Source organism: Onychomys torridus, chromosome 4 (genome assembly GCF_903995425.1).
Source record: "Onychomys torridus chromosome 4, mOncTor1.1, whole genome shotgun sequence".
NCBI classification, from domain to species: domain Eukaryota; kingdom Metazoa; phylum Chordata; class Mammalia; order Rodentia; family Cricetidae; genus Onychomys; species Onychomys torridus.
In genome coordinates, this window is record NC_050446.1 from 34,970,292 (window position 1) to 35,042,380 (window position 72,089).

At 40.5% G+C, this 72,089-nt stretch overlaps 2 protein-coding genes across 2 annotated transcripts; one reads left to right on the forward strand and one right to left on the reverse strand.

The window, feature by feature from the left end:
* The first annotated feature begins 890 nt into the window (after positions 1–890).
* On the forward strand, positions 891–44,446 carry Galnt5 (polypeptide N-acetylgalactosaminyltransferase 5). Its single transcript, XM_036186125.1, has 10 exons — positions 891–2,533; positions 16,844–17,010; positions 19,870–19,989; positions 29,498–29,633; positions 30,161–30,280; positions 31,016–31,133; positions 32,539–32,862; positions 36,918–36,998; positions 39,313–39,474; positions 44,067–44,446. Exons 1-10 carry the CDS (start codon positions 1,113–1,115, stop codon positions 44,205–44,207), a joined length of 2,790 nt encoding a protein of 929 aa, XP_036042018.1. The 5' UTR covers positions 891–1,112; the 3' UTR covers positions 44,208–44,446.
* A 5,942-nt stretch (positions 44,447–50,388) lies between these two features.
* Positions 50,389–58,907, reverse strand: Ermn (ermin). Its single transcript, XM_036185506.1, has 3 exons — positions 58,502–58,907; positions 57,751–57,843; positions 50,389–53,427 (listed from the first exon to the last, which is right to left on the reverse strand). The coding sequence occupies exons 1-3, from the start codon at positions 58,722–58,724 to the stop codon at positions 52,916–52,918; spliced, it is 828 nt and encodes a 275-aa protein (XP_036041399.1). The 5' UTR covers positions 58,725–58,907; the 3' UTR covers positions 50,389–52,915.
* Between the last annotated feature and the right edge of the window lie 13,182 nt (positions 58,908–72,089).

The window sequence follows — 72,089 nt, forward strand, 5'->3', positions numbered from 1 at the left end:
GGTTTTGTCCCTTGATTCCTTCAAGATTCCTTCTTGCTGTGCCCTCACATAGCAGAAGGGGCAGGGTAGTTCACTGGGCTCTTCTATAAGGACACTAGTCTAATACATGATGGCTCATTCTTTCTTGTCTCACCACCTTCCAAAGACTTAACATAATAATTCACCTAATTGGTGATTAGGGTTTCCACATTGTATTTGGTGGGGACACAGACATTCAGACCATAGCAAAGTGTCCTGAATCTTATATAGGAATATGACAAATTGTGTCAGTCTATTAAGTCTAAGAATGAGAAAAAAAATGATGGACTAGTATAAAAAGTGTATCTGACCTACAAAGAAATGTTTCTGTACCTGTTCATGTGTTTGTGGAAGCCTTTTGAATAGCTAAAGAGTCCTCTCTGGCAATGAGGCCATAAGAAACCCCTTCTTTAAGCCATTAACCTCTTGGAGCTGAAACATTAAGGTCAAGAATTAATTGATGCAGCAGAGCACTCCAGCATCTGGGTACCACAGGGTTAATGAGTAAGGAGTCAGGGAGGTGGGGTTACAAACCAGGAACACATGCCCTCTAAGTTAGTTTGCTTTCTGTTTAATTGCCCTTAAAACACACACACTCTCTCATAGAGCACAGAAGGTGAGAGCTGAGTGAAGTTTTCTGGGTAATGGCTTGAAATGTTTTCCTTCTGAGAAGTGGTGTTGAGTTACAGCATGCAAGGAACTGGGAGGAGAGAAGCAGCAGCAGGCAGCACCATCCTAGCCCCACCTTTTTCTAGGCTTGAAGGAAGGTGGACATGGACACTCCCAGACAAGATACAGTGAACTGTCCGTGGCTGCAGCTGACTGCTCTGGGAGTCACTTGGGGCTAGTGTTTACTAGGGCTTAGCCAGGGCCAGTGAGCAGGCATAGATACTTTGCAGTGAAATGCCACGCAGGCAGAGAGTGACAGGCAGTCAGTAGCAGCTGAGCTTTTCCCTCTTGGACGGCTGTTTCCTGCTAGGTTCAGGAGAGGCGGGGGCCTGGCTCCTGCTTCTGCTGCTGCTGTGTCAACTCTCTCTCCACTCCAGGTAAGCAGACTCAGAGGGAGGGCAAGCTGCAAGTCACGTCTTTGTACGATGAACAAGATCCGAAAGTTTTTCCGAGGAAGTGGGCGAGTCTTGGCATTTATATTTGTAGCTTCTGTCATCTGGCTGCTCTTTGACATGGCAGCTCTCCGTCTCTCATTCAATGAGATCAGCACTGGGATACTCCAAGAAGACATCAGGAGGAGGGAGCAGACAGGATTCAGAGTCCAGCCAGACCAAATGAAGATCCTCCACACCAGCATCACAGGGGTGGGGCTGCCCCAGCATGGCGTGTGGGCCGAGGAGAACTTTAGAAAGGGAGAGGACCATGTACACAAAGTTGAAGAGAATATGGACCAAGTCCAGAGGAGAGGAAAAATACAGATACCCCTGGGAAGGGGAAGAGCTGTGCCTCTGTGGCATCCTGCACATCTACAAAGCCTCCCAGTGCCTCCTACCATTCAGAAGACAGAGATGAGAGCCCACAAGCCTGAAGCCTCCTCCCAGCACATGGCACCCAAGCAAACAACAGTTGTATCGCAGAGAACCCCATCTACAGCATCAAGAGGAACTCCACTGAACAAAATATCAGTACATGCAGAAACCTTCGCTAAAAAACAAGAGGCCCCGAAGAATCATACTCTCAGCAGTAATGCATCAAAGCAAGCATCTGAACGGACCTTAAATATGACCATCAGTGTCATGACTGACAGATCAAAGCAGCAATCACAGACGGTAACAAAAGAAAAGACACACTTTGCCAGCCCTCCAATCCTGAAATCTGGGGAAGCCATAGCCATAAAGAAAACTGAGGCTCAGAGTAAAGAACTAAAACACAAAGCCCATAAAGTGCTACCTCTTCTTAAGTTCATTGCTGACACGGGTCGTTTAAAGAAGCAATCTATGAATGAGACACAGCTGGGCAGCTTGCCAGAAGATGGCGGGGCCAAAGTGGTGCCAGGGAAGAAACTTAATTTCTCTGAAAGCCAGGTTGTGATTATAACCAAAGAGGAGGACCTGAGGATAGATACCAAAGAGATGCCTGATACTAAAACCCAAACTGCCCTTCCTGAATTACTGGGTGGAAGCCAAGAAAAACACATCCCCAGGAATCAAAGCAAGACATCTTCCTCTCTACTAGCTCCACAGAGAGTAATGTCTCAAGCCAATCTGGCCTTAGCAGGGGAAGTCCATTCAGCAAGAAGAAACTTGACAGCCAAGGCCCAGACTGCAGGACACCAGCAAAGCCTCGCAAATGCCCCTGAAAACCCTGGAAGGCACCATGTGCTGAGAGTGGATGCGACTCTTTCTCCAAGGGATCCCAATGCTCCTGGTCAGTTTGGGCGTCCCATTGTGGTTCCCCCTGAAAAGAAGGAGGAGGCGGACCGACGATGGAAAGAAGGGAACTTCAATGTCTACCTTAGTGACTTGATTCCAGTGGACAGAGCCATTGAAGACACAAGGCCTGCAGGGTAAGAACCATTTCTCTTCTCTTTCCTTGAGCCCAGTATTGGGCTCTCCTCTATAGAGTTTAATTTTGAATGAATTTTGGCCACCTAGAGAATTAATTTGACAAGACTTATTCGACACTAGCCAAATAGTCTACCATGCACACAGAGAAAAATTCTGATATCAAAAGCGCACTGTGCTCTTTCTATGCTCACATCTCCATTCTCTTCCCTTTGTCAAAAATCTGTTTAAATGAGTAGAGGCATTCAATTTGTGATAATCTACATCTAAGTAGTAAAATGCAAAGCACAATTCTATTGTAACAGTGAGAGTGGAATAAATTATCATGTTGGAAGTTTTCATTGCTTACAAGCTTGGAGGAGTGTATCTAGGAAAAGTTGGTATATTCACTGATAAGGGGGTCTCCTAAGTCTCCCTGAACTTAAATCTTAAAATATGAATAATCATGAGTAATGATGACTAGGACAAGAAAGGACATGATTTGATCTCTAAACTTAAAAGTCCTTTTGTTGGTGAGAATAGCAGACATTCGTGTACTCAGTCACTGGAAGCAGTGATGTTGGAAAAAGTCTATCAGCAAGCAAACATCTACAGGACCTTCAACAGCTTGCTAACAATAATCCCACTCAGAGTTTCTTCATTTACAGGAGTCTATAAGTATGTAGGTGAACTTCATGAGCCCGAGAAAAGAGAGGGCAGGCATTATGACCTGACAATAGGTGAAGGTGCTTATGTAATTAGCATCTTTCTAATACTCCCTATTAGAAGTGTATCACTTTCTCCTAGTACTGCACTTCTAAAGCTCCCCAATGGACCCTCCCAATCCAGTAATTCCAACAATTACTTTACTCCATCACCAGAAGGTGTATCCAGTCACAGACAAGACTCAAATGACTCAAATGCAGGCAGTGAGTCTCTTTGGTGCATTTATAAGTAAGGGTACTTATAGTGATGTATTTATTACCCATTCATTTAAAACAGCTCTCATTACAACTCAGTTCCCTAAGCAAGCCAGCCTGGAAGCTGGAATCCACAAATGACAAGATTGAGACATTGAACATGGGTGGTATATAATCAATGGTTTCCTTTGGCTTCTTTAGAAAATGCTTCTTTTGAACACAGGAAGCTGGGAAAAGCTTTTGGACAGGGTTATCAGAAAGAAGGCAAGTACAGATGAACCTTCACTCATGGTATCAAAAGTAGCATCTTCATTGGGATGTCAGCCACGAAGAGAACAGTTCAGTCGCTTAGCCACTGACACAGGGCGATTGGCCGTGTACCACGGGCCTGTGTAGACCAGGCACTGTGACACTCATAGTCCTCAAATTGGTGATGCATCCTAAAGAACACAGTGACATTCCCAGAGGAGGAAACTGGGCTCCTAGGAACTCATTTGTCTCTGATCGTTGACCTAGATCTTTGAAGAGAAATGATTAAAATTCGCATTCAAAATTCTCCTTCTCTTTCCTGTCTCTCGTGCATTATCTTCCAAAAAGGGATTCTAAAAATTATGTTAGACCAGCTACAACCTGAAATCCTCTGTGTCACGGTATTGCACACTAACTACAGCTTTGCACAAGGAAAGCAGAAAAATGAAGTTTCTTTGAAGGCAGCATTGTTGAAGTGTGCCCAGCAGATTGCTACCAGCTGGGAGCAGAATCTGGCAGGGCACAGGAGTGCAGGCTCAAGCTCTAAGTAGGAAAAACGAACAGTGTGTGAGGCCAAAAGCAAGCACCAATGTTATCACTCAGCTGATTTATTGAAGGCTCCATGGCTCCCAGAGCTTGTTAATTTATAGTTTAGTTTGGGAAGTGGAGTCCTGAGCCCAGGAAAGCTACAATCAGACTCTGTCTTCTGCAGGGGGTTGTCCAGCTGTGCCTGAAACTGACGCATGTGCTTGAGATGATGAGTCAGAGAGCACATGGCCAAGTCCCCTCCCTCTTGCCACACAAACCACCTTGGCTAAATATAGGTGTGTCTTTGGGAAAGCTGCCTGGCTGATGCTCTTCCCCCTCCACCCTATCCAATGGAGAAAAGCTAGCCATCAGGAAGCCTATATGAGACCCCCCAAAGGATTTCTGGCCCTTTTGTGCTACTGTCCCTTAAAGGAGGATATATAATGTTTCCTTTCTTTTATTCAGACTTTGAGTATAAATATTTGCAAATCATGCGTTCACATGAAAGTCTGGAAGAAAACACAAATGAAAAACACATGGGATTTTTTTGGTAGGCAAGATTTGGAACGAGTTTTTTTTTTTTCTCCCAAAATCTTCGATATTATTTTTCTTCAGCTTTGATCATGATGTATCTGAAATGTCTTACTTGTGAATATATTTAAAGTAATAATTCCAGTCATTTTCAGAAAATTATAAAATATAGTAAGAAAATATATGCATATATGCATGTGGTGGGGAGTGTGGTCAAAGAACTAGGTCTTGTAATTAGCTGAAGTACAGACCACTGTAACCTTTGGATTTCAAAACTTTAGGAATAGCTCCCTGATGTTTACTTTTGAAAACAAAAGTGCTTTTATAGATTAATTAACACTGTAAGTAATATATCAAAACTTCTGTTGAATATAGATTGAAAAGGGATTAAAAGGATGGGTTTGTGATGTTCATTTTGATTTCATTTCTCTCAGTACAGATAATGACTAGTTTCTAGTTAATAATTTAAGGCTAAATTAACTGATATGTTAGGACGAGGTTGACGTTAAGTAGAAGACATAGGCAGGGTTGCCAGGACAACTTCTCTTACTTTAGCTTTAAAATCAGAGTCTCTTTTTCAGACCAACTCTTCCAGCCTTTTCTTTCCAAACCCCAGGGAGACATTTCTAAGGTGTTATACAATCTCAAGGTCTTATCTGAAATCAAAGGACTCCTCTCTGTCACCAGCATTGTTCATATTGTCTTCTCAGGGCTGTCTATGTTTCTCCCCCTGGCCATAGACTGGTGCACATGCCATGTCTCCCAAGGCAGGCCCTCAGCGTAGGAAACCAGTCTCATGACACTTAAAAAAAATTGTAGGTGATGTGTGTGTGTATGTATGTGCATATTCACATAAGTATGAATTCATGTGGTGAGGAGGGTGTCTTCATTTGCTCTTTGCTTCATTTATTGAGTCAGGTTCTCTTGCAGAACCTACAGCTTACTGGCCCAGCCAGTCTAATCAGCTTGCCCTGGGGACCCCATTTCTGCTTCCCCAGTGTTGAGATTATTGGTAGGTCCCGTGGTTCTAATCTCTCATCCTCATGCTTACAGAGCATGAGCTTTACCTGCCCACTGAGCCAGCTCCCCAGCTCATATGACTATGTTTTTCCTACAATATGCTCCTGACTATACCTATTGATTTTATTAGCTAATCTCTTCACAGTCTCCCTCTGCACTCTGCTTACATGGTCTTGCCATTTTCTCCCTCACATGCTGTTCCAATATTGCTCAAAATCCTAGTATAGCCTGGGCCATGACATAGCTGTGACCACTAAATTCCAAAAGTGCTAAGTGGATGCAGCCTTCCCTTTGCTGAAGCACTTCGGTTCCTCATTAACAAGAGCATCGTTTTGCCTTCATGCTCAAGGTCTAAGCTTTTGTGGAAACTGTTTTCAACTTTACTTCATTCTGCCCAAGGGTACAGGACAGTTCTGAGCATTCCAAAGACAAAAGTTTGTTCCATACTGACTTTAAAAGCATGTTTCTCTGAAATGGGTTTTGAAAACTAATGCTATTGTTCAACGATAGATGTATGAAAGGGTAATAATTCAAATGAAGCTTATAAATTAATAGTTGTTTCCTGATTTTTCATGTTGAATATGTGGAGTATATCATCCTTTGGCTTAAGGTAACTATGTCCTGTTTTACACTGAGCTACTAACTAATTCATGTTTATTCATTAGCTCATTTGTTCTTTTAGTTTTAATTTTAACGTTTTGACTTTCAAGTGAGGAAATTGCTTTTGTTTAGTTTGTTTTTCCATTCAAGAAATGAAATGGAATTTCATTTTCACCTAGAATACTGACTTATAAAATACACCTAAAATCAAATGTTCTTTTGACAATCACTTTAAATTGCCATATTCAATCTTTTAAAAGTAAAAAACAAACACAATAACCCCTAATCATTGAAGTCCTTCTTCTTAGTTCTTGAAATGTGTTTGCATCGGCACTAATCAACATTCATATACTTCACATACACACAGAGCACACATAGCTCCCCCCACAAACACACACACACACACACACACACACACACACACACACACACACACACACACACACAAACAAACACAACAACAACAAAAAAAAACACTTAGGTGTTGCTAAGCCAAAGTCCTCTCCATCTAAATAGGTCAATTCAACTTGAGAAAGTCTTTCTTTAGGCCTAAAGCTATGGTTAGGATGGAACTTCAAAAATGAACTTATTTAAGTGTACACTTCCTGAATTTGGACTTGGAGAAAATAAAAATAATTACAGAAATTTTCGCTGCCAGCATTTAGTCATCAAAATACAATAAGAGTTGGGACTGGAGAGATGGCTCAGCAGTTAAGAGTACTTCTAACTCTTGTGGAAGACCCAGGTTGTTACACCCACATGGTGACTAACAACCATCTGTAACTCAAGTCCTGGGGAACTGATGTCCTCTTCTGATCTACATGGAGCATATACGTATATGCAGAAAAACACTCATACTCATAAAACAAAATTTGAAAAATCTTTTCATGATGCACTCACCTATGTCTGCTCTATCATAACAGCCTAACTTAATGCTGGCTATTCCTATAGAAGTCTGCTAAACTTTCCCATGAAGCCATTAATCCCCATCTTTGCTGTCTTAGTTCAGAACCAGGACTATCAACCAGTAATTTGATTTCTTCCTACCCAGAAAAGAAGGATTTTCTACTGGCACTCATGAAAATCAAAAGATAGCAGTGGGCATTTCCTATAAACCTGCCAAAATTACTGAGGGAACAGTTTCTGAAATCTTAATGTTGACTCTAAGAAATTCAAGAAAGCCACATGTTAGTAGAGAAGGAAGACAGGTAGGGGGACAGGCAATAGCTGATCATATATCCTCCCAAATCTCAAGCTGCTTGAAGTTTATCAGGCTGAGAGAAAAAGAAAATGTTAAAGTTAAAAAAAAATTAGTTAAAATTCGAGATTTTATTTTTATATGGGATGAACATTGGAATTGGTATAGTAGGGGTGATTTTGCAGTTAATAGTGATTGGAGAACATGACCTGCAACAGCCTGGAGCAGCTGTGGGGTTTCTCAGTCAGTGAAGAACCTATCAATGACAAGGAAAGTCACCACTTAAGAGGCTTCTTTCCTGATTTCACAGCTGTGGGAGAAAGGACTTGATGCTGCTTCTTCAGTTGTGTGTATATCTGTGCACGCAAATGTGCATTTGTGAGCAGATATGTGTCGATATGAGAGAGCTCAGGGTTGTGTTTCATAATTTTAAAAAAGTCATATGGAAAAGAAAATAAGAGGAAAAATGTGTTTAAAAGACAGAAGCTAGACCATATAACAATGGTCAAATATGGCTGAGAGATAATTTCCAAGCCTTCAGGTACCCCTGCCTGTCATATTCACCTCTAACTAGAAAGAAAAAGACAATCAGAGGGGAGAAATATAAATATATAGTCCAACCATTAATTCAAAGCAAAAAAAGCCATTATATACAGTAGGAAGGTTTCTCTGGTCCTGCCAGGCCCCCAGTCCTGTGGTCCACTTATAAAATAATCACTCAGAAAGCTTATATTAATTTATAACTGCTTGGCCATTAGCACAGGCTTATTACTGACTAGCTCTTACACTTAAATTAACCCATAATCTTTATCTGTGTTTAGCTACATGTCTTATTACCTTTTCTCAGTTCTGCCTTCACATCTTGCTTCCTCTATGTCTGGCTGGTGACTCCTGACTCAGCCCTTCCTCTTCCCAGAATTCTACTCATCTGCTTGCCCCACCTATACTTCTTGCCTGGCTACTGGCCAATCAGTGTTTTATTTATCAACCAATCAGAGCAACACATATTCACAGCATACAGAATGACATCCCACAGCAATTATATGAGTCCTAATTAACACAAAACTGAGAAAGTTAAGGTGAATCAGGGTACATCTCCTAAATGCTGTCCATGACCTAGAAATACCCTTGAGAGAGCATAAAAGGGTACAGGACTTTGAACCTGTTCACAGCTTTCTCAGACATCTAACCAAGAGCCATACTCAATCATCGGCTTCATTTTATCAAATACTTCATGTAATATTTCCCTGGGTCCTCCAATCCCAGAACACAATTTCCTGTTGTGCTCTCTGGCTGATCTGTTCCAACAGAACTTTCCAAAGAGGGTAAGGAGTCTCTTCCCTTCCCCCAACTAAAGGTAAGAAAACTTAGAAAAAAAAATAGGAGTGTTTAGAAGCTGAATCATCTAACATAACAATTGTTAAATATGGCTGAGAGATAATTCCAAAGCCTTCAGATACCCCTCTCTGTCACATTCACCTCTAACTAGAAAGAGAAAGATTGTCAGAGAGGGGGAATTTCCTTTCAAAACTAAAAGGAGCTATTTAGACTTCCTTGGAAAATCATCTTTATTATGCCAAACCCAAGTGCCTTTTAAATGGGCTTGCCCTTTGAATGTGTTGTGTGCCATGTGTGAGACTTGAGATAGAGAAAGGAACATTTGCAAAGTTCTTGACACTTGAATCCTTATTTACCTTAAGAACAATTTTTCAAGGTCAATACGGTCACCTTCATCCCATTGTTACCTATAGAGAAGTTGAAGGTTGACATTGTGGCAGGTAATTCAGGCAATGACATTGACTTCATTGCAGACCATGCTTTCTTAATGTTGGCCAAGAGCCAGCACACCAGGGCAGGCAGCTGGTACCCTTTATCTTTCATGTCTGTTATCCCATTTGACCACCACAACAGCCATGACAGACTGATAAAATACTACATCTCCTTACTGACAAATGAGGACACACACACACACACACACACACACACACACACACACACACACCACAGAAAGACAAAAGCTCACAGATCAAAAGTGATAGGTTGGATACCAATGCTTAGTCCTCTAATTTGCCCTCACCAGGTAATCATTTCACTTTACCAGCCTGGTTCTCTCTGACCCCAGCTAGTCTACCTCACAATGATATGCCTAGGCCTCCTTGGTTTGCCAAGGTTCTTTGTGAAGGGAAATCTATCTCTTGCTCACAAGACATTCTTATTATATTCCAGACAGTGATGGGTGCATGTATGTGTATGTATGTTATATATGCATGTGTGTTTTATACTAAGCACCTCCCAGCAGCACTAAGGATAAGAATGTGCCTTGCAAGCTTTACTGGTGAGAAAAGCGAAACCAACTAACAGACTCGAGAGCCATAAGATTCCTCAACTTCTAATTTGAATGTTCTTTCTACAGGCTCCATAACCTCCTTCCGATTCCTTATATTCAGATGGCTTTAGGAGGAATTAAGACTCCTCTCTTCCTCACACATAGGTCAGATATGAGAAAGCAAAGGAACATTGCACAGAAAATCTCACAAGATGATGAGAATAGGTGAAGATTACAAGGTGACTACCGATATCCCAGAGTAGGTGTGAGGAGAGGGGTGACTTACACATGGTCACACACAGTAGGGCAAGCAAGAAACATGGTCCCCAGGTGCCCTGGCTCCCCCAGCACTATTTCCATCCTAGAACTCCACCATCTTAGCTCCTGCCTCTATCCCAATTTCACCATGACAGCTGCCTGCTCAAAATAGACTATTGTTAAAGTGGTGAGTGTTGGTGCTGGTGGGGTGTATTTCCGAGCCTGAGTCCATTCCCTCTGATGACACATACTTGCCTCAGCTACTGCAGCATCACCTGGCTAAAGGCTTTATTAGGAAGGGTAAGACAGGCTCTGAGAGCTCCCAGTCAGGTGATTTTAACTAAATGTCAAGGATCATTTACCCTAAAAAGAACAAAACACAAAAGTAAAATCCTCATATCAGTATACCTTCTTATCAGTGAGGGGCAAAGAGGCTCAAATAATTTTAAGGTCTTAGGAAAGAATATAATTCCAGACAGAGCACATAGGCTGGCCACTCGATTCTCCCGATGCTCCCAAAGATATCAGAGTGTGGGGAGTGAAGGCCGCTCAAGGCTCCCACGGAGGCTGTAGTTGAATTGCAAATAGAAGCTGAAACATATTCTTCCGACCTTCTGTTCAAACCCATAAAGACTGAGATTTGACCCACATGATGTGTTTTGCCTCGGCTGGAATAAAATGAAAAATTCATAGAAACGAGAGAATGTTATCATTCCCTCAGTGTTGTGATTTGAAATGGTCTGAATTTGATAGGCTCCATTCAGATCAAGTCAGTGGCCAAGGACTGAGCACACAGAAGCTGAGAAGGTGAACCATAAGCTTTGGAGTCTCTTGATAAATGAACAGGCACTTGGTAGATTGAGATGAAGGACTGCTTGGGACAGGGCAGTGCTTCATGTCAGAACCTGTGAGTCTAGATAGAGAGCTATTCCAAGCTCTCACACAGGCCTTTCTGAGTGATGCCTGCCCAGTATTTTTATATCCATTGTCTCGTCAAAACTGCATAGCTGTTTTGTGATGCAAACATCATAGTCTAAAGCATAAAAATGAGTGATCTGAGGTTCTGAAGAATAAGTGGCATGCTGATTTCATGAAGCCAGTCAGTGCCACAGAGGACTAAACTTAGATAGCTCTTCAGTCCCTCCACACCCTGAGCCTTTGCCCTACCACAGTCTTGCATCAGCTCTTTCAGGATGATGAAAGTCCTCACATTTGGGTTCCCCATAATCTGTAGCCTTTGGATTGCTGCATTGATCCAAACCTAAACTCCCGGACTCCTGTAAGCAAATGAGTTTGTGTAATTTTTAGCAGAGAACAGGACTTGTAGATTTAAACACCAAGTTTGTGTAATAAATTACTTAAAATAGAATCATCAATTCTTAATCTCAGAAAAATTCACAAACCCAAATATCGTGCATGTAAGTCAGATTTCTGTGGCTATTCCCTCGCCTGCAAAAGTAGCAGAAATTAAGACTCTGACAAGTCGGAAACAAAGATAATTCACTGTACTTGGGGCAGGGGAGAGTAATTTGGAGTGGTTTTGCAGCCTGTGGAATTTAGATGAAACTGGATGGCTGCCGCCACCTGTGTCAGGAGCAAGTGTTACTAGTGCTGAAAGCTGTCTTCCCTGACCAGCTGTGCCTGTGAATCAACAACAAGAAAGCTGCTTTGTTAGACACTTGGCACATGTTTAACCTGAGTATTGATCTAGAAGATCAAGTCCCTAAAAGTGTGTGACCTAATGTTGGGTCACCCAAACCAGCACTATATTATATATGGTTCTAACCATGCCCAGTTTTAAGCACCAGAAAGTCTTCTGAATGTGTATCTAGAAGAGATTTCTCCTTTGGATTCCAGAACATTCTAAATTTTCTTATACCAACCAAGTAAGGCGAACTATCCTGTTTTCCCATTGGAAACGCTGACTTCTGTCACATCACAGGAGAAAAGATTCCAAATAGTGTCTAGCTTAAATGCAAGGCATTTCCAGGAGTGTACTTTTTTTAGATAAAGGACTTACAAGTTTATTCTACATGACTATTACACAAGTTAGGTATTTAGAATAGGTATAGCTGCATGGGTGGCTGGAGAGATGGCTGATCTTACAGAGAATCAAGATTTAATTCTATTCTCAGCACCCACACAGCAGCTCCCAACTACCTGTAACTCTGATCACAGAGGAACCATCACCCTTTTGCATGTGGTATACAGATACACTTGCAGGTAACTATCCATGCATATAAATGAATGAATATTTAAAACATTAAGATCTACAGGTTCTGTGTGATGATTAAAAATTACCCAACAAAAACACAGGTTTTCACCCCTGCACATGAAGTTACCTGTATATATTATCACCTTTTCTCCCCTGTCCCGAAGGAAAACATCTTCTCTCTTGCCTTTCAAGCTTTAAATTTAAACTCCACTCCATCTCTGTCGTCTCATCCATCCATTCAATAATATATATATATATATATATAAAATGTGGTACAGGCCAAGAATCTTGTGGTAATACAGGAAGAAAGCAGATTTGACATACATTAAAAACTTCTGGGATGTAGAAGAGAAGGAAATAAAATTGACAAATGGATGCTGTAAAAGAAATGCAGGTATGCCTGGCAGTGGTGGTGCATGCCTTTAATCCCAGCACTCAGGAGACAGAGGCAGGTGGATTTCTGTGAGTTTGAGGCCAGCCTTGGCTACAGAGGAGTTCCAAGAAGGGCACAAAGCTACACAGAGAAACCCTGTCTTGAAAAACCAAAACAAAGAGAGAGAGAGAGAGAGAGAGAGAGAGAGAGAGAGAGAAAGAAAGAAAGAAAGAAAGAAAGAAAGAAAGAAGGGAGGGAGGGAGGGAGGGAGGGAGGGAGGGAGGAAGGGAGGGAGGGAGGAAGGAAAGAAAGAAAGAGAGAGAGAGAGAGAGAGAGAGAGAGAGAGAGAAAGAAAGAAAGAAAGAAAGAAAGAAAGAAAAAGAAAGAAAGAAAGAAAATGCAGGTAGCTATAACAGAATAATAGAACAGCTGTGCTTTGACAGGGTGGCCAGAGAAAACTCTATGCAGGAAATATTGAAGCTAATACCCAAATGAGCCAAAGAAGCTGTCCACAAGGGCATGGAGCTGGGTACTCATGGATCAGACAAAGCCGTACACCCAGCTCTCATGACCACCTACTTGTGGTTATGAGAGAACTGGAGGTAGGAGGGAGCTAAGAAAGAAACTGAAGGAAAAGAGCCTGAGAAAAGGGTGAAATCAGATGATTACACCATCTCAGGAGACCAGGAAAATACTGAGAATGACCTAAAGAGACTAGACATGTCATTGTATCAACCTCCACAGTAAGGTTGACCAATATAAGGTAAGCCTGCCCATTAATGATTTTGACAGTCATTGAGATGTTTTGTCAATTCTTAATTCTATCTATACCATCCCTCATACCCCTGAATATATCTTCATTACTCAGGAAAGGGAGAGAAAGAGGCTAACAAATTTGACCCCCTCCCACCTAGCAGCTTTCTGCTTCCTTTTAAAAGATTTCTTACAAAATACTCTACACAACACTGTTCCTGTATCTGACTTGGACTTGAGTCCTAGCCATTCCCTTCTCAGTGACCCACCCTCTCATCACTTCAAGCTTTCCTACTTACCATCACAGCTTCTGAGAACTGGAACCCCACCTTAGAGATATAAGCTACCTTATAAAATCAATTGCAGACTTCAATTTTGTTTCCAAAATTGTCCTCCAACTGTTGGTGATTATAGAGTCAACTACAATTTTTTTTTATTAATACAGGGCAAGCCTGCAATTCTTTCCTAAACTTGAGTATCAATATTTAATTCATGGCAAAGTATTACAATTAATATTTTATTGGATTTCTACAAAAATTACAAACTTTAAAGAAGCCGTGGTTTAAAAAAAATGAGAGAGTAAATGACTAATTTAACATTTCTCTAAGTAAACCTGTCTTTGCATTAGGGGAGGGGGCATCCCACATTTAAAGATATGTAGGCATGTTGCCCCTCCCAAATAAAAGCTATTTCCTACTTTAACGTCTTAAGTCCTTGGGGTGGATTGATGAAAATGGCTTTTCAATGGTGCACTTACTTCCTAATTCCCACAGTTTGCAACAATTCCTTACATAATGAAAAGGTGAATGCTATGTGTCAAAACTGATAATTAGTAAATAAAAGGCAGAGGCTGGCAGAATTTTGGCAACCATGATAGAAAACATCTGGAATGCTTATCCTGAAGATGTTAATAGAAGCAACATGGATGCTAAGGATGCCAGTGAGGGTCAGAAAAAAAGGGAGGTACTCTGGAGAGGACATTTCTATCACTTCTGTGAACATGATGTCATCATGAGAAGATATTGGTCAAAATACAGGCACTGGCAGTGTTTCTCCTGATGGCTTGCAGGGATTGAGCAGCAGGTGATAGGGTTCTGGGGAAGAGGTGAAGTGTGTTACAGAGTGGCAGGGAGCTTGCCTAAATTGTGTCCTCTGTCACAGCAGAAGTTGGAGGTGATGAACTTGGACATTTTGTTAAGGAAAGCTCATGCACAGCTCTGAAGGTGTGACCTGGTAACTTCTTTCTGCTCATAGCAAAATGTAAGAGAGGATAGGTTAATTAGGAGAAGCTGTGGAGCAGAAATCTTAGGTGCTACAGCAACCATGAGGTAATTAATATAATCCTTAAATGTAGTCAGAAATGCTCATAGTTTAGAGAAATTCCAAAGCAGGTGTTATTTCTACAGAATAAGATTAACTTAGGCAGCCTGTTATTTTACATTAACATTGGAATCAGATTAAGATGTCTGATTGAAATGTGTTATTTTGACTTTACAGCACCTGAAAATGTAGTCCATGTTCATTTCTGCCCTCTAATGTTGTCTTAAGTTTAATCACATAGTATGAGGATACTGAATTAGCTTTATGTAAGAACGTACATTCCCCCACTGACTTGTGAGTCATTCTTCTATCTCTTATTTTGTTTATGACAAAGATTCTCAATTTCTATGCGAACTTTCTGAATCCATTTTCTGGGGCTGAAGGATGGATGTATGTTTTTCCAAGGCCTTTGGGTTATTATGCTAACCAATCACTTTAGGAAAAGACTGAAATTATAGATCATGATGGGTTTGCTTGTATTTCTTCCAAAAAGGCTATGTATCAGATATATATTTAAGTAAGTGAGGTTTTTAATCTTTGCTTTGTAGCTGGCAAATTAAATTTCAAAGAAGTTAAGCAATTTCACCAAGCCAGTAATTAGGGATAAATGATATGTGACCATATGTATATTTGATTCCCAAGGCACACTCTGTTAGTGCGTAAAATCATTATAGACCAATGAAATTAAAACTATATCATTTTACATTCCCTTGTATATTATAACTAGGTAAATGGTGCTGGGTGGGTCACTGATCATCTCATGTTTCATTTTGCACCATTTAAAGAAGGATGTGATAATACATTACACAATTGCATCTTAAGCAATTGCCATGGTATTGAATTAAATTGTGTTCACAGCACTACTTTGACAACCATAAACAAAAAAACAAGCAAATGTTGTCTGTTTAACTATAGCATTTGCTTTTATCTTTGTCTTATTCATTAAGTAAACAAAACTGAGCCACAGTACTTAACAGAAACTCTGGTTCTCACAAATGCTACAGTGACTGCTAGCTATTTTTACTCTGTGGATTTAAACTTCCATGGTTACTTCTAGGGCTAGAGTAAACCACAGTTTCAGTCTCAGAACTTACCAACAACATAATCAAGAGCCAGTCTGTCCATACATTCATCTTCTAAAGGGAGAAAGAAGTCTGAGTCGTACACTGAAATAAGGCAGAGTACTTAATGGCAAACATAATTTGGAAGGTCCCACTATGAGTTGCCCTGTAATGGTGACATAAGCCAGACACAGAAAATGCCAGTGAGGCAGCATGAGCTGCAGAGCCTGCAGGAAACCATGACCAGGTGCAGCCCACCAAGCACCTGCTCCCTCTTAGCCTTTCTCTCATTTCTATGCCAGCAAAATGACTTCAAGTATGGCTACTCTGCAGTAGTCACAGCAAGGAATTTCCAAATAGAGAAGTGGGAAAGAGTGCAATTATCTGGCACATGTACATTGTACCATAAATACATTCATATGCTGAGTGGAGTGAAGGATATCTCTTTTGGCATTTGGCAGATGGCTATTTATACAGGCGATCATAAACTACTTAGTAACACTAAATAACACAGAATGCTCTCTTCTGGTATATAATTTAATAATGGTAGCAATAGCTACTGTTCAGTGAATGCCTGTGCCAGGAAGTATGATTCATGGTTTCTATGAAGTTCATTAGGCTCTAAACCTCTCAGAAGACCATCACCTTGTTTGGCAGATGTGAAAACTGAGGCTTAGAAAGAATAAGTAAGTTATTATTGAGGTTACTATCTTGGTGGTAGGATTGGGGTCTAACCACCTACAAAGCCCTATGCTTTTCACTGCAGTCTTATACCTCCTAGTCATTTCAACAAATGCTATTGCTGAGGCATACAATTAGATCATTATGGTACACATATAACCTGGTGGCAGATAGGTGTGTGTGTGTGTGTGTGTGTGTGTGTGTGTGTGTGTGTGTGTGTGTATGCATGCACACAGATTATTTAGGGCCCTTTATGATCTCAGTGGCATATCTCTTAGCTGTGCTTATATCCTGGCCCAGATGTGCAGAGCAGCTAGTTCACAATGACCTCCCAACCACCAGCATCATCATGTGCTTCGTAGATGAGGTATGGTCTGCTCTCCTGAGGTCTGTGCACAGCGTCCTCAATCGCTCTCCTCCACACCTCATCAAGGAGATTCTTCTGGTGGATGACTTCAGCACCAAAGGTAAGAAAACTGCCTTGGATTCCTCCTGAAAAGTTCAAGTTTAATGGAAGGCAGCAGTAGTTTTGAGTTTAGAGGACAATTTAATGAAGCTTAAGTATTTGTAAATGCCAAATTACTGTTTTGTATGGAGCTATAAAAACATAAATCTTAGCATTAATCGTATATTACTAATTGATGCTAGAGACACGGCTGAGCAGGTAAGATCACCAGTTGTTCTTCCAGAGGATCTGGGTTCAATTCCAGCACTGACTAGACAGCACAAAGCTATTTGTAAATGGGGACCCAACACCCTCTTCTGGCCTCAACAGGCACTGCATGCATGTGCTACCCAGACACACATGCAGGCAAAACACCCATACATACCACAAGGACATCTGTAAGACTATCACTGGTCAACCAGGGGTCTACTGTGCTGGATGTCCTCTGCCTTCTAGGGGTGATTTTAATGCTGCCACTCCCTGAGATGGTCACTTGAGTCCAGAAGATGATGAACAGGTCATTTTTCATGGACTATAATGAGCAAAGTCTACCCTGTTCATAGAATTCTTTTTCTACTGTCAGTAGCCAAAGTTAAAATCAGTGGAAAGCAAAGAAATGGAGGTCTCCTGGCTTTTCTGAAGAGCAAGGAAGATCCCAGGGGCAGTTAAGCATGGAGAAGACACATTTTTAAAGGATCAGAAAGATAATGGTTCTAGTGCAGTCTGGAAGCAGAAGCCTCCACACTGTTTAAGGTCCCATTGTTTTCATTAATTACATTGAAGAATTTTGCTCTTCACATTACCAAAGTATCTATGTATATAGAAGTCTCACAGGCCCCATGATACCACAAGGTGAATTCCCAAATTTTCACCCATTTTTTTAAAAACTAGAATAAACAGCAAATGGATGGTGGTGTTAAAAAAAACAAAAAACAAAAAAACAAAAAACAAAAAACCCAAAACAAACAAACAAAACAGCCAAACCTTGATCTGTAACCAGAGTGATGCACATGCTTTCTTTGGTTCTGTTGTTGCTAACATAACTACAGTGAACTTAAGCAGCAGTAAGATGCCAGAAGAGAACCAAAAAACGCTAATAAGTGATCTTGATGGCATACACAGAAATAGCAGCCAGCTACCAAGCAAAAAGAGACCTTTATGAGGTCATTTTTTATGAGTTTTTTGTGGACCCTGAATCTTGTACAGTTTTAGAGTCTCTTTAAGAAACCCATACACACACAGCTGGTCAGTGGTGGCACACACCTTTAAATCCAGCACTCAGGAGGCAGAAGCAGGCAAATCTCTGAGTTCAAGGCCAGCCTGGTCTACAGAGTGAATTCCATGACAACCAGGGCTACATAGAGACAAGAAAACTTGTCTCAAAACAAACAAAACACACACAAAAAAAAATAGTAGGAAATGAGCTGTAACTATATTCTGGGAAAATCAGATGTAGTGGTATGTATCTGTAATCCTAGTACCTGGGGATGGAGGGAGGAGAATCAAGAGTTCAAGCTCAGCTTGGGCTATATGGTGAAGGCCAGTCTGAAAAGAAAAGAAAAGAAAAGAAAAGAAAAGAAAAGAAAAGAAAAGAAAAGAAAAGAAAAGAAAAGAAAATCTGGAAGCCATTCCTACCAAGGATAGCTATCAAACTATCAATAGCTACAGAAGTGGCTGACAATACATCCTTGAAGATCTCTTAAAGGTTTCTTAGCTAGATCCCCCTACAGCCAACTAAAAAGCAAAGGTGCTCTATGTAGCAGGAATCTTAAATGGTCTTATTAATAAAATCAAACCCAGGGCCTGGTACTGGGGTGAATGCTGGAAGATCAGAGAAGCAGAACAAGCCACAGCTACCTCACCTTGCCAGTTCCTCAGCTGATTCTGTTTTCTCAGCCTGGAAGCTTCTGTGTCCTCATCCAAATGGATCTCAGCTAAACTGTGCTGCTCAAAGCCTAAAAGGTTAAACAGCCAAATGCTTTTTGTTTCTGTTCCTCATGCTTTATATATCATTCTGCTTTCTACCATCACTCCCTGGGATTAAAGGCGTGAGTCACCATGCTTGGCTGTATCATTGAACAGATGGATTTCTGCCTCTGGAATGCTAGGATTAAAGGCATGTGCTACCACTGCCTAACCTCCATGTTTAATATTGTGGCTGTTCTTTCTCTGACCCCAGATAAGTTTATTAGGGTGCACAATATTTTGGGGAACACAATACCACCACAGCTCTAAGCTGATACCATGGAGCTGAAGCCCTGAGCCCTGTTACCAGAGCTGTCTGCCAGAACCACACTTGGAATAACCAGGACTGCTGTTATTTGCATGGCAGAGATTATTTAACTGGAAGTCACATACCTAACATCTCAGGCTGATTTCTTCAAGCTGTACACCTACCAATTAGGACAGCATTTCTTCCTTGGGGAGAATTATATGCCAAGAAATTGCCCACAAATATACTCACCCCAACCAAGCAAGTCCTTTTCCAAAACTGGAGACCTCAGCAGCCTGTTGTCTTATGTAAACACTGTAGTCTACTTGTTGCTCTGCCCATTGACCCTTTAATATCCTCAATGAATCATTCTTCAGAGAAAAGGGAGAGAGGAATGATAGCTCTTAACCAATGACAATAATGTTGGCTTCTTACAAATTCTCAAACTTGTACACATGATTTAGGCGCCCATCTTGGATTTGAGAAATCAGTCATTTTAGAATATTGAACCCACATAAAATATTTTCAATAAGATGACATCAAATTGTGGCCCATGAGATAAAAATTGGTAACAGGAATGACATCATAGTTTTGGATTTGACATCACAAAAACACTGCTCGTAAACCTAGTTAATTACAGTATTTGTGTTCATTCTGACCCTGATATAGACTACCTAAAAGGAAATTTGGATAAATACATGTCTCGGTTTCCAAAAGTTCGGATTCTTCGCCTCAAAGAGAGACATGGCTTGATCAGAGCGAGGCTGGCAGGAGCACAGAATGCAACAGGTAAGAAACTGCTCTCCTTCTGTTTCATCAAAAGTTTGCTTTAATTTATGATGTTTGCCAAAAAAAAAATGCAACTTGAAAGAACAGAACCAGGGATACCTACATGTACATCTCTTAAGGCTATTGATTTTTAGCCTAGTGAAATGCCTGTTTTGTTATACACACACACACACACACACACACACACACACACACACTCTCACGCACATACATGCACATGCTGGATACACTAGCCATATTATCTGGGCCTTTGAAAAGGAATTCACAGACACTATGACACCATGACACTAAACACCTGAGTTTTCACTGGGCATTACTGAAAAAATAGGGACATTCTCTTAAATAAGCATACTTTCATATTGGAAAAACAGCAAATATCTATAAATTTGCTTTCAGCTTTTCCCATTGTTCCCAATATTTTTCAATTCAAATATCTTTTAAAAATTGTATAGACTTTTTAATTTTGTCCTTTTAGTCTCCCTGTCTAGCCAACCTCACACACTATGTTGACATAATGTGTTATTTTAAACTTCCAGGGAATATATTTGTACAATTGTTTAAGTTCCTGCACTTACTTACCAGGCCAAGGTCACCTGATATAGCTCTGAGAAATTAAATCAGACTGCTTGAAGGGGCCACAGCACAACTGAGACTATGACAATTTCATTGAGAGCAATCAGAATTTTTATACCTTTATCAGAAACAGAATATAATGGCAATTTCCAGGATCAATACAGTTGTAGTTGCCAGGATACAATGAAGTTTGCAAGTCATTCAGGGTACACAAAATCTAATGTCTAAGACCAATTGTCCTGTCAAGCCTTCATGCTTCCTTGACTACTAAGGAAGCGTACAGAGAAACCAAAGTGGCCTGAACACATCACTGTCTGAGGGAGTGTATCAGTCTCTCAGGAACTGGAAGGCACATTGTGTCCCAGGAGCCATGGACTGAAAAACCTCTCAAGGCAGCTAGGTCAAGCCAACTCCATGGTTCCCTGCACAACTAACCATGTTATGAATTTTCAGTCCCCATGAATGTGATCAATACATACAATGTGACTACAGGTCACAGAATTTGGTTATTTCTTGTTCCTTCCTATATTGTCAGACTATCTCACTCTTCGTTATACTAAGATATTGACAACTAAATATCCACTTTGAAGGTTGAAAGTAACTTGTGGGTTAATCCTCTGCTTCCAAAGAGTAACCTAATGCTCACACATTTTACACAGTGATTGAGCATATACTGCTGACCCTTGCTGGAATCAGTTATTAGAATGAGAACTCACAAAACAGCTTTTCTGTATTTCTTCCTTTTTTAAGCCACAATTTTTATGTAGTAGAGATCCCTCCAAGACCCTGTGTCTTTCCTTCTCCTTTCTTCTCTGCTCTCTCTTCTTCTACCCTCTTTCTAACCTTCTCTTCCATCAAATTCCCCTGTGACTCTGTTTCTGTGGAAATTTCACATGAATATCTGACAACCATTCTTCTTAAGTGTTCAAACTGTCCAGAATTTGAGCCAATGTAAACCTGAGATTTTGTAACCAAATCCCTAAGTATTCAAAGACTTCAGAAACATTTAATTCTCAGGTTCCCACACCTCTCTTTCCTGAAGCTGCCTCTTTTTTTCCCACAGTTATTTCTGTGGTTCCAAAGAGCACTACACCAATTTCCTTGTCTCTTTTTACTGTTGTGGGGTGACTGGAAGGTGAATCCTTTCTGTCAGCCAGTGTTCTAGAAATGATAAAACATTCAGCATCAATTTTACATCTTTCTATGGAAGGATCTGTGCTCCTACAGCAAGAGCAGATTTTGTAAATCAGATGTCACTCTATAACCTCCCATACCCACTGACTAAATCCTTACAGCGCCTCTGTGAAACAGGTACAGTCATTCTCTCAAGCTGATGAGGGTAATGTTTGCATCTGTACCCAGACAGATGTCCAGAGAGTCCAGAGTCGGCATTCTCATCTACTACTATTCTTTGTTGCTTATTGGTGCCACTTAACCTTGAAAAACCCTGGCATTGCCAGTGTCCACCAGCTTAGACTTAACAAATTCTCATGATGGTGCGCACTGCATTCTTATTTTCTTGTTACTAGACATCCCAAGTGTTCTTATCATCCCAACCGTTTGCTAAAATAAAACTTGATCTCTTTGTGCATTAGTCAGGATTCTTTACAAGAACAGATCTGGTACTGAACATATAGTAAAGGGAGATTTATTAGATTGCCTAACACAACACAGTCTGGGTAGTCCAATAATGGCTGATGCACTCAGAAGAGGCTGAGGACACAGTAGATGCTCAGTAAATAAGGCTGAGCATTTCAATGGTCTCAGTCTGTCACTGAAGGCCTAGAGAATTACTGGAGAATAACTTGTATTGCAGACTTTTCCTGAGGAGATAAAACACAGAATCTACTCATCTCAGATAAGAAACTCATGAAACATACCATCAAAATCCAATTTAGTGAACCAATGAGTTTTACCAGTTTTACTTACAGGTTTGGGGTGAGGGGTTACTTAAAGGAGCAGAAATGATGCCAAGACAGCTGCATCACCAAAGCCCACTCCAGCATGGGTGACAGCTCACAAAAGGTAGGAGCTTGGATCACACTGCACAGCCTGCAGGCATCTCAACAGGTTCAGAGTGTCCTCTCAACATAGCTAAATTGGTCTGAGTCTCTTCAAGGCAGCTAAGCTGGTCCTTGTCTCTAGATGATTCTCCTGGCCTCTGCTTCTTCCAGGCTACTGGATGTGTCTCGGTTCCTCTCAGCAGTCTTCACTATTTGTATACTTTTAGTAATGGAGGGACCCAGTGAATCTGATCAGTTTCAGGAACTTTCTGACGCTATTTGTACTGTTTAATTCCTGTCTTAAGGAACTTTCTTGCAGTATTTCCCCTTAGAACACCCCTGTTATTTTACCGCCCTGGAAACATCCTCTCTGAAGACATCTCCCTTCAAGATAGATGGATTTAATCTCAGAGGAAACTACTACACAAGACTGGATGACAGTCCACATTAGAAATCCAAAGAACCTGGGTTCTGATACTAGCAAAGAAATGCAGCAGCTGCAGCAGAGTCAATAAACTTGCTAGCAAGACTTGAGTGATCAGGCAAAAAGCAAAGCTCCCTTCTTATTACTTTTGTGTGGGTTGCCACTAGAAGCTGATGCCCACATTAGGTTCAGTATTCCCACTTCAATTAACTGGTTAAAGAAATTGCCTCACAAGGTGCCCAGCAGATGGCCATTTGGATGATTTTTCTGATCCAGTCATCATCCAAGATTAACTCTCACATTTTGTAATAGGAATTTTAAGTGAGCAACAAGTGTATCATGACAAAATTGTCATTATGGTGGTTGCTAAGTTTTTTTTTTTAAATTGGTATTTATTCTTATCTATTAATCATAATATTAAGGATTAAACCCAGGCTCTTGCGTATGCTAACTGCGTGTGTTAGCACTGAGTGGTGTGCCCAGCAGTGACTACTTTTTTGCCACACATTCATTATGAAATCATAATGCATCTACATCATTTACATTGATTGTGCTTGTCCCCATCATCCTCACCTGGCAGACTATGTTTGAAAATTAAATGTCTTTCCAAGCTTAATTCCCTCAGTAAAGTAAATCTGTGAATAATACAAAAATATGACAGTTAAGAAATAATTTAGGAAACGAAGTTATCAGCTGGTATGTGGCTAAAGGACATTCACATGTACAGGTGTTGAGTGCAGATGTGAGCTTGGCACTTTCAAAGCAGAGGAGGAGTTCCTAGGTAGGTGCGGATGGGAACTGACTAGAGAAGAGAGTACTAAGAGGTTCATTTGGAGAAAATGCAAAAATGGAACTTCTGTACGGTCCTGTGTGCCAGGTAAGAAATGTTAGAAAATCAGTGAAGGTCAGTGACTAGAGAGCTAAATTGTCTGATTTGCATTTTAAAAGCCCAGGATGGCCTCCATATAGAAAATGGATGTCAGAGAGATGAAAGAAGAGAAGTGGAGGATTCAGTTAGGAGGCTATTACAGTTGTCTTGGACCAGGGAGGAACAAGGCCAGTTGGAGGAACAATCAGACTCATAATTTACACTGGGCATGGAGGCTACAGGATATACCATCAGATAAGACATAATGAGAGGGGGAATTGGAGGAATTAAAAATAAATGTTAAAATAAATAAAACAACCTTGAACTGCAATCAGATGGATATTGGGGCCAGAACTGAAGGGACTACAGTGAGTTCTTACACAGCACACACTGACTTTAAAATGAAAATTAGACGTTCATGTGGAGAAAGCTAATGAGCACATCATGAAAAGCATGCTGCTTATCAATGAGATTTCTCCCAGCCTGCGCAGTGAACAAAGTATGCTGGCAATGGCCTCCCAAATAGCCCAACTATTAGACAGTACTGTGGGTGGTCGGGCTCTCTTCCGCAGAATTTGGTTAAAAACAATGGCAATTGGTTACAGTTTGTTGCATAAAATTCTGTCTTTGAGTTTAGCAAATCCAAATGTAAAAACTTAAATTTGTGTCTCACATTCATCAGGACCCTTGAGAACATTGACTCACTGTTGACATAGTAAATGTCAAACAATAGGTTCTGTTAAGAAAAAAACTTTATATCACAATCCAGTTACATATGCAAATTCATATGTAATCACAAAAGAAATTTCATCAAACAGCATGGGCAGTGTAGTTTGTCTTCCTCCCTACATTACTGGACAGTACCATCAAATTGATTGACTGCTTCCCTAAGGGTTGTAGATCTCGACCTGGGAAACCCCAGCTAGGTGCATCTTAATTGCTCACTACTTACTAGTAAGAAATTCTGCTCAAGGAACCTAAAAAGGACAAGTTTGCCTTCTCTAATTTTTGAAGGACTACCCCATTGTAAATCATAATACATTTAAGATAAAATTTTGTAAATGGTATATAAAATCACAGGTCCATTTTAACACTTAAAATAGTTGTGTGTATATACATGTATACAACCAGCCCTCCTTATGTATAGTGTTATGTCCATGGATTCAACCAACTGTGGATTAAAAATATGTGAAAAAATTCATTTGTGCTAAACATATACAGACTGGTTTTTCTTGTCATTATTCCCCAAATAGTTCAGTCTCATAACTATTTACACAAGATTATGTAAGTATCACAAGTAATCCAGGGATGGTTTAGAGTATACAGAAAATACTACACTGTTATATATAAATAACCACATGAGAACAGTATCATGAGGTCGCCTGGAACCAATGCCGTTGTGATTTAACAACGGAAGGGACCTTGGCAGTTTGGAGCCAAGAAGTGGCACAAAGTCACACCATGCAAGAGTTCACAAGAAGGGTTTATTGGGGGATGGGGGTGCCAAGGCAGTCTCCAAGCTGAGGTGGAAGGACCAGAAGAGAAAACAAACTAGGAGAGAAGGCACTTGCTTTTTTCAAAGAGTGCATGCGCATAGGGAGAGTGCCTGACTAGCGGCCATTGTGGCCACAGCATAGCATCTTGCAAGCTGGTGATGCTCCTGCTGTTCCCTGGTCCTTCCATGAAGGCAGGCCAGTGTAAATGCCTGAATATTAACAATGACTGCATATATAAAACAGTAAATAATAAACTACTAAATTCCTTATCAAATTGCTATAAAGATTCAGAACATTTATTTTCCCTCCATGTTCCCATGCCTTGTGGATGACATGGTTTGAGAACAATGCTTTGGGCAGCGTTACTGGGAGGCCTGTGTCTGCAAGCTTGAAAAGCAGAAAGTTTTGCCACCACAATAGGATTGGTAGCATCCTAAGGATGAACCCTGGCTTCTGGAAGTGAGCCTGACACCTGCCCTGAGTTCTATCGAGATTATACTTCAATGATTGCCTTTGAACGAGCCTTTCGGGCCTACTGTGCTTATCCTTCTCATTCACCTGTGTATTTTCCAACCCCTGTGAACAGTCATAGGTTGGAAACTGCAAAAGTTCTGAAGACTCCTCGAAAACCAGAGATGCTTCAGCCAAAAAGCTAAGAATTGAGAAACTGAGTTCAGTGTCTGACTGGCCACACCATCTCTGTCCACAAATTATTTGCCCAATGGGATTCAAAAAAAAAAACATGCAGCTGACAAGGACGAGGCCAGACAATCAAAGACACAGTGTAATAAAATTCAAACAGACTGTCCTGGCTGGTTTTGTGTGTCAACTTGACACGGCTAGAGTCTTCAGAGAGGAAGGAGCATCGGCTGAGGAAATGTCTCCATGAGATCCAGCTGTAAGGCATTTTCTCAATTAGTGATCAATGAGGGAGGGTCCAGCCCATGTGGATGACACCATCCCTGTGCTGGTGGCCCTGGGAAAGCAGGGAATCCGTGACTGATATGTAAAATTAAATTAATTATAAAATAAAAATATTTTTTTAAAAGAAAGAAAGCAGGCTGAGCAAGCCAGTAAGCAGCACCCTCCATGGCCTCTGCATCAGCTCCTGCCTCCAGGATCCTGCCCTGTTTGAGTTCCTGTCCTGACTTCCTTCAGTGATGAACAGCAATGCTGAAGTGTAAGCCTAATAAACCTGTTCCTCCCCAACTCACTTTTTGGTCATGTTGTTTCGTTGCAGCAATAGAAACCCTAACTAAGACACAGACTTTTTCCCCCCTCGAGGTTTAATTAGCTGTTTTTGAAATCTGAAAGGATTATCTACAAAATAACCAGTAGCTAACAGTCCTCTTGCCATTAACAATGCCCATGGTGCCCTTCTCTTTGGCTTTCTTTTTCTTCTGGTCATTCTCCTTCACCCACTTCAGAAAGCTTTCTTGGCTCTTAGAGTGCTTGATGTGCTCAATTGCATGTTAATTCTCTTAGCAAGAATCTTGCCCTTAACTTGCATCTGGGTTCAGCTGAAGCACCAGCCCACCCCACCCAGAGAAGCACACTTTGTAAGGACTAAAGGGAAGGAGCCTGAGCTGCTGGAGCCCATTCCATACAAATTCATGGCCTAATGTACAAAAAGAAATAAAAGACATGGACTCCTAAAAAAAAAAAAAAAAAAAAAAAGACAATGCCCAATGCCCATAGTGTCCTCAGAGCTCAGGACCTCTGAGTCTAATTCACATGAAAAGGTTGAATTAATTAGTTACTCACTGAATGAGGACTTTGAAAGGCCCAAGTAGGATGTCAGCATTTCATGGGCAGGCAAGGGACAATTAAATTATTACTAAGAATTAGTCACTAAAGAAAGGTAGGCCATACTGCAGGGCAATCAAGGTTTGGATTCTCAATCACTCCATGAGAAGTCACTTGGCAAAATTCTTAACATTGGAATGAGCATTCATAGGCTCAATTAACGAACTTCAAGTAACATCAAACTCTGGGCCTACTCCAAGGTTTCCTGAAAAGCACCAGAGTTTCGATAAATGCCACCAGCCTACTTCTGCTGCAGGTTTAAAGCAGGTTTTCTGCCATATCACTTAAAAGCCATTAAGTAAAATCAAATGGCAAGCCAGTGTCATGTTCCTCAAGAAACTCTAAGCGCAGCACTTCAGCACTAACTACTTGATGAAGCAGCACTGTCCACAAGTGGGACAAGGTGCCATAGTCATGAAGGAGTTAAGGGTATTTGGCCCACTGAGTGGTTTGAGGTTAGCCATTTTAATTTTACGTTAGTTTATTGATGCTGTTGTTAATAAAGCCCATTTCCAAACAATCTAGCAACTAGTACTCAGTCCTAGAAAACAGGAAATTATGCCAGATTACAATAAAGATCGGGTGAAGTTACTCTGATTTTGAGTTTGAGCAATTCACAAAAATAACAAACCCATTTGTTAGAAGATTGATTTTTAGGTGGATCTTAGAAATCTGCCATAGGGAAAAGCTCAAAGGACGTGAGTTGCTTGTGTGTAACTTCCAGGCGCTCCCCGTTTCCTCGTGCCTCTCAGCCTCTCTGCAGCAGCATGGCTGCACAATTTTCACAGATGATCCCACCACAATTAGAAACACTACCAGGAGCCAGCTATGTAGGGAGCGCCTCGTTTCCTTATCTAACACTATCCTGAGATTTTATTTTAAAACAAAATATCTGAAAGTGCAGGAATGGCATCCGGGTGTAGGAGAGTCTCCTTATCCCCAAATAAAGCAATATAAAATTCCAAAAATACATTTTCGACAGGTGCTTCTTCCCTCAGGTTCTGGCAACAAATGAATGAGAATATTAATGAGGTAAGATCTGGGCCAGGTAGGGAGTGAATGCAGACTTGGATTCCCATCATGAGCTATGGAATGAGTTGTTTCATAATATTACATGGCACCCTAGGTGAATTACCTTGGGAAGTTACCAGAGTTATTTGTTCCTCTGATCTTTTTCTCTTAAGTAGAAATGAGAATAAGTCTACACTTCAGGTTCATAACAAGGAACAGATAAGATAACCAGGTAGAATACTGCACAGGTCTATACTGGAATAAATGGTCAGGGAAAACATTAATCAGAATAAAGGGAACCTCATCAGAAGACTGGCCTTGGGGCATGTCTGTACAACGTTTTTGTTGTTGTTGTTGTTGTTGTTGTTTTGTTTGTTTGTTTTTGATTAATGTGTGTCTTACAGTTTCTCTTACAGCAAGGAAACACCATCACACACACAAAAAGCACGTTATAAAGGAAAGGGTTTATTTGGCTTATACTCCCAGATCACAGTCCATCACTGGAAGAAATCAGAATAGGAATTTAAACAGGGCTAGAACTTGGAGGCAGGAGCTGTTGTAAAGGCCACATAGAGGAACCATTTATTGGCCTACTTCCCAGGACTTCCTCAGCCTACTTTCTTATAGAATCCAGGACCACCAGCCCAGAGAAGCACCCCACACACACAATGGGTTGGGCCATCCCCCACCAGTAACTAATTAAGAAAACGCCTTACAGTCAGATCTTATGGAGGCATATTCTCAATTCTCAAAGTTCCCTCCTTTCGGATAGCTCTAGTTTGTGTATCAAGTTGACATAAGACCAGCCAGCACAGTGTGGGAGGATACATCTCACTGTGAATGTACCACCCCAGGGCATAGATCCTGAGTTGTATAGGGAAGCAAGCTGAGCATGTCAGTAAGGTTGTTCCTCTCTGGTTTCTGCTTTCAGCTTCTGCCATTGAGTTCATGCCTTGGCTTTCATTAATGGTGGGCCCTGATTGGATCTTTCAAGCCAAATCAACCATTTCTTCCCCAGGATGCTTCAGTCATGATTTTATCATAGCAGCAAAGCAGAATAATTCCAGTAGCTTATCAGTTGTTTCTAAGCATAAGTGGTACTTACTCCATAGAATCTCTATTCCTAAAATTTCTCCATATTATTGCAAAACAAAGTTCTAGGAACCAGGAATTCAGAGAGAAGAGAAGACACCTGCATTCAAAGTCATGCTTCTCAAACAATCCCCAACACTTTTGAATGAAACACATGTATTTGCTGTATTGTACTATATTTTCCAGTGTTATATGAGGTTTTTTCTTTTTTTCTTTTTATCTTTTTTCTCTACAGGTGATGTGTTGACATTCCTAGACTCTCACGTGGAATGCAATGTGGGCTGGTTGGAGCCACTTCTGGAAAGAGTTTATTTAAATAGAAAGAAAGTGGCCTGTCCAGTAATCGAAGTCATCAACGACAAGGACATGAGGTAACACTACCACATCTTGACACTGGAAAGCAGCAGAGAGTGCTGGTTCTCATATGTGCTGTGTTAAAGCCTACTTACCCAAATAGGGGGAAACACATGAGTGATATCTTGGGATCAGAACCTATTAATTCAGTACTCTATTTGGCCAGTACACCAATTTTTTTTATCTGTTAATCAATCCAGCTGCTCATTATCAAATTCATCCCTTTTGATACTCAGTTGAACTCCCAACCCAAATATTTATTTTTCTCAGGTTTCTAGTCATACCCTTTTTGGAAGCTCTATAGATTCTTCTAAGTTGTCATTTCTTCCTCTAAAATGGCCATTATTGGCTGAAAGATGAATATAAGTTGAAAACAAGTGATCAAGCCAGCTAACCTCTGGAGCAAATCATATCCATAAGATCTTCTGAGAGAATGTAAAGAGGTGATAACACAGGATCATCTGTGTAAGCATCCATCAAGTCCATAGTGACACAGATAACCTTAACATTCGTGATTTCATTTGTTTTGTTTGTCCTGAATTAGTTACATGACAGTGGACAACTTCCAAAGAGGTGTCTTCACATGGCCCATGAACTTTGGCTGGAGGACAATTCCTCCAGATGTTGTTGCAAGAAATGGAATTAAAGAAACTGACATAATCAGGTAAGTGTGTAAAACTGAAGACTAGACAGTAGTCCCAAGTCCTTGTGTAAAGACAGAAAATAGGTTTAAAAAATCAGTTTTACTCTATCTTCTGAAAACTGGCAAGAATTATAGGTATCAACTAGACATGATGTTACATACCTGTAATCTCAGTACTTAGAGGGCAGAAGCAGGAGAGTAGCATTTTTAAGGGTAGCCTGGGCTACAGTAGCAAGCCCGTGTCTCTCTCTCTCTCTCTCTCTCTCTCTCTCTCTCTCTCTCTCTCTCTCTCTCTCTGTATATATATATATGTATGTATATATATACATATATATGTATATATGTGTGTGTATATATATATATATATATGACCTTAGCAAAGCTTCCTGAGAAGTTAGTTTGCTACCCCCTATCTCCAAATTCAATTTTAAATGTACTCGATTTAGCCCTGACATAGAAGAACCCAAAATAACCCTGGGATTTGTGTCAGAACACAATTCAGAACACAATTGACAGATAAGAATCCTAGCCCCACCCACATCTTCGCACACCCTGATTAAGTTCAGCCCCTGTGAACCAGAAACTTTTCACTAAAGCTAAGCTCTGGGCTCCATCCCAAGACCTCTGGGCTCCATCCCAAGACCTCCCCATACCTATCCAGCAATGCCTCCAGTCTCGCACACAGACACAGAGGACCCACTCTAGGAGTTAAGCTGCCATGGGACAAAAGTGTAACACAAACCTTTCTTTTTATAGGTGCCCAGTCATGGCAGGTGGATTATTCTCCATTGATAAAAGTTACTTTTATGAACTTGGAACTTATGACCCTGGTCTTGATGTTTGGGGAGGAGAAAATATGGAACTATCATTCAAGGTATTCACTACTAAGTCTGGCTGGCTTTCTTTCTTTCTTTCTTTCTTTCTTTCTTTCTTTCTTCCTTCCTTCCTTCCTTCCTTCCTCTCTCTCTCTCTCTCTCTCTCTCTCTCTCTCTCTCTCTCTCTCTCTTTCTCTCTTTCTCTCTTTCTTACAGTTAAAAGTTCATTATTTTGGGAGCAGGGGAGATGGCTCAGTTGCTAAAGTGATTGGCACACAGGCATGAGTACCTGAGTTCGGATCTCATGTAGAAAGCCATGTACAGTGACATGTATCTGTGAGTTCAGCTACTCTCATTGAATCAATGAGTTCCACCTTCAGTGAGAGAAACTGTCTCAAAAGTTAAGGTGGAGAGGAATTGAGGAAGACACCTTCTGTTGACCTCTGACCTCCATATACATGTAAACATTCATACACAAGCACAACAACATATGAATACAAATACACACATGAGCATTTATGAATCCCAAGTGGCTTCACTTTACCAATACAGCCACATACATGACTGCAACTAAGAAGAGTTTCACCATGGCCCAGATTCTATGGATTGACTGCTTCATTTCCCAGACTTCATTTGGAAGAATCAGCCACTGTTATAAAACTGTAGGAACCAATATTTCACAGCAGTGTTTCTATAACTTATTAGGGGATGGTTACTTTTCTTTTTTCTGCACAAAAGCTATGAGATTCATACTTACTACAAATTGCTTTGGGATTCATCGGTGACATACAATGACTGTCTTGGAATCATTCCCTGAAACACTGGGAGCAGTCGAAATCTCTGCAATGGGGTGATCTTGAGAATACAAATGACAAGAATCCCCCCAGTACAGGCCACCAGCAAGCCAAGTGCATGTCACACTGCAGCATCTTTGGAGCCTGCAATGCAGTGACTTAGATCAGCATTGACTCACGTCCAAGAAAGCCTTAATAAGAACAAAAGAACACCAATACCAGCTTCCCTATGTGACTAGCTGCTCTATGTTCACATGGGTATAAATTTGGGGGTCCTAGCTAAGAATAGTTTTGAGTTGGGTACCACAAGCCTAAAGGTCTCCCAAAGGTGGTGATGAAATGGACATCCACAGCCTCTCCCTGATTCAGCCCAAACAGGAACATGTGTGATATATTTTATATATCGGCATTCTGTGAAGAGTTCTTTAGAAAAGAGATAAAGAGAAGTTTTACATGGACAGTTAGGAAGGGGAAGTGAAAGGGTTGCAGCTTACACAGAGCTGGATAAACCTACTGAGTTTCCTTTTCTATTGTGAAAGTGTTCCTGAGTTGGAAGTAACACTTTTAGCAGGAAGAGGAATGTCTCCAGGTAGTATCGTGGCATTGTTACTTGTCTATGATTTCTGAACTACCATTTGATAATTGGTGCCTCTCACTCACTCCTTCCCAGGTCTGGATGTGTGGTGGTGAAATCGAGATCATTCCCTGTTCCAGAGTGGGCCACATATTCCGAAATGACAATCCCTATTCCTTCCCCAAAGACCGCATGAAGACAGTGGAACGGAACCTGGTGCGGGTGGCTGAGGTCTGGCTGGATGAGTACAAGGAACTCTTCTATGGCCATGGGGATCACCTCATAGACCAAGGGTTGGATGTGGGCAACCTCACCCAGCAAAGGGAGTTGCGCAAGAAGCTGAAATGCAAAACTTTCAAGTGGTACTTGGACAATGTCTTTCCTGACTTGAAGGCTCCTGTTGTGAGAGCTAGTGGTGTGGTAAGTAAACACGGCCTCTTAGAATCTTCCTTTGCAAAAACAGCACAGAAACTCCTTTAAACATGCTTAGAAAAGAAGAAAGTAATATACTCTAAGCAACAGGAATGAAAGCCACTGAGACCAAGTATAAATGAGAGTTGTTAGAGGAAGTCTATCATGTGGTCATGCTGACTGATAACTAAATATCACTTCAGGGTATAGCCGTCATCTCTTCCTTTGGAAGTAGACATTGAATGGAGGACATGGATAAGAAGTAAAGTATGAACGTAGAATATGATGGCTCTTGTAAAGGAACAGGCCAGGGGGCCTGACTCCTTTTAATGGCATGCTGTCAAGAAATCCTCTCCAAAAGTTTGAAGCCAGGCCTGAGACACAGTGCTGAGCCAGCCCTGAGAGGTGGAGGCTCAGCTCCTACACAACTCAGGACAGGCTGGAGGCAGAACAGATACAGAGAGGTGAATGGGATTGTCAGGGTGTGGATGGAGAAATGAAGATGGGGAAATGTAGCGTAGAGAATTGAGAATTGGTTCATGCAGGTCCTTGTGGGTAATTTCCTTCCTGTACTTCCTTTGTCAATAGGGTACAAGGGAAATACAAGCTTTAATTTGGGTTTTTTTGAAAAGTTTTGTTGAGAGGTTGAAAATAATTAAAAAAAAAAAACAAAAAACAAAAAACAAAACTCAAGGCACTAAGGGAGGTTTCACTAAGGGTGAACCAAAGCAAATAGTTTGAATGGGGTGCAGTGCAAACGAAGTTTCGAGAAGTTGAGACCCTGAGGCGAAGCCCTGAGTCCACTCAGAAGTGCAGCTTCCTGTGATGGCCTGTGATTGGAGCTCACACTTACATTTGTGTTTAGTCTCTTATATTGCTTTTCATATTTATTTACAAATATATCCAGTGGCTGTTGTTGTTGTTGTTTGTTGTCATAGCCCTGCCCCCTTGTGTTCAGGAAGATCTCTAACTTGGCCTGTATGCTTTTTCAGAACAGCTGTCTCTGGCTCTTCCTAGGAAACAGATGTATAAACCAGCTCTTCTCTCAGCCTGTCAAATCCCCAGATAACAAAGACTCAGGAAAAACCATGTTGCTGTTCTCACCAAGGAAATTCAGGGAGGGTGTCAAAAACAGGAAAGTAGTCTGAATATTTGTCCTGATTTTACAAATTCGAACCAATAAAATACACACGATCTGGTTTATTTATAACAAAATGTTAATCACAGTTCACAAGAGTACAGCAGGATTTGGGGTAGGTCAAAGTAGCTATCACCTACTTTAGATACTAAACAGGAAGGACAGCTTGGCCTTAGACACATCAAGCATACCTCACATCCATCCTCCTAAAAGAAAGCTCATTGGATTTCTCTCAATCTCAACAGCATTACTGAACTTTTGCCACCAGAGGGCGCAATCAAACTACCTTTTGAGTCCCCTGTAAATTGCCACTCTCTTGGAAAAGCCTCACCAAAAAAAAAAAAACACCAGCAAATACTGCGCATACATTTCAAAGCAACCTCAACAGACTCTTTTCTTCCATTTCCGTTGTTCTTTGCTGTCACATGTAGATAAGTTTTAAATGAAGACATCATCTGTTCTCTTCTGATAAGAGTATTATTACCATTTTAAAAGTTTGAGATTTTTTTTTCCACCCAATTAATACCAAATATAAATCGGTAGACCATGACAATCAGGAAAAGTGGCAAGGAAATAAAATCTAACTTGCTTCACATTTTCCCATCATTTAACCTACACATCTAGAAATTTAAGTCCACTGAAAGTTTTTTATTGTAATTTCTCATAGTCAATAATATTGAAATCAATAGACAGTCTCAACATCAGTGTTTTTCCTTTAAAGAACATTATTAGCAAACAGCCTATGCCTAAGATTTAACAATTATGTAATTAAATATGGGAGTTCTTTACATTTGACTTTGGGATCATTCAACACAGAAAGTATAAAATCTATACAATACTTATAATAATAATAATAATTATTATTGAAATGGTTTGCATGAAGGACCCAGGAGGAGGAATTCTTGCTCATGCTCCAGTGCCTTCCAAGGCCTGCAGGATGGAACTGTTGGAAATGAAACAAAAAAACAATGTAAATAAAATAAATAAACAAAATAAACCAACAACAAAACCATCTAAACTAAACCTTCCCAAAGACTATCTGGGTAATGCTAGTTGTTCCACCAGGAGTCCACAGTCAAAGAGAGCTGGGAAAGAACCCACTGTGTGTCCTGAGCACCTACTGTGTTCTCACTTGGAAGGCTCTGAGAAGCTCTGAGGGAAGGGAACTTGCTCAGCTGTGTTAGAACCAGGGTTTTCCACCCTTATTTTATGGTAGGAAAATTTCTGGATGATCCATGAGGACATGGGACTTATTTCTCTGATGGGACCCAAAGAACAATGAGGGTTTCCATTTCCTTCTATGCAGTCCAGAATTGCTCTACCCCATTCATGTCTGTTCATGCTCCCTGAACTTAGAGTACCATTGCATCTTTTCTGCATGCTGCTGCTGCTCAGACCTACTGATAGCAGATGTGCCTGTATTTGCCATTTGAAACTGTGAATGGAACATTTTGAAGATTTTCTTTTAATGGAGATCTGTCCCTCTAGAATTGCTTTGTGTCCTCCTGTGTCAGACACCTTAGAAATTATGAATTAGTAAAACTGCTGATATTTGCTTATATTCCTTGAAAGCCAGCAAAGATTCCTAGCTCAAGCAGGTGGAACATACTTTTATTTCAAACCCAAATGGAGGTCAGCATGTGACATTGCATTCTCAGAGAGAATCTAGAATCTTTGTTTCCTCCCTGTTCTAGTAGATGAGCTCTTTTTCCTAGTGCCAACGGGCCAAAGGTCAGGTCAGGTTTTGCCTTTCTGAGGAACTAGCTCAGTCCCAGTTCTCTGACTGGCACATGCCCACATCTCACACTCCCCACATGCTTCTGTGGGGACATTTCTTCCTACTTACAGATTCCAGTAATCCTTCTCGCTGCTTCTTTTACATTTTCTGACCCCACAAATGACTCCCTACTTATCTTCAAGCTAAGCCAGGCTTCCACAAGTAGACACCAGCCCACTAGACACCCTGCTACAAAATATGGTGCTCCTGTGGCCAACATGGCCTCCATTGTTACAGCACTCTAGAACTGGAGCTCTGTATTGGTAAAATACTGAATAAAAGCTGAAGAAACACAAACATGGTTACAACCTCCCAAGCTTAGCAGGCTTTCATGGAACATGCATAATTTCTCCTCTACAGAGCACCTCCAGCAAACTGAAAAACCTAAATTGTATTATTAACCTACCTTCCTGTTAGTCCTGCCCAGAATGCCAGAGAAGGCACGGGAAGCAACATTCTCTGCATTAGATGGTGACTGATGGAAAGCTTCCTCCGTATTTGACCCTGTAAATTCGTTAAAACCCCGAGTCTGTCAGAAAGGGCCTGTATGCTTGCTTGGCTCTGCTTTCGCTTTCCATGACTTCCCTGTAATGGAGTTGTAGCTTGACTGAGATATTAGAAAGAGTCTGACAGGGAATCAACGGAATCTGCTGTTCTCTGAAGGACTCAATTTGTCTAGGGTTCAGTGCCTAAAAATTCAGATCACTTAGAGGGGTCATCCAAGAAACACAGTCTGTAACTCTTGGCTTGATGAAATTAGAGGTGTGTGCACTGACTTTTAAAATAGGCATTGGGATACATTCAAGCCAAAGGGGGGAAAATCCCCTCCCCCATTCCTATAGCAATATTTTCATTGCTCCCTTTCATCGAGCATTCCAGGAAGGAGTTAATGAGAAGCTGATGTTTGTTGCCACTCTGGCTGAATCACAGGCTGACACTGACAGATTGAAGCTGCACTCTGACAGGACCACGTTGTGTCTCTGCTAGAGCTGTGACCAAGACAGTCATTAACTGCAAACTTTGGCTAATCTATTGAGTATCTATTAACCTTATGGCAGTCTACCCTCTACTTTCTATATGTGTCTGGATGCTTTGTTATACATTAAGATACGTTTGTTCTTAATTAGCATTTTGTATTCTGCTTCGTAGCTGGTTAATATGGCCCTGGGCAAGTGTGTGTCCATTGAAAATACCACAGCCACACTGGAAGACTGTGATGGGAGCAGCCAGGTAGGCTCAGCCTGGGTTCTCTGTCCCTCAGTAGTGGACAGGAGTCGTGACTGACATGCTTGTTGCTCACTTGACAATTGACCTCTGTCCAGGAGAAATCCATAGATGTCTAAATATCAATGTAATCAATAGTCGGGTATAAGGAAGTGCCACTCAACAGAGAAGGAATATGGGGGTGGGGGGCTGTTGGCAATGAAGTCATTGCTCCATGATTGATTTAGTTTTGACTTTTTTCCTTGCAAAACTGGCTTAATGTGCAGTCTTAAACCTTTGTAAGTAGCAGTGAATATAGTCTCTAGCTTTAAAGCTGAAATGAACTGGCAACACACTGGGGCCTGGTAAAGACTACCTAATACTTGGGATTCTGTAAATGTTGCTTGCAATGATAAAGACAAAGTGCCTAAGACATGGCTGGCAGGATGGCTCAGTGGGTAAAGGTGCTTACTAAGCAAGCCTGTCAATGTGAGTTCAATCACAGAAACCCACATGAAAATGCACAGAGAGAAGCAGTTCTACACTACTCCGCTGACTTTCACAGACCATCTGTGACATGCATGCCTCCATATAAGCATCACACACGCACATGCACACAACAATAATAATAAAACAAACCACTAGTAAGAGAAACTCAAAAAGAGAAACACAGCTAAACTGTGATGGAGCTTTCTGGAAGGCAGTGGCTCTACTATGCATATTTATCAATAGATAGAGACCATGTTTCTAAGCAGCGATCTTGAGGAGCTCACTTTATTCTCTGATTACATTTCTCTCTGATATCTTAAGGGAATGATGGACATCCCCTAAACTATGATCCTTGATGGAACACCTTTTAGCAAAATGACCACAAAATCATAGCACATGAGTAAGAGGGAGTGGAGTGGGGCCAGAAAAAAACAGAGAAGGAGGTGAGCTCCAAATAATTATGCCTCCTCTCCAGCATCTGCACCCCACATGGGAATGCTATCTGCTTTGGATGCTAAATAGGATTCACAGGAACACTGATTCATGTGCACAATTCAGCCTCCAGATTGCGGATCATACTTTGATAGACAGATCATTTTGTGATGATGGCCTCATCATGCTGTCTTACTTCTTTGTCCTGATACAAACCTGATCATGGTTTGTATTTTGAAGCACATCCTATTTCTACATCTTAGTCCCAAGCTGCCCCTAGAATAGAAGACATATCTGTCAGTATAATTCTGTTGTGGATTGTAAACCTGAAGCCAAGGAAACATTTTCATAATTAGGAAAGAGATGAAATGATGAGTTTAAAGAATCAACTGAAAGAAATGAATTTTACTTATTAACAGTTCACAATGGAGATAGTCATAAATTACAGAAAAACCAACTGTAGAGTTAGTTGAAAACATATGAAAATCGTCAATTCTCCATTCTTTTAAAACTATCACCATAGGAACTTAGCATACCTGAAAAATCAATATTTCACCAGAAATTCAACTTTTGCTCTTGACTACCAATGAGTTGGGAAGGTAAGACCAAAATATGCATAGTAGAGCCACTGCCTTCCAGAAAGCTCCATCACAGTTTAGCTGTTTCTCTTTTTGAGTTTCTCTTACTAGTGGTTTGTTTGAATAGCAAAAAGGACAAGATGTAGAGGATGTTAATTTGGTTGAGGCAGAGCTGATGAGGTTTAATAGCTGACTTGTATTCATCTAGAACACTCGGAAGAAATGAAACCCTCAGCTCTGCCCTCAATCCCTGTCCCTTACTAGAAGTTTTCTTAAGTTTTTACTTTAAACCCGTTCTAACACTTACCTTAGTCACTACATGGCCTCCTATTCTGTTGTCTGTCCTTGGTTCTCAGACATGCATACTTGCACAAATCACCTTGGGAGTTGGGTAGGGTAGACTCTGACTCATGGGGCCCATGATGGGGCCAAGAGTCAACATTTCTGGGTGACACGATGTTGGTTCCAGGACTACACTTTGAGTGGCAGGATTTGCCACCATGTCTTTAAGATAACCTTACAGTCTAAATTTAATCCCAACTGAAGCCAGTCATGGTGATACAGACTTGTGATTCTAACTATCAAGGAGGCTGAGGAGAGAATCATAATTTTAGTACTTGCCTGGGCTACAGAACTAGACCCCTGAAAATCACTACAGAAGCCAAAGGAGATAGTCTTGCTATCCAACATAACAATGAGAAATATGACAGTGGGCAGGTTAAATAATACACATACTCATCAGATCAGGGTATCTACCCATGGTCTCACCTATTGCTGATAAGTCAACATCCCCTGCCTCTGCTTGCTATCTGAGTGGCCTTTCCTGTGCCCATTCTCTACAGCTTCAACAATTTAACTATAGCTGGATAAGACTTATTAAGCATGGAGAGCAGTGCCTGGCACCCATCCCTCATAAAGGATCCCTGAGACTCCAGCCATGTGATAACAAAGACAACAGACTCAAGTGGCTGCACAAGTCAACCTCGGGCTTTCGTCCAGAACTGGTAAGCAGAATGCTTCTGCTCTCCCTTTCCTACTAAGTCAACCTGCAGTTGAAGGGGACAGAAAGCTCTGATCATCGGCCTCCTCAGCTGGAAGCCGTAAGTGCTGTTTATTATAACAGAGGCAGTATAAAGGCTCACTCAGGGACATAGAGTTTCTGTACATTTGTAACATTTTGTTTATATTTTTGGTTTTGTTTGCTTTTTTTTTTTCCACAATGGATTTCAAATGAGTGATTTAAATCAAAGGCACTCATTTCTTGCCATTATACTGCTACCACCATCTTAGATTCCAAAATTTATTTAAATCAATCAACACTGCCATGTGTATTATTGAAACTTATTCTCATTGGTTAACAGAAGAGCCTAGAGATGGAAGCCCTGGAAAAAGCAAGAAGCAGTATGCTTCCAGCAAGTGCTGCTGCTTAGAATGGCTCCCCTTGTGCCCTCCCTCCCTCCGGGAAAAGGGCCTTGTCCTCCTCCTTGTGTGGCTCCCCAGAAAAGACAACTGATTACAGGAGGCTGACTGTGTGCGTGTCCTGTCAACTTTGCATTTGGTGATAACACACCACCTGTTGAAAACAGACCGGAAGAGACTGTGGTCCAGCACAGTTGTTATCCTAACAAAACACCCCAGTGTGACTGCATTTATTCTCAAAGTCCATTCAGTTTCTCTTGGTTGTGTTTGCTTAGGATTTAAGGTCGTCAGCTTTGTCCTAGAATCTTGAGATACTAGGTCTAGTCTCAGATCAGGACTGTCTTCTCAAGTTTCTGCCATCTCACTAACATGCTTCCACCAAATGCCTTGTGGGCGTTGGTGTTGTGGTTAGAGGTATCCTCTGAGCATGTCTAGCAGAGATTGTCTTGATTATGTTAATGGGTGTGGGAAGCCCCATCTTAATTTTGAGCGGGACTGTTCCCTCAGAAGGGGATCCTGGGCTGTGTGAAGATCTTCCAGTCTCCTCTTCGTTACTGTGTAGGAGATGTGACTATTTCCCCCCACTCCCGCCATTGTGAATTCCCCCACAGTTGTGGGGTGTAACCTTGAACTATGACTGAAGTCAACTGCTGTCCCTTAAGTTGTTCTCCTCAGGATTTTATCACAGCAACAGAAAAGAAACGAGACCCAGGGCGATCCAGAGATCATGACCTTGCCCGGAGCTGGCCCGAAGGGAGAGCCACTGTATTGTGGGGTGCCCTAGCCATTAGGCTGTCTTTCCCTTGCTCTCTCATTCAATCATTCTTTCCCTACTCAGAGCCCAAATCAAAGCACGACACTCACTCTTCAGTAGTATATTTTAATGTTTTTGAGGCGGAGGGGTGTCGAGACAGGGTTTCTCTGTGTAGCCCTGGCTGTCCTGGAACTCACTCTGTAGACCAGGCTGGCCTTGAACTCACAGAGCTCCACCTGCCTCTGCCTCTGAGTGCTGGCTGGGATTAAAGGCATGCGCCACCACCGCCTGGCTGTATGTTTTAATTTGGGGGGGATACTTTCTTCTTCCTGATAAGGGTTATTATTGTCAGTTGACACTGCCAAATAGAGAATTATTAGTGTATAAAATTCTCTTTTCAGTTTTTACACTTTGGGGGAAGTTTCATAATTATCTATCGAGTAAATTATATCACACCTCCTACTTCTTTAACACTGTACTGAGGGGGAAAGAAAGAGACAATGAAAATCAAAGCATCTCTTCTCTGAAGTAGTGACTCTTGGTAAAGATATACAGTGAGCAAGCACATAGGAGTGGCTCTTCCCAGTAAGCTCACTTGGAAAATATGATACTAAGATAACAGAAAGTAGGAATCTGTCTGTGATGCACTACAGAGCTGCCATTTGGTCCCCTTGTGATGTGATGTGTCTAGATAGTCACAGAGGTGGATAGCCGCTCCTCTCTCTCTCTTTCTCTCTCTCTCTCTCTCTCTCTCTCTCTCTCTCTCTCCTTTTTCTTTTTTCTATTAACAGCTCTCATACAAACCCTCTGAAGTCCCTGGGTTAACTGACTACCACTTTAGAAAAAGACCTTAAATCAGCAGTTCTCAACCTATGAGTCATGACCTGAATGGTCATGACCCTCTCAAAGGATCACCTAAGACTATTAGAAAACATAGATATTTACATTATAATTCATAACAGTAGCAAAATTAGAGTTATGAAGTAGCAACAAACATCATTTTATGCTTGGGATTATCACAACATGGGGAACTGTATTAAAGGGTGGCAGCTTTAGGAAGCTTGAGAACCACTGCCTTAGACAATTAAAGGGGAAAAGGTTGCTTGCGTCAGCTCCATTTTAGAGGTCTGAGTTCACCCTAGATTGGCCTTGTTCTTTGGGGCCTGTGGTAAAGCAATATATCACAGGAAAAGAACAGGTTAGAACATAGCTCCATTCATGACCAGAAAGTAAAGGAGAGCACAAAGACCACACAGTGCTTATCACAGACATGGCCCAGTGACCTATGAATCTAGGCCTCAAACACCTCTCATACATTTCACCATCCCCCAACAGTTGTACCCTGGGGACCAAGTCTTAACACATCTTTGGAGGAGGAGTGGTATTTAGATACAACTGTAACAGTCCCTGAGACATGTAAGCCTTAAAGAACAAGAGAAATGGAGAGAGATTGTGAAGAACAGGAACCTCTTTCTTTTTAGAATTTGATTCTAGATAACAATGACTTGTTAAAATTATATACTGCTAAATTTGCATTGTAAAGTGCTCCCTAAGTCAGTCCATGCCCCTACCCCATACTCTGGACTTTGCCTCCCACTCAAAGTGTCACATTTGGAGCATAGCATGGAAGGCTTCCCTATTGCTGGTCCCTATGAGCTTACAGATGGGGAGGAAGTGATGTAGTTACCTCTGTCTTCACCACAGGACATAGACAATGCTGAATGATTTGCTTCAAGGCCACCTACTTTGCACAACTTAAATATACGATGCAAACATCATATTTCCAAGGTTCTGTAAGAGTCATAATATTTGCTTTAGCATGAAAGTCACCCCTGTTTGGGTAAAAAAAAAAATATATTAAAAATACCTCATTAATAACTAATCATGGTCATATTTATGGAAAATTGAGATTTATGAGTTAAAAATTATAAAGTACTTTTCCAATCTTGGTATCAACAATTCACACTCTTACAGTCTCTCCTCTTTCTGGACAATTGGACTCCTGGAGCTCCACCTGGGGCCTGGCTGAGGACCTCTGCATCCACTTCCATCAGTTATTGGATGAGAGTTCCAGCACGACAGTTAGGGTGTTTGGCCATCTGATCACCAGCCTAGGTCAGATCAGGCTTTCTCTTGACCATTGCCAGTAGTCTACAGTGGATGTATCATTGTGGATTTCTGGGGACCTCTCTAGCACTTTGCTTCTTCCTGTTCTCATGTGGTCTTCATTTATCATGATCTGTTATTCCTTGTTCTTCCTTTCTGTTCTTGATCCAGCTGGGATCTCCTGCTCCCCTAAGCTCTCTTTCCTTCGAAACTTGTCCTTCATTACTCCCACTGTCGTCCAGGTTGTTCATGTAGATCTCATCCATTTGTCTGTCATTGGGCGATCCCTGTGTCTTTCCTAGGGTCCCGTTTTCTAGGTAGCCTCCCAAGATTGGAAAAGCACAGGGACAAAAAGCCAAACTAATGGAAACACATGAATTATGAGCCAAAAGCTGTGGAGCTCCCAACTGGATCATGCCCTCTGGATAAGTGATACAATTGAATAAGCTTGCACTGTTTGGGAGGCACCCAGGCAGTGGGACCTGGACCTGTCCTTAGTGTATGAGCTGGCTGTTTGGAACCTTGGGCTTACCCAGGGGTACTTTGCTCAGCCTGGAAAGAGGGGACTGGACCTGCCTATACTGAATCCACCAGGTTGAATTGAATCCTCAGGGGAGTCTTGGCCCTGGAGGAGATGGGAATGGAGAGGAGGGGCTGGGGGGAAGGTGGGGGTAGGAGTGGGAGCGGGGAGGACAGGGGAACCCATGGCTGATGTGTAAAATTAAAACACAAATATAATAAATAAATAAAGGAGAAAAATCATAAGGTAGATTATCTCTCACTTTTAATAAATATTGAGCAACATTAAGGTCATCTGAAATAATACCATCATCTTGTTCTAACTAAATCTGAATATTTGGCATTCTATATTGTCAGAACTTAGGTGGGGAGATCACAAATAAAATGTGTCTAGCATTTGCTAATACACATAAACATTCTAAGATGTGAGCTAGGTTAATAAATTAATAAACTTTCTTCCTGTCATACTTCATGATTTTTGCTTTGTCACCATCAATGAAGTAGTCATTCAGTATGTTAAGGACCAACTAGATTTTTTCCTTTAAATAATATAGTTATCAGCCATATCACTAGAAATAAATGACTGTTTGCTTCCTACAGAATTAAAATTTTTCAGCTAGAGAAGCTGGATCAATTAGTTTGAGACAGAGACAAATTTGATGTTTTCCAAAGCTTGTGCTTATATCGCTAATTTAATTTAGGAGAGTTCCTGAGGGAATAAAAATACAGTTTGCTTATTCTGTCTTCATATGTCAAGTTTAGTCTTGTAGTTCATTCCCATATCTTCTTTCTCTTCAGGTGGATCACATTGTTCTTGAAAACTATCAGCAGTTGTTATGTGTGGAAGGGAATTTTTCTCAGAAGACCCTGAAAGTGGCCACTTGTAACCCAATGGAACCATATCAAAAGTGGAAATTTGAAAAATACTATGAAGGCTAAAGAGGAATGTTTTATCTGGTTAACCCACCAGATTCTGTGAAAATCAGACCAAAGTTGGTGACTGTATTTCTCTTCTTAGTTGTTTAAATTTTCCGTTTTAATAGCATTTAAATGGAAGGTTTTTTTTTTTAAAGCACCAAAGGATAACTCAGGGAAATACACCACCACTGGACTGGAATTCTTCAGCTCTGGGGGGCCTTTGGAAGTGTCTGTGCCCTACTCAGGGCTGTGGTGCGTACTGCAAGTCTTCCTGTGCTTTCACAGGTAACCAGAATCAAAGACATGTAATGATGTCACAGATCATGACTGCTGTTGAGCAGTTCTTCTGGCCCACGAGTGGAGGTAAAACCAACAGGATTCTGCTTTCATCAAACTCATCTACATGAATTCTCACCCTGGGAAGACTCAGCTGGCTGCACAGAGACACTGCCCATGTTTACCTGACAGTGTATAGCAGTACTGATAACTCACCATGACCCCTCCTAATGGGGGTGTGGATCTGGATGACCGAAAGTTTTCTTCCAAATCTGAAGCAGTAAGGGAAAACATTAAGTGAAAAGGAAGAAGGCTTCATGTAATTAATTCTGTGTGTTCTTTCAGTTAATTTTGTGCTTTTTAATAATGCAAATGAAGCAAAAAACAAAACCAGATCATAGCAGTAATTTCTTAGATTTTTGTGTTTCTTTAATGTAAAGAAAGGCAGGAGTTTGGGTGACTACACACTGTGTTAGCAAAACTTGGACTTGGTCATTGAACATCTCAACACAGAGTGAGAGGAGTTGATAAAATTAAAGCAGAAATGATACAGAAGAATAGGACAAAATTTAAAATACTAAAACTAAGAAATACTACTTTGGATTTACCAATATTCACTTGGATGAAGTATGCTAGAAGTAGACTCTAATACATGCCAAAGCAGACACAGATTTAAAAGGAAGAAAAGGAGATGAGCAATTTGAGGAGAGAGTTAAGTAAAGACTTGTCCCAGACTTGACAGAATAAGGAAGGGAATGTAGTGCTTGTGAAGTGGAAAGATGGAGCAAAACCCTCACGTGGACCTGAGGCTAACACAGGCCAGCCATGGAAAGCTAAATATTTCCAAACTGAGCTCTCACGTTAGGTATACCAATCCTTAAGCGCTGCAGAAGAATGCTTAAGGACCAGGGTCTACTGTAATCCTTTTGGTAAGAAAATCGATGTTGGGAGAAAAATTGCCTATCTGAAAACTCCTACAGGCCAATTGGGGTGAATAGGGTAAGAATTCAGATCTCTAGGTGTGACTCATGCTATTGTTTCAACTACCAGTTTGGTCTGAGTTTGCCCACTGTGGTCCTTCAAAAGGAGATAAGCCAACTTCCTTATTGAAGTTTCACCCCTTCAGATTGGCCATGCTTATTCTTACTGGTGGATTTAAATCTTTGTTCACATGATATTATGGTAAAACTGAGCATTTTAGTTCTGGTTTCCTATTTGACACTTAATTTTATCTACCAATTAGTTACAAAAAAAGCTTGACTATCAATGAATAATGGGAAAGGAAACTTTTTTCTTTACACATTTACAGCATATACAGTATATTTAAGATGTTTCATTCCTGTAACTGATGATTAGAGATGAGATAAGAGAATATTTTGAAAATGAGATCATTCTTTCCAAAACAGCCATAAGGAAAGAAAAAACAAAAACAAACAAACAAACAAACCACACAAGTCTTTGCTAATGAACTAATTGAGTTAGTGACTAACGGTACACTGAGTGATCCATGTCATTTTCATGTGACTGAGACACCTTGAGCATCCTGCTGCCCACTATAGTGTCTATTTTATCTATCCAAGGACAGTTTCTTCAAAGAAAAATCAAGTCCCTTTAGCAACAGATGAGTCATGCTTTGGATAGACCCACCTTTGTATGTGAAGAAATTAAATGTTTTTATTTTTTTTTCCCAAGAGAACCTTTTGTGCAGTCTGCTCAATGTACTACCAAACTTTACCTTGAATATTTATTATATAAAGTTACCTCTGTGTGGTGGTGACCAGAAACTAGAAGCATTTGGCTGGTTAAGCATTTGGTTGGTTAAGCTTTTAGGCTTTGGAGCAACAGTTCAGCTGAGATTCATTTTGGATGAGGACTGAGACGCTTCCAGTCTGAGGAAACAGGATCAGCTGAAGAACTGGTGAGGTGAGGAAGCTGTGGCTTGTTCTGCTTCTCTGCTTCTCCAGCATTCACCCCAATACCTGGCTCTGGGTTTGATTTTATTAATAAGAACTTTTAAGATTCCTGCTACACCTCTGAGAACTATCAGGAGAACAAAGGCTTTGTTTGAAACATCATGTATTTATTTAGTGGTGAAATGTCAACAAGCTCTCTACCATACACTTTTCCACTTAGCCTAAGATGCAAGGAGTTAGTCATGAGTTAGGAATCTGTGTGGGCCTCGCCTTGAAAGTACTGACTGATTCTCCAATCTACTGCCAACGTTTCTTGAAGCATTATCTCCCAAATTTGCTTTTAGAAGACAAGAATGAGTGTATAAATCCTACTACGGCATCTTTTACATGTAATGACCAACCCTTGAGGGAACATTTTGTGGTCCAAGTGAATTCTTTGACAGGAGGATGGGTTATCAGGAGCTTCCCATTTCCTTGATGTGACTTAGGTTATTGCTTTTTATTAGAAATATGCCTGTGCATCTTATCAACTTGAACACAGAATAGACTTGCTAATAATTTATAGAACTACTCGGATCAAGATACTCACTTCCTGAATGCTGGAAGTTCTTCCTCACCCTTCAGCATGCACTCTGGCTTTCTCTTCTCAACAGTTGTGCGGACTACCACCCCCCTCTCCCATGGGATGACACAGCTGTTGTTGCTACAGTGCTGTTTTATCACGAGCATCAAATTTGCTCAGCTCTGCTTGCTGACATTCAATTATCTGTCATTCACAGGACTGCAAAACCAGCCGTGCCATGATCGCAATGCATCATCAGCTTTCCCAGCACTACTTTGGAAGCTTTATTCTAGATATTAGAAAACCTCCTTTCTAGCGTTGGCTTAAAGATTGCAAAGGCATGGACATCACTTAGAAGGGATAAGACTTCAACATTTCTAGCATGTCCTAATTTCAATAATGGGCTTACAATGATTTTCAAGGGACTCTTGGGCAACATAATGGGGTTGAGGCCTACTAGGTAGCACCAGCTTGCTTCTTGTTCAAATACTTTCACTTTTATGTAGAACACAGCCAAAATGTCAGATCTTATACAAAGACCCCAATAGCTCATATAAAAACCACAAAACTACAAGAAATGAAGGGAAAAGAGAAACTAATTATCATTGAGTGAATACACCCTCCCAGATTTTGTGTGTGCTCATCTTATTGGCTTATATACAACTTTCTTTCCTCCATACAATAAAGGAGGTGTCTGTCTCTTCCTTGCACTGAGGAAGGATGTGATCATCCCATCAACAATAGATAAAACCCAGAATAGATTCATTCTATCTGGTGCTCCCAAAAGTATGTCCACTACCACACGCCGTGGTCACTCTTTTTTAAAACAATAGGGTTATTAATGTAGGCAAGCTCGGGTAAGGCCCTTGGGTCACACATTACTGGTTTCAAGTTAAGGAAATGAGGTTGGGTAAAAGCTTTTTGGTCTCTCTTGAACGTTTCATAAGCAGGAAATCAACTTTGGGCCTCTCTCTCAAGCTATGAAGTGTCGATGTCTATGACAACCCTGGAAGCTCTTGCGGTAGTTCACAGTATTGATGTGATGAAGACTTCTCCACCTGCTGGACCAACCTGACAAACTGAGATCTAGAGAGCTGCTTCTCTATGACTCACAGTACCCAACTCCCTTCCACCCTTTCTCCCTTCCAACCTTTAAGCAAAACTGACACAGAATTCATTTTTAACAGAGATAGGATATAAAAATTTTTCAAGCCCCTTCAATTTAAAACACAAGCCACAAGCTTTTCCTTCAACTCACTTTACAGGCTGTATCATAGAGATTTTACAACTACCCAATGGGGTATTCAACGATTGCTGCAAGCTAACAACCTAGAAAAAGAGAACTGCTAACCAAAGCTATCGTACTGAATGTTTATTTTTGGAAAATACTCATTCTATGGACATTTTGCTTAAGCCACATAAAGTGTTGTGTTGCTCTGTGAGGCTTGGTGGATGATGTTTCAGATTTTGAGGTGTCTGCATATGTTCCTCTGTGAGTCTTGGTGGATGGTGTTTCATATGTTGGGGTGTCTGTGTGTTCTGTGAGGTTTGGTGGGTGGTGTTTCATATGTTGGGGTGCCTGTGTATGAAGGAAGTGAAAAACAACTCCACAGTGCAGATTTCATGTCTGTTTTAACCTGAGGTGATAACTGACAATGATGACTGACAGTTACAGCCTTCATCTGGTCCCTTTGCAAGTTTATGTGCGTTCTCCCTTGTACAAACGCAAACCAATGTGAACATTTGCATTTTCCAACATGAAGACCAGTTTCAAATATGTGGGGTTCCTAATAATGACAACCATCATAAAATGAATGAAAACAGTTTTTTTTATATTGACCTCTACCTGCCAGTCCAAAGATATTGGTTGTAAATGGGTACACAGATAAAGCCTTTGTTTCATAGGTTGCAGTTAAAACTTTTGATAACATAATAAAGTATATTTTAAGTTTTATTTGACTGTTTGAAACCATCAGTTGTGAAAATATACACCTTGTGTGTGGACATATATTGTGTGTATGCATGTGTTTCTTTAAATTGGGAGGGGATAAAAACCCTAGATATTCTGTGACAACATAAAGGAATACAGCAATGGCAAGGGACTGTTGGATCTCTGAGTTCAACAGCATTTTCTACTCTGAACCTTCTATACAGAGTGTTTCAAGTGGACTCGCCCTCTCTGAAGTTTCTCTAACATGAAAGTGAAATTAAATTACATTTGTGGAAGGCTGTAGGATTCTAAACACACCTTAATTCTTAAAAAAAAAAAAAAAACTGACAAGATTTTTCTAGTTTTATACAAATTAACTATAGGAAGTAGTCATTAAAGAGAGACAGACAGACAGACAGTTAAGGCAAAGATCAAAGGAGTGATTTTGCTACTGATTTCCTTAACAAGTTTGTTAATGGGAGAACAAGCTCATAGAAGAAATGTCTGAGTTAACTGAATACTTCCAAATAGCCACCACTTTTGTTGTTGATCAACTAAGGTTATTTATAAAGAAGGAATCAAATGAATAACTTTAAATTTCTAGGAAAATATTAAAAATACTTTCAAACTTCATTTTCAATATTTTCCTGAGCTAGAAGCTAGTTACCAGTGTCACCCATTTGTATTGTTTTCCCAATTATCTGGGTGATTGACTTCATGTGCACACTATACATGTTTCTCTCTCTCTCTCTCTCTCTCTCTCTCTCTCTCTCTCTCTCTCTCTCTCTCTGTGTGTGTGTGTGTGTGTGTGTGTGTGTGTGTGTGTGTGTGTACGTGTTGATTGTTTGTCTTATCCTTCCCTCGTGGCTCAAGAGTTGAACACACATTTTGCTCTTCTATTATGTCATGATATGCTATTTTAACATTTTAACCTTGGAAAGTATAACATTTGACATTGGATTTTATAACCCTCTTGTAAAACAATGAAAGTTTGGGCTTCAAGAGAAGTGAATGCTTTTCTCAAATCATTAAACACATCTCTTATTTATTATACTCTAGAATTTCATTCTTTTCTAGAATTACTTATTTTAAATGTCTTCCTTGATCATTTTGAAAAGCTTAATGTCTGTTCTTCAATCAAAATATGCCACAAGTAGTACGCCATGTAAAAATTTAGAAATAACACTATCCATGTGTCAGAAGAGCATAAGTGCATGACCTTAGTGACTACAAAGAGAAACATGTCTTTTTCATATTGTTGATGCCAATATGCATCTAAAACAAATCTCACTTTCTTCCAAAGTAATAGAAGTTTTTCATTTACATTATACATCTAACCACCAAAAGTTCTCATGGTTTCATATATAATCATTTAAAATCTTTTAAAAATAAATAATGCACATTAACTATAATTAGGTGTTCTCTTACTTTTTTGTGAAGTGGCATTCTTGATCAAGTAAATAGCTGCTTACATGGAAAAAACTCTCACTAAATTCTAAAGAAAGAAGTTTGGAAACCTGAAACAGAGAACATAAACTTTTATTGAAAACAAAGAAAACCACGTAGTTAGTTCTTTATTTAACAGCAAGAAGGTCGGTAGATGATAGATAGATAGATACAGAGATAGATACAGAGATAGATAGACAGAGAACCTGGCAAATTCCATGTCTTTAAATATAGTATTAAATGAAAGGTAAATCTAATGTTCACAAAGAAGTAAAGCTGTCTTAATTCCCATTCATCTGGCAACAAAAGAGAATTAAATCATTTAAGAAATTCCAGCATTCACATAATCCTCATCAGGTATCAGGTACCAAAGTTGTTACCACCCTGAACCTTGAATCATAAAATCTCAGCTAAACCTTCATTCATGGTTATCTATTGATAGTGATCCAGATGAGTTTAAAATATATTAATATATACTGCATGCAATAGCAAGACCATTGCTATTTCCAGATTACCAAGACTCAAATATCCACCTACCACTACCATGTTACCCAGGTGTTAACTCTGACCCTGCTGTACGTGATAGAATATGGTGACGTGCAATGATACCAAAGAATGCTACCAAATGTGCTCCTGCTACTGCATTACCTTGTCCATGAGGAGCATGAATGATTTCCCAGTTGAACATACCTTAAAATAGTCTTTGTGGGCAGAATGTTTTAAAATTGAATTATGTGGTGAGAGAACACAGCTAAAAAGTCCAAGTTTATGGAGTATCATATATGCTAATATCTTTATCATGTTTCTTAGCCATAGACTACTCATGCCACTTAAACTCTATGGGAACTTGTCAGTTACGTCTAACAAAGAAGCCCTCATGTGGGTTGATTAACAATGTAGCCCCGCTACATAAAACTGTGTTTTGAAGCTAAGTAGAAAATGATAGGGCTCATCGGGAATCCAGGTCAGCAAACAGGTTTTCTCTGTGGAATGATCAAAGGATCTGAATTAGAACAGGAGATTGTCCCAGTCCATCAATCTCCTACCCAACTTTATCAAAAAAGACTGAATTTTTCTCATTTTATTTGGAAAACTTGCATTTGTCCCAAAAGAAATTAGCAGGCTCAACATTTTAAGGGTAACATATCTTACGTAGTCAGGGTGAAGAATAAAGAAGCATTTCAATCAAGTTCAAAACTGTGTCTTTTAAGTACTCCACAGTAGTATGTGATACTATGGAAATATATTATATGACCAGGAAGAATTAAGAAATCTGCTATGAGAATGCGTGGGATTTGTTACACATAAATAAGCAATCGTCTAAGTAGGACTAACCCAGGCTTTTGCACCCAATGGGAAAGAAACAAACAAAGGGCTGAGTAGCACAATGAAGACTGTATTACATTCAGACAATAAGGAATTGTCTTTTATTTGGATCCAAATGATATTTTTATCTGTGGTAACAGAAAGTTCAGAGCAATACATACAGAAGCACAAAATGAAAATTTGTGGAATAAACCCTCCAAGAGTATAAATATACTCTTTTCATAAATATTCAATGCATTATTTGACATGTTGGTTGGAGTGAAGCTCCACAAGTACAATTTTAAGCTTCTTGCTTTGGGCTTTGGTCCAATAAAGTATATATTCCCCACAACTATCAGCTTTTTCACTAAAAATATGTATGCTCACACCCTACTTCTAAAATAGTCTAAGATAATTATTTGCATTTTCATAGTAACTAGTATAGTTATGACTGCCATTGTCTCTCATTTCTAAGCAAAGAAAATGGTTTTGAAATACTGTTAATACAAGAATGTGTGGGAATGGAGTAAGGCATTTTCTTAAAATGGTGCTAAAATTGCCATTTTTATTTTTAATTATTTTCGTTGTGCTAGACAAGATTTTGTTTTCAGTAACAAAAATAAAGCTATCCAATACAATTCTCTAGTCTAGTGCTCACCAGTCATCTAGCCCCTCCCTGGAGCAAATTCACAATGGATTTCATTCATTTTGAAAGCATAAAGCTAGCACTTAGCACACAGAATTCTGACTGACAATTGCTCAGGATTTTAGTGAGAAAATTCACTGACTGGTGACACCTAGCAAGGCGATCTGTTGAATTTTCACTCAGTAGATGCCAAGGAAAACCACTTAAGACACGGTATTTTTTGAAGATAAACAGTAAGGCAAAAAAAAAAAAAAAAAGTTACTGACAGAATCTATAAAAACCATGTTTAATGGAGGAGGGGTTTAATCGCAGGCTTCTCATTGGCCTAAAGAAAGAAAGACACCAAAAGAATTATGGGAGTCACATGAACAGTTCTCCTTTCCCTTGACTCTCTCTCTTACGATTACTACTTTTAATGCCAAATCATGCCAGACTTGCCTTTGGGGCAATGCTTGCCACTTAACGCTTTATTAGTTGACTTTTTAAATAGCAAACACCCAGGAATTAGTCTAAAGCCTTTTGGTTTGAGGTTACCAGAAGGAATTTTGTCTATGGTTATTTCCACGTTGCTTTACTGTGAAAAGACGTTAAGCTTGCACAACGGAGTTAACCTTTCTTTAGCTCTCATGCCGCTTCTTAGTCCCTCTAGGTTTATAAGTGCATCATCGACTCAAATTCATCAATTCTCTGTTTGGTGTTCCCTTTCCTGATTTTCCGATAGGATATCGTATTGTATCTGGAATAAGCATTCCTGGAGATATCTCCCTTCTTTCCCAACACGGGCTGCTCATCAGGGGTCCCTGGCTGGGAGCTGGGGCTGCTTAGCGGGGAGTCTTCCCTTGCATAGTTTTCCTCTTTTAACTGAGAACTGTTGCTGTGATTTCTCTTAAATTCTATTACTCGAACTTCATCTTCATCATCGTTGCAGTCGTCGACGTCTTCCTCATTAATTTCTTCATTCCAAACTTCTGGTTCCTCATCACATTTAGAATGCAATATGTCAACTGGACTAGATTTCCGGAACCCCAACCACTCTATTTCGGTTGCCCGGTAGGTTGTGCTGTCATCTTCTCGGTGCTCTAGAGGTTGGTGGACCATCCTTTCCTTCTGTGCGTCAATCTCCAGGTCACTGCTGCTCAGAGCAATCTTCTTCCACGGATGCCCTGTAGCAAAATGGATTCGTGAGTCAGACGTGCTGGGGTTTCAGAACACCTCGCTGCTATCCTGTAATCCTCTAACTCATTCTACTGGACAGTCAGATTTCAACTTGTGCCTTATGGACTGTGACTCTGCGTTGCCTGATAATCTAGACAATCAAGCAGGCTTCACAGTCAAAATAGCTTGCAGAACACTGCATTTCATATAGTTAAATAAATATCTCAGAACTTAAGTTTTTTAAATGCTGATGGATATTGTATGTCTTCAGTAACGTCTACAACTCAACCTCATTCAACTGGAATTCTATTATCAGACACTAGTGTACTTAGTAAGATTACTGTTCTCTGAGGCACACTTAAAATTTTTCCCTTGTCAAAACTAGATATGCATATATATACATGAGTGTGTGTATATATATGTATGTATATATTTGTATCATGTGTGTGTACATGTATCTATTTTATATGTGTGTATATATACACACTCAGTACATGTTTAGAATTATTTTACATCCATAAACACATCCTTCAAGGACAATGCAAACAATATCTCATAGGGGAAAGCTTTATTACAGTGTGAAAATGATGACTACCTGTGTCTAGTCACATTCAGAGTAGTAGTTTTGACATTTGACACTGTCCCTTGAATGGTAAAAAAGAGCAAAGGCTTGGGCTGGATAAATGGCTCAGTTGTTAAGAGCATTGGTGTAGCTGAAGTCTTCCTCATCCCGGCTTCCGAGGTCTCACAGTCTTGTAGCCACTGAGACCGAAATAAGCACACAGAGGCTTATATTAATTAAAACTATTCAGCCATTTGCTCAGGCTGACCACTGACTAGCTCTTACATTTAAACTCAGCCCATTTCTGTTCACCTATATGTCGCCATGTGTTATATGGCTTTACCTGTGTGCTGTTACATGCTGCTCCATGGACGGTAGGCTGTGTCTCATCACTCAGCTTTCCTGTTCCCAGAATTCTCTTCTCTGCTTGTTCCGCCTATACTTCCTGCCTAGCTACTGGCCAATCAGCATTTTATTTATTAAACAATCAGAGCAACACATTCACAGCATACAGAGTGATATACATAACACACTAGCTGTTCTTCCAGAAAACCCAGGTTCCAGTCCAAGCACCCACATGGTGGCTTACAACCATTCCTAACTCCAGTTCCAACACCCTCTTCTGGCCTCTACAGGCACTAGGCATGCACATGGTACACAGACATACATGCAGGCAAAACATTCATACATATAAAATAACACAAAAATAAAAAAGTATAAAAAAGAGCAAAGGAAGACTGGAGAGATGGCTTAGTGGTTACAGGTACTTGCTCTTGCAGAGCAACAGGTTTTGGTTCCAACACCCACATGGCAGCCTATACCTCTGTCTCACTCTAGTTCCAGAGGGTCAACGCTTTCTTCTGGCCTCCAGACACCAGGCAGGAGACAAGGACACTTACATACATACAGACAAAACGCTCATGTATGTAGAATAAAACTTTTTAAGAAAGATGATCAAAGGTCTCTAGATGTTCAGAACTCAAATGCTGGCAACTGAGTCACACCCATGGCTGAGGATCTTCTACTGACCTATAGGGATCTAGATCTAATAATTATGTTGGGCTTATATGTATATAATGCTAGATTCTCCTGATGTTTCAAATGACAGTAACAGATTATTCGGTGCCATGTTGTGGCTTTTAGAAGGCTTAATGCACTATAACCATTGATTTCCAAACAGCTGGAACCTCTTAGCACACTTCCCTAGTATTTCTTGATGTATAGGAGTTATAAGGGAGCAGAAGTTTCCTGAACAGGCACACATGGCAGGCTTCCATGGAAACCATCTATCCACAGGGAACATGGCTAGTGTGGGTTCCCCGTTCTCTTTCTAAGCAACAACAGCCTATAAACAAGGTAAAAAGCAGGTGTCAACTTGGTTCTCCCTTCACAGTACTCCCTGTAAGTCTGTTTTCATCAAAGGCTTTTTTTTTTTCTAGGAGTCCACGGCTCCATGTACTGTGAAAGAGAGAAGTAGGCATGAATTACCACCCACACTAGTCCTAAACAGCTGCTGTCAATCCTCCCCTTGATATTCGTTACACTGCAAAAAGTGTACATTGGATATTTGCTATGATAGGAGGCTTTATTTTGTTGTGTCTCCCCCCACACACCAAAAAATAAAATAAAATAAAACACACACACACACACACACACACACACACACACACACACGATCCTTTTGTTCATATACATGACTCAGGCCTAAGATTGTCAAGAATAAAATTCATGCTTCAATTTAAATTGATTAATTTTTTTCCTCAACATTTTTAGCATTTTTATACTCTTAGCAGGCATATTCTCTTAGGAGACTTTACAGCTGTTTGCCATCTTTGAAGTAAAAGGCACCAAAACCAGCGCCTCTGTCATAGAGTAGAAGCACACTGTGAAAAGACCCATGGGCTGGATGACCCAGAGACCTAGGATAAAACTAACCATGACTGGAGGGAAAAAAGTCAATGTAATGATGCCTAGCAATATTACGCTATAGTCATAGATTGGTGCCTAGACCAATAGTCATCAGAGAGGCTTCATCCAGCAGTAATGGGAACAGAAGCAGATCCACAGCCAAACATTAAGCAGAGCTCTGGAAATATTGCAGAAGAGGGGGAGGAAAGATTATAGGAGCCAGAGGAGTCAAGGACACCACAAGAAAACTCACAGAATTAACTAACCTGGGCCTATAGGGGCTCACAGAGACTAAAAACCAGGAAACCTGCATGGGACTGACCTAGGCACTCTGCATATATGTGACAGTTATGTAGCGTGGTCCTCTTGTGAGACTCTAACAGCAGTAACAGAGACTGTCTCTGACTCTTTGCTGGCTTTGGGGACCCTACTCCTCATACTGGGTCACCTTGACCAGCCTTAATACAAGGCAAGGTACTTAGTCTTACTGTAACTTGATATGCCATGTTTTGATGATATCCATGAGAGAACTGCCCTTTCCTGAACAGAAAAGGAGGAGTGGAGAGAATTGTTCCCATTGGGGGGTGGGAACAGAGTGGGGAGGGGGAGAAAAGACTGGAAGGAGAGGAGGGAGGGGAAATGAAGCCAGGATGTAGAATGAATGAATGAATGAATGAATGAACGAATGAATGAATGAATAAAGAAGGAAGGAAGGATTCAAGCAGAGGCAAATTCAGTGGTTTCCTCACTCTCCACTTGATTGAAAGCCAGGATCCTAGTAACTTCTCTTTTGAGTGTGTCCCCTTACTGATAAAGAAGCTGTAGTAGGTGGGCAATGGTGAGTCCTGCCTTGATAGACTCATCACATTAGAAACAGAAGGAATGGAGCAAAAAAGTTATGTAATTCATTTTGCAGAGTCTTAACTTTCACAGACTGCTATCCAGTGAGATGGTCCCCTGTGGTATCCCAGTAATATCAGCCACTGCTGGTAGCACTTCCCTACGACTGGTTACATATTGTGGAAGTAGTCTAGGCAAAGGGAGAAATTCAGAAATCCCCAGGCACCTCCCTGCTCTCCTTGGCATCAGCTATTTACATGATGTTCTAATGTCCCTTTGGTGGTTCCCCTGTGTTTACCCTGGCATGGTCCTAAATTAAATTGATTGGGTGCTACATGCTGACTTTAATTTGGAGATAAGCTGCTTGTAGCTTCAAGAGAGGGAAAGAGTGATAAATTAACAGATTCCATTCTGCATTGCACCCAGAAACTATTAGACTGGAACTATCTTCTTAGATGAAAATGTTTAGAAGATTTTGTAACCTTGTTTGCTGACTTTCCTGGAAATGTAGCATAGCCTCTTCCATGTACTTTTTGTCTCCCAGTTGTGATTTTGAGTAAAGAACACAAAATCAGTTTCATCATTCTGGGGCATAGTTCTTTGGCAAGAAATGGTTAACAATTCTTTCAGACAAAATTTTCCCATAGAGTAACTAACTCATTTTATAAAGTTACTTTTAGACTGAATGAGCCTTTATGCCATACCTGTTTTTGAATCATCCCAGAAGCTGCCTGATACCCCTCTGGAGCACCAAATTGAAAAGAAAGCTTGATTTAGGGGGCTGTCACATTGCCATGCCAACCAGTCAGACCAATTCATACAATTTGGGGCTTGAACCATCTGGAAAGCTGGATAAGGTGGAAGCCACAGAGAACAAGACTGTCGTATCTGCCCAAAGCAGCTGAAAGATTTTGAAGTCATTGCTTGGAACTGGTTCTCAACAGCACACACACAAAACATCACACACCATGTTGTTATCATATCCAGCTGAACAGTGTTAGGAAACTAGAGTTTCTGTTACCTTCTCTGAATGCCATGTCCTCAGCACTTGCTTCTTGGAGAGAAAGATCTTTGATGGCCTTGTGAACCACAAAGAGGTTCTCTTGCGAGTTTTCTAGGGGAAAACACAACTACTATAACAATGACAACATGTATAGTTAAAGGTTCACAAATGATCAATTCTAAGTGATGTCTTCAGTTTTAATTATGATTAGTAAAAGTTATCATTCTACTTTTCTGATTCTTTTAAAATTTGACTGTGTATATTTAGTAATTAGCTTCCGCAATGAGAGTCTCTATATATGTGTGTATAGATAGTCATATTTATACATATATGTGTGTATGTATATATATGTATATATATGCACACACATATACATATATATATGGATTCAGAGCTCTTTAGATATGAACGGAAGGGGATCTTAACATTCTGAGTTCTCTTTTTCCAAACAACAATGGACTTGTGGGTCTGACAATAAATGGCAGTAGTTAACACTGAATTAACACTTAGAAATTATTCCAACAACTCAATAGATGTGGTTACTATTATTCTGCTTTATTCTGAGTGAAAATGCTCAGGTTTCAGGAGAGAAAACTGGGATTTCAGAGCTACCAGACAAACCTATATTATGAGTCTTTATGATAGGAATCCCCTATTGGGATGAGGCACTAAGGTTCTTGGATCCAGCTTCTTAGTATAATACTAGTTTATATAAAAGGGGGGAGCCAAGGGGGAAAAGGAAATCCTTTACCATGGAGACTCTTCTCACCTGCAGGCTCTTTGGGTAGTACACTTCCTTTACTGTTTCCACTTTCTTCTTGACTTCCTCTTGCAGGCAAATCTTCAAGACTGGGTTCAACACTGTAATATGTCTGGGTCCCCCCTGCGTCAGCTGCATCCTTGCTGGTTTGACTGATGTGCTGTTGGTCATTATCAGGTGGTCTGTCCCCATTACACTCTGTCCCGCTCAGTGTCTCAGGAGCGTCTGTCATGATGTTCACTGAGGTCTGACTTAGGGAACGCAATAGAGAAAGTAAAAGAATGGATCTTTGATAAGATCTAATGCTGCAGGTCCTACCGTTCCAAAACCTGTCCTAAAAACATAAACTTTCACTTTGACATCATCTAATAACAAGATTTGTCCTAAAGGTTTTCAGGGCTCACAATGAATGTGATAGGGTTTGTCAGTTTGGTAGCCAGCCCAGGAGCAAAAACCAGCCAATCAGCAGCCTCCCCACCACACCACAGCCCCACTCTTAGAATTAATGTTGCCCTTCGATTTGCATAAACAAACAATCTGAAGCAATCAGGCTTTTGTGTCCGGCATGCAGAGGGGGACTTGCAGCTTGTCAGTCCCCCTCTGGGAACAGAGATTTTTGTCCCTTTCCATAATGGCCCATTGTAATTTTCCTTGTAACAGGAGCCACCATTGTTCCCAGGCTTTAATCCAGAGAGAATGACCACCTTGAGGCACATTAGTTCTGTGTAACCAGCTTAACATTTCCAAACAGATTTGGTTCGAGTAAAACCTCAGCTATTTTGTAGGACACAATGGCATCGTTTTTCATTTATTAAAGAATAAAACCGGCTTTTCAAGGACCTGTAAACATGACAACTTGATTGTAAATGACTTTGGCAACAGATTCCATGGTATGCCATCAAGAAGCTGAGGGGAAAAAAAAAAAAAAAAAAAACAAGCAAACAAGCAAACTCTCCGGATGTGTTAAGAGCAGGAATCTCATAGTCTTGGTGTAATTCATCCTGTCATCCTGTCCAGGGCTTCTGATTTACCAGCTTCCTTATGTCTATGGAAACGCACCTTATTCAATAAAACACTACTATAAATTTCCCAAGAATTTTTTCCCTTGTTCCAATCAGAATTATCCTTTGCATTCTATATGGGTATTTGTGATGCAGTCTGCCCTCCAGAGGTTAGTTGAAACTAGGCAGCTGATCACTTCCCTTTTGCTTTTAAAGGAGTACATTCTTTCTCTTTTCTGGATTGCCCAGCCCTTCCTCAAGGCCAAACCCTTGGCCAGAGCAACTCCTCTGAGCCCTGGATTCTGGGCTAATGTATCATTCCTTTAACAACTCTTTCCCTGACCCACAGTTTTATCTTCAGAGTTTAACTGGTTATAATTAACTAAATAATTTCATGGCGATGGCTGTTACCAGCTCGAATCTAAATTTCATCAGAGCAGGATAAAGGGAGCTTGCTTACTTTTGTTCTCAGCATGCACCACCTGCCTTGATCTAGGGAGGTCTGAAACCATCCTGGAAGAAATGAAGACCTTCTGAAAAGAAGCACTTGTGCCCCTCCTTCAGCTATCAGGCTATTGAACAGTAGTTCCCAAGGAACTGGAACTTCCTCAGGTATTTCACGATGGGAGAAGAAAAATGATGAAGCCTAGTGCCAGCCAGAGAAGGACTTGTCTCCCAGGAAGAGTTTTCATACCATTCTGTAACGTTATGAGATCACGTTGCGGTAGTAGGTGGATCACGTTTCGGTAGTAGGTGGAACCATGACCAAGATGAACAGAACTCCACCTTGGTCAAGACTACTTAGCAGTCAGGTCTAGCTCTTCCTGTCCATTTAACCCAAAGCTCGTGTCAGCAATCCATGATGAACTTGAGCTCCTGACCATGGTTTCCACATTGAACAACTCTTTTTCTTCTCTCCACTGCATCTGACTCCAGTTGGTCCACTGCTAACAGGTAGCCAAGCCAACTACATTAGTGTTACTGCAGATTGTGGCTGCCCCTTCATGATCGCATCACCTTATGCTACTGAGGATATCAGGGTCTCTTCTTGAGGTTCTTGGTCTCATTTACAAATGATTTCAGAATGGACTCAAAAGGAAGAGCTCAAAGACAATATTACTACTTTAAGAAAATAAAAACAAAACTCCATTTCAAACACACTCTAAATCCCTGCACCTGCCTGTAAGAGCAAGATACAGAAGAGGAAGAGAGGAAGTTAGACTCTTTGCACTAAGCCCATTTGGAAGTCAGCCATAGGATGGACAAGCAACTACACAGCATGAGGGAAAGATTTAGAGAAAGGGTATGGAAGCCCAAATTGCCTGAAAAAAGCATACTTAGATTTGAGCCAACATCCAAAAGAGTGAGAAAGGAAGAAAAAAAAGTTACACAATTTTGAGTTAAGGACTCAGAAAGAGAGGCAGACTTAACAGAACTTCTCTACAGCATGAAGATGTTGCCCTAGGGAATGGGGAATCTGAGAAGCAAAAGCACATTATCTCATTCAAGGCAATATTATTCCTCCTACCTCTGTAGAGTGGTTTCGTGTGAGCCTACCTTTCTGGTGGGTGGTACCTTGACCAATTGGTTTGCTGGCCCAACTGAATTAATTTATGACTTGTCTCTACCTAGAAGCAGATTCTGTTTTTCAGCTTATATGGCTACCAGCTTTCCCTTAACAGACCTTCAAGTCTATTCAGCCATTAGACCTTCCTAACAACTCTGGCAGCAGGCATTCTGTTTTAAAATTTTTAAATATGTGTGTATTTGAAGAAATGAGTAAATCTATACCTCTAAGAGAATACACTTGACAACATTTTTAGGGGAAATCAAGAATACAGATTGAAATGTGTTTGTAAATTTATCTTCTAAAAAATTGTGTCTAAGAAGGCTGTATAGAGAGCTCTGTGATTAAAAACACTGACTGCTCTGCTAGAGGACCTGAGTTCAATTCCCAGCATCTACATGTCCACTTATAAACATCTGTCACTCCAATATCACATGATCCAATGACCTCTTCTGGTCTTTGCTGAAACCAACCATACAAGTGCTGAACAGACATACAAGCAGGCAAAACACCCATACACATAAACTAAAATTTAAAAGGTTTAAAATTTTGACATTGTGTCTAAGGATGAGTCCACTTGATTCTACATCAGGGACAACTAACACACATCACTGTGACATCATCTGCTCAGTCCTGTCCCAGGGAAACATCTCTAACAGAGACTAAAACTCCATCTCTTGTCATCACCAGCTCTTCTGCCTGTGGCACACTGTCTGTTTGTTAGATGGTGGGGATGTTACACAGTTGGTAAGCCCACTGATGAAGTGGGGTGACGGTGGGGGACTTTGAGTCAGTGAAGGCTTTCTCACCTCAGGAAGGGCTTAACTCAGAACTCAAGGAGCCAACTCAGAATCTCACAGTCACAGAAAAATTTCAGAGTCAGTAGCTTCACATTTCATCTAGAGAGAATCTGAAGAATGAAGTTAATGGATTACTGGGGATGAGTTTGGGAAAGAAGTTTACTTATAGGGAACATAAGAAAAAGAAAGGAGACAGAGGTCCTGTGTAGCTGGAGCTGAACCCAGGAAATGGAATACCATCGAGCTGCTAATCTTGGGGCTTTTTGTAGGACCAATGGTAGAAACTAGGGTGAGGCTTGGGAGGAGGTATCCAGTCTAGTTGGCTCACCCATGTTGTGTCTCCTCTCAGCTTTAGACATATCTTACATTCAGCGTCCAGGCACAGGTGCTCACTTAGGAAAATAAATCAGCACCCAGGAACCAGAACTCCCCTACCCCTGGTATTCCTAGGCCCTGGTAAGGACAGAAATGCAGACAGGACCAAGGATATTTTCAATTTTCAGTCAAGGAAAATAATGCCTCTGAAACTGTTCAACAAGTGTCTCTCTCCCGCTGTTATCACCTTTAATGGCGCCCACCATAAAGGAAGCCACCTGCTATCCCTAGCCTTCACACTGACCACAGCTCCCACAAGAATCTATCACCAACCACCTTGACAGCTGAGAGAATTGTCACCATGAGAGGGCAGCAGAGGGACTGAGGCAGAGCCAGCCCTTCCCAGGAGGCACACAAGAGCTGCTGGAGACAGTGAAGGGGGTCTGTCCTCACAAGAAATAATCATGAAGCTGATAGATAAGGAAAATGGAAGGGAATCTATGCAGGTGTGCAGAAACTGCAACTTAAGTTCAGGTACAAATAGGGACATATTAAACTCTAAGATCCTTAAGGGCAAGAAGTGACTCTCATTCAACCAAATGGCCAGTAAGTACACAGAAATGTAGAAATTCTCACATTAGTTTTAAAGGGCCTATCCCAATAATTCCCAATGGGGCTTGCCAAGGACCTCAGTTCAGAATCACCATGAAGTTTACAAAGTCTGAACCCATTGTCTTTCCTAGTTCTAGGTGGCTATTGCCCCTAGTAAGTCTATCATATGCATGTATCCTAGTTTTAAACAGAAATTTATTTGCCTGTGATTGTTTTCTGTCTAATGGGTACCTGACTTTTTGTCAAGTTAGAATTATTTCAGGTTTGGAGAGAGAAAAATTAATCCAGAATTTTGTACTTTGGCTAACCAGAGTGTTTGCTTCTGTAGGAAGTGTTTTATAAACTACAGAAAAATTAATACCAGGCGAATAAGGGAAAGTGTGCTAAGTTTTCTTGCACATAGGAAGAAACATGCGAAACCTTTGGCACCAACATTATTCTAACTATTCAATGAAATGTGTTATTTTGTCCTTACATAGGTGAATTGTCTCCCATTGTTTATAGCAATCTATGACTTAGAAAGTCTGCTGGAATCTGAGCTAATGATTCCTAATTAAAATTCTATTGTCCAATGCTCACTGAGTGAAACATGATTTTACTTCATTTAATATCCTAGAGTATTTTTCTCTATTATCTTTAAAAAAACATTCATTTTTATTTCATGGCTTTGGGTGATATTGCCTGCATGTATGTCTGTGTGCCATGTGCATGTGCCCATGAAAGCAAAAAGCAGGTGCCTGATCATCTGGACTGGAATTACAGACAATTGTTAGACACAATGTGGGTGCTGGAGATCCAATGTGGGGCCTCAGCAAATGCTGAGCTCTCTATTGTTCTTAATGGCAAAAGGTATAATAAAAATTTAACCTTCATCAAGTCTTCAGCTAAACGAAATAAAAGGAGCTTTGAAATAAATATTCACATGCTGTTTGTCAAATATGAAATGATTGAGGTTAAGAAACAGAAACAGGATTTTGAGAGAAACCATAAAATCACAGAACATGTGAAAAGCCAAGCCATTAACTATGTGAGAGCTAAGGAATGGCCAATGAACACTATAAAAAATTAATTCAAATGATAGTTTTGATCCTGGAAGCATGGAGCCAGCATTCATGTAGATGGCAGTTTGCATAGTTGAGACAGGGTTACTGTTTTAATCAGAACTGCAGGAGTAAATTAGAACCATAAAGAGATCAAATAATTGACCCCATCTGTTATGTCTTGAATACCATGTGTCACTCACAGCTCATCATGGTGCAAACATCCAACTGTTAGCACTATGTGAGAGATTCTAGAAACATTGGAAAATGGGGCTTTGCTGGAGCAGTGGGTCTTTGCAGATGTGCCTTTGAAGGTTCCAACAGCTCTGCAATCACATTCTACCACTGTGCTCCCTGCCCTCCAAAGAGAAATGACTCTTTTCTGCCTAGTGGAAAAGAATAAGAAATGCATGAACAAAGAGAGAGCAAGTTAGCAAGGCAACTTCTTCTTTTTGAAAAGGGGTGCACCAGATCCCAACCTGGACAAGGAAGCTGCAAAGTCTAGCCCAACAGGCTTCTGTCTTTTTTCTCTGACACAGATGAGGACAGAGTCTGAACTCTTAGTAAGAAATCAACTTCACACTCTGGCATGATGGGCCAATCAGCACAAAGGGGTGAGGAGAATGTAAGGAAAGTAAGGAAATGGGGACTCTTATAGGGCTAATTCTTCTCAATTTAAAAACAAAACAAAACAAAACAAAACAAAACATTTCTCACATGTCACACCCTTGCACTGTTGTGATGTTCTGCCCAAACACATAGGGCTGAGCAACCTCAACTAAAACTTCTGAAACATTAAGCCAAAATCAATCTTTCCTCCTTCATATGTGTGTCAAACAAGAATTTTACCACAGCAACAAGAAAGCTATGTAATGTGCAAAGTTAGTTCCAGAAAAGTGAGGCCATTGCTCTAACAAACTGACTCTGCAGTTCTTAACTTCTTGTGGGAGGAATTTGAAGAAGTGTTGAGGAGCTGGCTAGAGGAATCCATAATGCTGTTGGCAGACCTTAATGGGCAATTCTGGTGGGAGCATACTTTATCAGAACTCCTACAGGACTGGAGATGGTGAAGGCCATGAGGTTTTAGATGGGAAAGAGAGCTGTACTGGTATCTAGAATGGAGACCATTCATGTTACATTTTAATAAAGAATTTGCCTACATTTTTGTCATGTCCTAAGACTTTGAATAAGGGTAAATTCAAAACTAATAGGCTAAATAATTTGATATAGGAAATTTCAAGATAGCATAGCATTTAGGTTATACCATAATTATTCAGAAAAGGAGCATGTTGTAGACAAAAAGGCTATGTTTATTGAAAGATCAGTGTCCCTAAAAAGAAGCCAAGGGGTGGGAGAGGTGGCTCATGGGAAATAGTGCTTACTGTTCTTCCAGGGGGACCTCAGTTCAGTTCCCAGAGACCAGGTTAGGTAGCTCCCAATCATCTGTAACTCAAGCTCCAGGGATCTGTCACCTGCTACTGGACTCACATGTACATACATATTCACTCTGACACATATATAGTATCTTAGTTAGGGTTTGTATTGCTGGAATGAAACATCATGACCAAAAAAGCAAGTGTGGAATAAAGGGTTTATTAGGCTTATGCTTCCATATCAAAGTTTATCATCCAAGGAAGTCAGGACAGGGATTCAAATAAGGCAGGAACAAGGTAGAAGCTGATGCAGAGGCTATGGTAGAGTGCTGCTTACTGGCTTGCTCCTCATAGCTTGCTCAGCCTGCTTTCTTACAGAACCTAGGACCACCAGCTCAGGGATGGTACCACCCATGATGGGTTGGGCCCTTCCTCATCAATCAATGATTAAGAAAACACCTTAGAGGCTTGCCTACAACCTAATCTTATGGAGGCATTTTCTTAAGTGACATACCCTCCTTCTCTCAGATGACTTTATCTTGTATCAAGTTGACATAAAACTATCCAGCATAATTGTCCCCTTATCAACCTGACACACAAACACAAAGCTCACCCCTAGTGACATACTTCCTCCAACAAGGCCATACCTTCTAATTATTTTCAAGTAGTGCCACTGATGACTAAGCTTTCAAATATAGGATTCTATGGAGGCCATTCTTATTCAAACCACCATATATGCAGACATAGTTAAAAATGATAGAAATAAATCTTTTTGTTGTTTGTTTTTAGAAAGAGCCAAACACTTTGTACTAGGATAGTTGAAAACATGTCTTGCCAGCACTACAGAAATCAAACAGATCCCATCCACTGTCCACTCCAGTATGCAGAATTATAAACTCATTTTTTAAGACAGTCCCTTGAGAAGAGAGCCACTGAGATGCCCTCTTCACACACAATCTCCCATCACCCTGTTTTCCTGGGTCCAGTCTCCCAGCTCAAAAGCAGCTAGAGCCCTGATCCAAGGAGGCCTGTTCACTGCTCAAGTGGACAGCAGAACTTGACAGTGTTCACATGGTCTGGGCTTTATAGACATGCAGCATGCAAGAGCCACACAGTCACAGAGGCTTCACCGAGATTTCAGAGGAAGGCCTGGGAGAGCAGATAATCACACAGCCTATCAGAATCCCAGAAGGCAGTCACTGAGGGGGTGAGGGTGAAGGGTGTGCTGCAACAGAAAGCTCCAGAGCATTAGAGGTTCCAGGAAGGTACAAGGTCTGCTGAGGAAAGCCATAGGCAAGGAGTGACCCACTCCAAGAGATAAGCCTATGGGATTCATGTGGCGATGCCATACAGGTGAAGTTAACTACTTGAGACCAGGGTCATGACACTATGTGTCCTAGATGTCAGAAAGGGAGCTAAAGAATTGAACATTCCGAAGGGGGGGGGAAGAATTGAACATTCCCTAACATCTGCTGAGTTGAAGTCTTGCTTTACTCCTACTCCTTGCTTCTATGCCCCTTTTCCATGAAAAATAAATGTCTGGTATATGCCACTGTCTTGGAAAAACTGACACTTGCCTTTGGATTTCACACAGGTTCACACTTGAGTCTTAGAGAAAAATTGGACATTTGAACAATGCTGAAGCAGTTAACATTATATGGACCCCCAGAAACAGACCAGATCTATTTTTTCAATATGGTATAGCAATCAACCTTTGAAAGTAAGACTAGGAATATTGTGATTCTAACACATAATGTTCCCCAACGGGGTCTTGTTATGAACTCTTAGATATTAGCTGAGAGACTTTGGCAGGCGGCATCTAGCTGGAGTCGGTCACTGGGAGTATGCTTTGAAGGTTGTAACAGGACCCCAGTACCCTTTGTCTCTACCCTTCCTCCTTCACTGCTTTAGATAGAGAGCTCTCCTCTGCCACACACTCCCACTGCCATGAGGTTTTACCAAGCACACAAATTAAGCAACCATAGAAAACCTGTGAAAACACTTTTATCCTTTCCTGTTACCCCTAGTATTTTGACAAAGCAATGAAAAAACACAAAGCAAACAAAAACCCTTAATGTACCACCTGCCTCTGGCTGGCTGATCTAGCTACCTACCCACCTTCTGCCACCTACCTACCTAAAGGGACCTGAATTACACAGCTGTGAGTGATTATTAATTTTCTTCTATAAGTCTGCTATTAACATCTTAACTTGCAGCCTGAAATCTACCAAACTGTAAGTATATAAGGGAAAATACACATGCATGGGAGATCAACAAGCTAGAAGACATGAGGATGAGCCAAAGCCAATGCCAGCTACCACTGCTTCTGACCCCATTGATATAAATACCCTCCAAGTGAATCTGGTCCTTCTTATCACAGCCCAGGAATCACTGATGTTTATATAAGATGCAAAGGAAGGTGGAGAGGTTGCAGACACAGATAATGCACCATATATTAGGTGAGTCAACAAATCAACATAGTCTCTACAAGCTGCAAGTAGCTGCTACTTCAATTCAGTCTTACACAACACACACAAAAACATCTCCTTTGCCCTACTTTTCTGTTTCTGGAAATTTTGGAAAGGAATTCTTGGAAACATAGTTTAGTCTAATCAGTCAGAAGACACATAAAGTCACTAATCCTGCCAATAACTCATTGAGTCTGCTGTAAGAAACAGAGTAATGCTTCTGAGGAATATACAACCCTACGACTCTCAGAAGACATCATCCAGATTCATTTATTTAAAGAGGTAAAACTCCCAATTAAAATGGCATCCCAGCTAGGGAGAATGGTATAGAAACTTAGAATGCCACATCCCTACCATCACTCCCCATGTACATGTTTCACTTCAAGTAACACTACTTTCTTGCCACCTAGTATAATTTAGATGAAGTTCATCATCCTGTGCCATGTTAGTGCCTAGTGTGTTTTTTTATGACCATACAGAGAAACAACTACCATGCTGGTGATACAAGATCCTGCAGGAAACAAAAGAGTCAAGAGTGAAGGCAGTGAGTTTTAAATATCAAATTCAACAGAATTTGAAACTCCAACTGCATCTTTCAAGAAAATTGTTGATGATTATTTATTGTTTTGAAAGAAAGCCTTTTATACCCCAGGGATGGTATATTTCTTTGTGGTTTGACAATTGAGAACGTAGCCTTCCAGTGAATCTCTGGACAGCATTTTAAAGAAAAAGGCTGGATTGAACAGGATGTGTATTTCTAGAGGGGCATTTGTTCCTAAACAAGAGACACATGTATCTCCCTGTGGCCAAGACAGGTAAAAGTAGGTAATAGAGAGGGTTAGCACTAGGTAATAGAGAGGGTTAGCACTGGGTAATAGAGAGGGTTAGCACTGGGTAATAGAGAGGGTTAGCACTAGGTAATAGAGAGGGTTAGCACTAGGTAATAGAGAGGGTTAGCACTAGGTAATAGAGAGGGTTAGCACTAGGTAATAGAGAGGGTTAGCACTAAATACAAGTCAGGTGACCCCTTTACATAGAGGCCAGACAAGCATTTTCATCAGGGACTTAGTCTGCTCCCTCATGACTTTGGAAAAGTATGTAAGTTAAACCTTCTGGGCATGCAGGTTATAAACTCAGCATAAAGTGAATTTAGCAGTTTATGTGAATGCTAAGTCATGATTGGCTCTGTACTTATTTCAAGCTAAGGATTTACATGTCAATATTAAAGAAGCAGGGCATGGTGGTACATGATATAGCTGGCACTGTGGGAGGGTGAGGGCTGAAGCAAAGGCATCAAGAGCTCAAGGCCACCCCCTCTTTGTAAGGAGTTTGAAGTCAGCCATAAAGTAAATAATATCACAGGTAACTGATGCCCATTGATCATAAAAAAGTAACATATGAGACTATTGGAAATAATTGGGTGGGCACTTGAGTTCACACGTTTTCTGGATTCCCTACTGTCTCCAGTGTGTTGTGGCAGTTAAATGATGCCAGTAATACCCAGATCGTCATCCGTAGAAATGTTGAGTTGCTACCTTACGTGGTAAAGGGGACTTTGCAGATAAGGTGACGAATCTAAGATGGAGAGGTTTTCCTAGATTTAGGAATTGGCTACAATCACAAAGAATCTGAACAGAGGAAGGCAAGGAAGTCAAAGGAAGTAGGGGGAGATGTGACTTAGAAGTAGAACCTTACATTGATATGCAAATAGACCCATGAACCAATGAGCATAGTAAGCCTTGAAAAGTCAGAAAAGATGGAAACATGTTATCATTTGATGTTTCTAAATGAAATAAACCTTGATTTTCTATTTCTCGCTTACAGAACTGAAAGGGAACAAATGTGTCCTGTTTATAAGCCATTAAATGTCTGGGAATTTGTTAGGACAGTAATGGGGTACCACAATGCTGCTCTTCTGTCTTCAATCCCACTAAGTGGCTAGAGGCAGAAAATTCAGCTTCTGTGGCCAGTTTCCAGATGTGTATTTTTTAAAAATCCCAACTATCTTAGATTGTTTCTTATTGACCAGAATAATCAGTTTAACAAGGTTATATGTCCCCCATCATCTTGTTGACAATCTACAACCGTGTAAAATTTCTTACTTTACTAAAAGCTATAAGAAAGTCACAAACTGTCCAACATCCTGAAATTTTTCTAGCACGTCTTCAAGGACTCAATCTTCAATTGGAAATCTGACTCAAGATTTGAAGGTGTAATTTGTCACAGTGATGGTCATCTTGACAACTAGGAATGGGCAAATTCTGTTTCTCATTGCTTGCCTATTGATGCAGTCCCACAATTTAAGGTCCATAATTGAATTCCCACCCATGGTACCCCTTTCTTTGCAATGTCTTATTAGTTGAAAATGAGAAGAGACTTGTCCCAAAGCAGATTCAACAGTAGTAGGGTTTATTCTGGCTTCTGGAAAGTTCATAACTCTCATTGTTTGACTTCCTTTATGTTGGATTTTTCTCAAGCAGATGTTCTACATACCTTGGTAAATAATCATCTGGTAATTACATCTCATGAAGTCATTAGAGTTAGGAAAGAATTCGTTCCCCATTAATTTTATCCCCATTAATAAAGTCCCAGTGATGGTCCCTATTGAGCTAGTCTGGTATTTCTTAACCAACTTTGATAACTAGAGGGAATAGATGCTCCAGCTGTCCAGTTCTGGATAGAATCCACCCAAGAGCAGGACAATGACCACAGAAAATGAAAATGGCAAACAATTAGTAGATGCTTTCCATATTGAAAAACAAGATTCTAAGGCTGAGAAAATGGCTCAGTGGGTAAAAGAACTTGCTGTGCAAGCTGAGTCTGAGTTCTCAGTATCCACATAGAAATGCTGGGCATGGCAACCCTGAGACTGGCAGGTCCTGGAGGCTGGCGAGGCAGCCAGCCCAGCCAAATAGTGAACTTCCAGGTTCATGAGTGAATTATCTCAAGAGAATAAGGTGAAGAGGGGTAGAAGGAGACAGCCAATGTCTTCCTGTAGCTACTGAATGTGTATATTTATGCACAACTGCACTTGGATGTATAATCATTTGCCACATACACACAATACAATGCACAAACAAACACATACTAGATTCCTCATATGCTAAAGGTAGAAGCTAATATTGTATGTTCCTTAAAACTTGTAAAATTCAAATAAATAACATAGGGAAAGAGTTTAGAACAGTGTGACATAATGGGTATTTATTATATATTAGATTTATTGTTATTTTACTATTAGTTGCATTACAGTATTTACACTACAAGCTATGTGGCTTTAGAAAAGTCCCCTTAACCTTCCTGAGATACATGGATCCATCTGTTAATAGGGATCATAGCATTTAGTGTATTGTGACAGTTAAGGCAATCCGGAGTAAAATCCTTAACCAGGGGTGGCACATCATAGAGATCCATGCATAGTAGATACTATTTGCATTGTTGTTTGAGAGTAAAGTGTCATGAAGGCACATCTCATCCACATACACTTAAAATGCTCACATGACAAATCCTGATATTTGACTTCTGTAATGGGCTGGAGCAAAAGTCCTGGAAGCTCTTTCTGGACAGTAGGAGGTGGAATGGATGGTGAACTGAATGACAGGCAGGTGCTGAGATGTGCCAGTTGCAAAACCAGCTTGAAGGTATGGAATCTGTATGCAGTGTATGATTTTAATTCTGGTCTTTATTGAAGTCCTGTGAATATCTTTTTGAAAGGTTCATTTTAGGGGGTAATTACAAGCAATAATATCATTTGTCTTATCTAACAGTACCCATTTAGATGGGTGTCATGGCTTTACCTTTTTTGTGTTTCTTTTTCTTTTTTTTCTGGAGCTGAGGACCGAACCCAGGGCCTTACACTTGCTAGGCAAGTGCTCTACCACTGAGCTAAATCCCCAGCCCCTTTTTTTGTGTTTCTTTAATAGTTGTGTATGATCACCATGCCTATTCCTACAAATATACTATACTATTACTACTATAAACAATATAGGGAACTGACTTAAGAAAAGCCTATCTTGTGCGTCTAATCCAACAAGGTGGTCCACAGACCTTGACCCATATTTTTCTCTCTCTCACTCAAGCTCATGCAGCTACAGCATGAATTGTAGATTTTTTTAAATGTCACAGCAGCAGTGTATTTGTTTCTATATTTTGCTTTAAGTATATTTTTCACAAATTGTTTGAGAATTTCATGTACTTGTACAATTATATTTTGATTATGTTCACCCCTTACTCTTCCTCCAACTTTTTTACACCCACTTCATCAACCCTCTCCCTCCCAGCTATGTACCTACTGTTTTATACAAAACTCACTAAGTCCAATTTGTGCTATCTGTATATTCGTGGGTGTGAAGCCATTTTCTGGATTGTGGCCAGTACAGCAGGATCCACACCCTTAAAGAAAATGGACTCTCTGTCTGCCCCCA

Bases quoted from the DNA above. Each gene is read 5' to 3' on its own strand.
- Ermn (XM_036185506.1), bottom strand. From the start codon at position 58,724: ATGACAGACGCTCCTGAGACACTGAGCGGGACAGAGTGTAATGGGGAC. The intron at 57,844-58,501 runs GTGAGAAGAGTC...GTTTTCCCCTAG, and splicing joins ACTACCCAAAGAGCCTGCAG to AAAACTCGCAAGAGAACCTC. The intron at 53,428-57,750 runs GTAACAGAAACT...ATTTTGCTACAG, and splicing joins GGACATGGCATTCAGAGAAG to GGCATCCGTGGAAGAAGATT.
- Galnt5 (XM_036186125.1), top strand. From the start codon at position 1,113: ATGAACAAGATCCGAAAGTTTTTCCGAGGAAGTGGGCGAGTCTTGGCA. The intron at 17,011-19,869 runs GTAAGAAAACTG...ACCCTGATATAG, and splicing joins GGATGACTTCAGCACCAAAG to ACTACCTAAAAGGAAATTTG. The intron at 29,634-30,160 runs GTAACACTACCA...GTCCTGAATTAG, and splicing joins ATCAACGACAAGGACATGAG to TTACATGACAGTGGACAACT.